Source organism: Oculina patagonica, chromosome 9 (genome assembly GCF_052425735.1).
Source record: "Oculina patagonica isolate OP01 chromosome 9, crgOcupat, whole genome shotgun sequence".
Classification (NCBI taxonomy): Eukaryota; Metazoa; Cnidaria; class Anthozoa; order Scleractinia; family Oculinidae; genus Oculina; species Oculina patagonica.
The window spans coordinates 18948722-19020810 of NC_135766.1; the positions used below are offsets into that span (position 1 = coordinate 18948722).

General features: G+C 36.6%; 4 protein-coding genes across 6 annotated transcripts; 2 read left to right on the forward strand and 2 right to left on the reverse strand.

Annotated features, from left to right (window-relative positions):
• Positions 1-1681: 1681 nt before the first annotated feature.
• Positions 1682-3166, reverse strand: LOC144666492 (melatonin receptor type 1B-B-like). Its single transcript, XM_078527920.1, has one exon. It carries the CDS (start codon positions 2752-2754, stop codon positions 1798-1800), a length of 957 nt encoding a protein of 318 aa, XP_078384046.1. The 5' UTR covers positions 2755-3166; the 3' UTR covers positions 1682-1797.
• Positions 3167-5961: 2795 nt separating this feature from the next.
• LOC144666331 (adhesion G protein-coupled receptor L1-like) lies at positions 5962-36396 on the reverse strand. Its single transcript, XM_078527733.1, has 20 exons — positions 36293-36396; positions 28188-28376; positions 23552-23974; positions 22494-22741; positions 20309-20368; positions 18917-19091; positions 18117-18233; positions 17022-17085; positions 16516-16615; positions 15984-16042; positions 15224-15344; positions 14452-14555; positions 13608-13713; positions 12804-12954; positions 12005-12089; positions 11857-11923; positions 11224-11306; positions 10252-10378; positions 9247-9288; positions 5962-8172 (listed from the first exon to the last, which is right to left on the reverse strand). Exons 2-20 carry the CDS (start codon positions 28219-28221, stop codon positions 7999-8001), a joined length of 2340 nt encoding a protein of 779 aa, XP_078383859.1. The 5' UTR covers positions 28222-28376; positions 36293-36396; the 3' UTR covers positions 5962-7998.
• A 9019-nt stretch (positions 36397-45415) lies between these two features.
• Positions 45416-57681, forward strand: LOC144666392 (uncharacterized). Of its 3 annotated transcripts, XR_013573178.1 has the most exons (7): positions 45416-45872; positions 50017-50249; positions 50865-51000; positions 51273-51376; positions 51728-51757; positions 55508-56702; positions 56742-57678. XR_013573178.1 is itself a non-coding variant. In XM_078527824.1 (6 exons), exons 1-6 carry the CDS (start codon positions 45611-45613, stop codon positions 55739-55741), a joined length of 999 nt encoding a protein of 332 aa, XP_078383950.1. In that variant the 5' UTR covers positions 45416-45610; the 3' UTR covers positions 55742-57681. The 3 variants fall into 3 exon arrangements, 2 of the variants coding, with proteins under 2 accessions (XP_078383950.1, XP_078383949.1); XM_078527824.1 differs by having other exon boundaries at positions 55508-57681; XM_078527823.1 differs by lacking the exons at positions 55508-56702; positions 56742-57678 and adding an exon at positions 54009-55476 and having other exon boundaries at positions 45417-45872.
• An 8540-nt stretch (positions 57682-66221) lies between these two features.
• LOC144666416 (uromodulin-like) lies at positions 66222-71760 on the forward strand. Its single transcript, XM_078527847.1, has 3 exons — positions 66222-66541; positions 69964-70081; positions 70870-71760. Exons 1-3 carry the CDS (start codon positions 66233-66235, stop codon positions 71232-71234), a joined length of 792 nt encoding a protein of 263 aa, XP_078383973.1. The 5' UTR covers positions 66222-66232; the 3' UTR covers positions 71235-71760.
• The last annotated feature ends 329 nt before the right edge of the window (positions 71761-72089 follow it).

Consider the following 72089-nt stretch of genomic DNA (forward strand, 5'->3'; position numbering starts at 1 on the left):
TTTGTCCAATGACAAATATCCAAATATCAGTACCGTAAACACCCGCGGATAAGCCGCACCCGCAGATAAGCCGCACCCTGAGTTTAACAACTCAGATGTTGGAAAAAAAGTTTTTTGAAAGTAAATCAAAGAAAATCCAAAGTCGAGTCTTTAGGAAGTCTTCTTCATCGAACACAAACTCAATGAACATTGAAACAGAAAATACTTCAGTCTTACCCACAATTTGAGCTCTTTAATATAATGAAAACCAACTTTGACATATTATGGGTGATCTTTTTCTGGCATTTGTATTTCTTCATTCAACGCAGTTTTCCATAGATTTTTGTGTCACAACAACAGTCAATCATCAAACAAGAACTTGAATGTTTACCATTTACAAAAAAATTCCGTTGGGAATTTCCGTTGGGAAGAGTGCGTTCCATTTAGACGGGTCTTATTTGTTCACAGGCTCCTCTCTGTTCAGTTTCTGTTGCTCCCTTTGAATCGTCCGCGAAAGATGTTTATACTCAAGTGCCGTGATGAATGAAATCATAAAGTTCGTAGTAAACAGGGAAAATCTGATAAATTCAAAAGATTATGGGGAAATAAGTATCCTTGCGGCTGCAACTTTCATGAGACGCAACCTGTACCTGTGCCACAATAGTAACGCTATTTTGAATGTTTTTTGTCAGCATATTCGATCGATGAATTTAATATACTTGCTTTGCCCAAAGAAAGCTTGGCTTCAGGCAAAACATTTTCCTACCATTTATCGTGATGCAGTATATTTGAGTAGAGCACTCGTTTAAACCCTGAAAACTAAACCATGATCTGTAAATGGAACACGAATTTCCATTGGGAAGTTTCCACCGGGAAAACGGGGCTACCTTTTCAGGTTGTCCGTTTATTTCGGAAATTTTCCAGTGGAACAAACCGAAAAAGTCGTGTTCCATTTACATGCCACCCGGAATTTTCAGAAATTTTCTGTAAATGGTAAACACCCCTTGCGTTTGGCGAACGTTCGTAGCTTAGTAACCAGGCATTTGATCGGACGCGAAATATGGGACTAGGGAGAGAACATAAAACAAAACAAGATGGCGATGGAGGTGTTCGGGTTTCGTGGCTATCATATCGACAAATTAATGAGATTTGGGAGCCATCTATTGGAGATAAACTTGTTGCATGAAGAGAGTTTCGTACTCAGTTTGACAAATTTTCGATCAAAGTGCAAAATGAGAAAGAAACAATTGACCATCTTACTCGTGAATACTCGTGGTATTTTCTCGCTTGTAAAGTATCAATATTACTGTTTAAGTTATAGGCCATTGTCGACACTGCAAACAGTATAGGAGCTGTCAAACTTGCAAAACCAATGACCAGTACTCTCTTGTAGTTTTATGTTATATTAATTTACATAATTTTCAGCCGAACAAGAACTGCGGCAGATAGGTCTACGATGGACCCAAATTGAACACCAAGCCCAAGACAGAGAACAGTGGAAGAAAACTGTGGATGAGCTATGCTTCACTTAGAAGCCAAGCCTATATATATATAATTTACATAATTTTCCATAAATTAGCATCAGTTCACGAAAATTTACGGCACCTTTTCCGAATGTTCCCGCAGATAAGCCGCACCCTCGCTTTCGAGCGAAAAATTTTGGCAAAAAGGTGCGGCTTATCTGCGGGTTTTTACGGTACATATTTTTGAAGCCAAATAGAGGTCAATGTGTCTATTAACTTTAAATATTTTTACACAAGGCCGCTCATGTTGAGACGGAACTTTTCTCAAACGTTTTAACGCAAACTCTAATTTTATTTATGTACTCTTCTTGCACTTCAATATTCGAACGTATTCATCTCTGAATGCTTTGTTCATAAGCCCGTAAATCAACGGATTCGTGGCAGTAGTTATAAACAGCAAGTAATCGTACATCAAATGTGTCCATCGCGGCAGCACAATATCACAAACATACAGAGCTCCGATAATACAGACAGGAATCCACAGAAGGCAATACACAGTGATGATCGCAAACACCATTTTGGTAGCGTTGACTTCGTCCACACGGCACGTAAGCTTGTTTTCATTTCGCTGTTGAAATGTTTCTCTCGTTAAATTTGGACGAACTAGAATGACATGTCGGCGGACGACTCGGTAAACCTTGAAATAACAAAAAATAACCACGAGTAGCGAGATTATTATAAAAGCCAGAAAAACAGGCAGGGCCACAGTTGTTTTCATTCGCTGGTTGGTAAAATTGGGAGTGCAGAAGAAATGGGGACCGAACTGAAAACGTGCTCTCATTATAAATATCATTCCCACGGCCGCAAGGGCTGACCCAGCAAAAGATGACGCTGTAATTATCATTGTAAAGCGCTTTGTGAAGATTTTTCGGTAAAGAACGGGTCGCACCACTCGATAATATCGATTTACGGCAGTCATTGCTACGATTGTCAATGAGAAACAGGCCCACACTTGTATCACGTGACCTTGGATTTGACATATGACGTCACTGTACATCCACTGACCTTTTATGGAGGCGCCCAGCGTCAAAGGCAAGCACGTGACCGCCACGAACAAATCAGAAATGGCCAAGCTCAAAATGTACCAGTTTGTGATTTTTCGAAGAGCTGGGTTTCTTGAAATGGCGACGATAACAAATGTATTTCCTACAATTGCTGTGATATTTATGATAATAAACAAAAACGATTCCACAATAACTGAAAGAGGACTTCGGTTTGCCGTGGTAGAACTTTCTGATGTTCCAACTGTCATTATGTTAATTTGGAAGAATAAACTTCCGTCTTGTGAAATGAAGAAAGATCACAAATATATCTAATACATAATATTTTTTTCTATACTTAGTTGCCTCCCTTTTTTTCTTCTCGGTACCACCTCTGCCGACTTTTTCTGCTTTATCTTCGAGTTTAGGACATCCACTGCTGCTTCTTACGAATATATTGCTATGATTAGACTCCTCCGTTTTCCTGACGAGCGAGGTCATGTTACTCTGTCATCATGGACTGGAAGCTGTAGCAAAGATTCTTGCAAGAAAGTGTCCATTAGAAGTATTTCTCAACACACTTGCGTAGAAAAGAAGAAAGCAACAACAATACTTCATCCAAAAATACTGGAGCTAAAAACTCGATGAATGTAATCTGCGCTACTTTGCAGCACATTCAGAACTTCAATTCTGTCCCAAAGTGCCATTTCTGTGTCAACACGGCATCAATTCATTTATTATTCAATAAATCCGAACCATCTAGACTGCAAAGTTTGCTCATGTCAAAACAAAGGCCTCTTTATTCTGTCAGTTTGATTTGAGCTGTTACCTTGACACGGAAAAAGTCAATTTAAGCCTTATGAATTAATAATTTTAATTAAAACTCCTGTTAAGTGAAAAATTGAACAACAGCGTAGCAGGGGCCACCTTCGTTAAATCATGGTAAGACCAGAACCCTAAGTTCGTCTGATTGTCAGTTAAGCTTTGAAAGTTAGGCTAAATGTTTTTTTTTTTTCGTTGTCCCTGCTGTTACCTTCTCGACTAAGAGCTCTCAACTTATAAATACAAATTAGACATCTTTTGGAAGTTTGCTTTTGCTTTTATCAAATTGTTATCTGATCCGGATGTCAATATGAAGTTTCCTGACAGGGAAATTACTTTGTAGTCATCAAGAACGAATAAAATTGTTATAAAATAGGAAAGACGATACTGCGTTAATGGTGTATGTATATTGTATTTTGAAGTTCTTGTTCTAAAATTTGCTTTGCACATTGAATCTTGCTGTAAGCTTAGAACCAATAACAATAGAAAAGAATCGAAAGCGTCTTATTAAAATATGTTTAATATAATATTATTTTTAATTTTAGAATTGAAGGGGTTTGATTTAATTAAAAATATACCGCCGAAATAAACCGGTTTCAAAGAAATTAACGCAACATTTATTCAGCGGGACATAATATCTTTTGACTTTGGATGATAAAGGTTGTATGCTTCCCTTTCGACATTTTGACTGAGAAAAATATAATTTATATTGTAGCTTATTGTAAGGGAAAACGTTATTATACTCGACATTAGTCAATGGTCGGTTATGCCGAACAATGGGTCGTAACAGTTGCTTTACAGTGTACAACTAACGAAAAATCAGAACTTTTTATGAAATAATGCCGATAAAGAAGAAATTGGTAGAATGTGTTTACAAGCAATGCATTTATTTCAGTGAATGATATGAGGAAAAAAAAATGATGTCTTTACTTTTGCTCACGCAAGAAGAAGCTGAGTGGAGGGTCTCATTGGGGTTATGTTGGTAAAAGGGAAATTTAGGTTGGGGTAAAATTTGGAAAATTTTTTTTAAATTTTTTTAAAAATTTTTTATTTTTAAATATTAAGATTCAATGTAAAAATTTTTTTATAAAATTTTTTTTTTTTTTAAAAAAATTTTTTTTTTTTTGAAAAAAAAAAAATTAAAAAAAAAAAAAAATTTTACAAAAAAACCCCCCCCCCGAGTCCGTCCTCGAGTGCGATTCTTGCAGCTGGTGTTACATCCCATTTCCATGGTAACGCTCCTCTCCTGGAGGGCATACTAGTCTATTGTAGGTTGTGCAAGCCTCAAAAAGTCACAAGCACTCTTTCCCTGGTGGAGAGAGGCGCTGTAAGTGTGAGGTGTCTCGCACAAGGACACAACTAACCTGGGAACTAACTAGGAAACTGACAAGATTCCAAACATCGCCCAAACTCCCAAGCTGCTCTCCTTAGCCTGGAAAGTTTATTCGGGAAAGTTCTCTTTCTTTCAGATTTAATACTAATCCTTTTACCTTTCATTAACCATAAGCATTTTATTGACCACGATATAGAGAATAGGGAATTCTATAATAAAGTGATGGAAATGTTATTCCAAAATTAAATTGTTAAAGTGGCTCGCACTCATCTAACCAACTTGAAGACGGTTTCACTAGTACTACGATATCGTGCGTAAAATCAGTGCTGAGTCTTTAATTTCCTGCGTCGTTTGGTCTCTGCATTTCATTTGTGCTCTCTACTTGTACAAAAGTACTTTAAAAACAGTCTAACTTCCACTTATGCCCTAGTCTGTCTATAACTAATCTCTCTATCACAGCCACCTCTCCATAACGTCCCGAGGATGCTTCGTCTCAACCGTGCACCGATCGTATACATTTTAAAGCGTTTCTACAACAATAAGCCAGTTTATTCCCAGGGCCGCTTCTGTGGCGAGGCTCATGCATTTGAAACTGAGTGGTGCATAACGTACACAATTTCAATGCCTAAAATATACACAGGCAGCCGGGCCACCCCCTTCAGTGCCATATATAAGAAGTCTTCCTTTCCCAGGGTTTTGAAACAGCAATACAGTGGAACCCCGATATAACGATCCTCGATATAACGATATTCCCGGTATAACGATGAATATTCTATGTCCCGGCAAAAGTTACAGTAAAATGTATGGGGCAGAACACCGATATAACGATCTTCGATATAACGATATTCCCGATATAACGATGAGAATTTAGCGGACCGAACGTAAAATCTTCCCCGATATAACGATATTATCAGTACACAGTCACAATTTAAGCGAAACACTGAATTTAATACAATAACATAACAGTAAAGGGGTTATCTCTAACGTTTTTGGCAACAGCTTTATACGATGATATACGAAAGTGATACTGTATTTAAAGTCTCTTTATAGCGTAAAAAAGTATGTGTTAGGTTCACCCCGATATAACGATATTTTCGGTTATTTTTCGGCCATATCGTTATATCGGGAGTTTCGATATAACGATTTAATTTTACTTCTCCCTTGGTATATCGTTATATCGGAGTTCCACTGTACACTCAGTTGTATTAGAGAGGCGAATTCCATTGTTAGATCTTGAAATGAAGGGAGATAATATTTGTTGTTTTTGTCTATGCAACTACATAGTGTTAATGGCCAGTGCATATACAACAGACATGATGGGCTTTTATTCAATACCAAAGACGTTTGACCTATAGACCTCTTTATTCAATATCTTTTGTCTTTACAATACAATACTTCTGAAACAAATGTCTCTCTGAAGAAAATGATTTATTATAACTATAATTTATTACGAATTAATTATACGAATTATCTATTCTTTAAGGTAATATATTTTAATTTACAAATATACATTTTAAACGTGATTTACAGAGTAAACAGTGGATAGAAAAGAAAAGAAAAGAAGAAGAAAATAATTGCAGTGTTTTGGATTCATGTCTGTCTAAAAGATTTACTCTTTCAAGAGAGCTATTTCAGTCTGTCATTGTTTATTTGATCTTGTATTTAAATCTGTCTCGATTTGCACTATAGCATACTTCGTAAGGTAAACAAATGACTTCAAAAAAGGCACGTAGGATCCAAAGCTTGCGTGCAAGTCTACATGTTTTTAAACTTGTCGTTAAAACGCGTCTTAATCTGCTCCATAATTTTCACCCTCTCTGTTGCTTTTTCAGCTACAAATTCCTATTTGGTGTTTTCCTACAATTGTCATAATGCTAAGGTTTACCGTTTGATCTGAAAGCAATTTTGCATTTTAAAATGATTGTAAATCTCCTTTGAAGTCCTCCTGCTAATTGGTTCCAATCTTCACTGTCTTATCAATCAGCTTGATGTACTTGAGTATGTATAATTTGATGCAAATCAGTGACATTCTAGCAAATCAGTGACAGTCTTATTTAAGCCTTTTTGCACGACAATTAGATTAGTTTAAAGCTTAGGTGTTTTTTTATCAGGACATTGAATACTGCGAGTTGGTAACCAGTTTGTGTTCTACCAACGATAAACTTTGGGAATGAACGAAATTAATCCAAGGTTTTCAATACAAATCTGTCCGCGTTCGTTGTTGGCAAAAACGACCACTGATTTACATTTTGAATGTTTACTAATGGTCTAGCTTTGGTGCAATATTTGAATAACGATATTTGTTGTTGGCAGATTTGTCCTGATGTGTTTTTCTCAACAAGAGCAGCCTTATCATTCACCAAGTGTGGTTTTGTTCTAGTATCTTCAACAAAATAGCAAATACTGTCTTTCGAATAGTCTTGTCTTCAACATCCGTAATCTTGTCATTAAATATATCCAATGTGATTGATCGTGACGTTCTGAACTTCTGTAAGAGCAATCTTGTATTCTGCAGATTGTCCGATTTGATAGCACGTTCGATCTTTCAACAAAAGCAGTACTCACTCTTGAACTGAATGTGGCTGTTCGTTCTCTCGATCAACAATAACAGTCTTGTTGTTAGAATATTTGTCCAATACGATTGCTCGTTCTATCTTGCAGCACTAGCAAACTTGTTCGAACATTTGTCCAATACGATTGCTCGTTCTATTTTGCATCTATGCAAGCCACCTTTTATCATTTATCCAATAGGATTGTTCGTTCTATCTTCCAGTACAAGCAAACTTGTTTGAATATTTGTCCAATACGATAGTTCGTTCTATCTTGCAGCACAAGCAACCTTGTTTGAATATTTGTCCAATACGATTGCTTGTTCTATCTTGCATCCTAGCCACCTTTTAAATTTATCCAATAGAATTGTTCGCTCGATCTCAGTACCAGCACAGGCAACCTTGTTTGAATATTTGTCCAATACGATGGCTCATTCTATCTTGCATCCAAGCAACCTTGTTTGAATATTGTCCAAGAGGATTGTTTGTTCTATCCTTCAAAAAAAGGTAATATTTTGTTGTCTGGATATATTTCAAATACGATTGTTCGTTCCAGGAGTTCGTTCTATCTTGTAGCATTAGCAACCAGCTTGTTTGTATATTTGTCCAATACGAATCTCCAATCTGTCGTCCAACAACAGTCAATGTTTTTTTGTATGAATTTGTCCCATCCGATTACTCGCACTATCCTTCATGATCCTTTAACACAAGGAGTTTTTGTTCAGATGTTTTTCCAACACGATTTTTTCTTTCCATCCAGAAACAATAGCAATTTTTATTTGAAAATTTGTCGAACAACGTAATTGGTGATGCTATCCTTCAACAGGAGCGATCTTATTGCTTTTTCTATTTAGTTCCACTTCTGATGGTCTTGGTTTGTTTGAATTATTTTCGCTTGTGCTCGTTTGAGGAGGGCTTCCAACTTTGAAGAAGTACCAAGCTTGTTTCTTTACCCTTTTTAGCTTTTTGTTCCACACCAGTCGTATCTATGAAAGGTGGAAACGATGATAAATTATAAGATGGATCAGTATGTTACACCCGCTTTCGGTGTTATGTGCATAGCGGCTTTCTATCGACATCCATCTTTCGACGTGCTAAACAAACAAGATGGATCGAAATCTGCCAATCACAGCCCACTAGCATGACCTTCTGAATTTGTGGGCTCATTTTGATTGGCTCATTTTAAATAGCACGTCGAAAGATGGATGTAGAAAGACAGCTATGCACGTAACACTGAAAGCGGGTGAAACTTAAAGATAGCGCCATGTAGGAAGGCACGTTGGCCTAATGGTGAATGCACTGGACTTTGAATCGAGTGGTCCGGGTTCAAGCCCTGACCAGGGTCACTGCGTTGTGTTATTTGGAAAACACTTAACTAACACAGTGCCTCTCTGCACCCATGTGTATAAATGGGTACCGGCAAATTTAATGCTGGGGATAACCCTGCGATGGACTAGGCTCCGATCCTGTGGGGAGCAGAAATACACCTAGTCGCTTCATGCTACGGCCTGAAGGGCCACTCATAACGAACGCAGACCCTTTCACTGTGTAATGAGGAGCAATATGACTCTTTTTGACACTACGCATGGTTGATCAAAGTTTATGCCTTATGGAAACCTTTTTTGGTTGAACTGCCTGGCTTATAGAGGTTTATAGAGGTTATACAAACGTACGAATAAGCTTAGAATGAACTTGTCATTTACTTATTAATATGACTAATACATCGAACTTTTAGTTCAGTCAAACCAACAACTGACATAATCATGTACATAAACGCGTTTCCAAGTGATTCACTGTAGTATAAGTTTAAATCATGCTAAAAACGTCTGAGAGTTAAAAGAAAGGTAAAAAGGTTTTATACCAGAAAGCAGTCACAAAAAAGTAATGCAACATATTTATCGAAACGATTTGCGTCAGAAATTAAAGATCCACAAGTTGTCGTTTCATTGAAGTAAATGTTAATGAAACTAAGATAGAAATGTTGTGTTAATTATTCCACACCATTTTATTACATTACATTTTAACTGAAAATCACAAGAAATAAACACTGAAAATCTTACCTCAGTATTTCTCACGCAGTGAAAAACAAAAATCAATAGTCCCTGAGGAGGAAGTGAATTTATTTTAATTGAGTGTGTTTTGGAAGTTCAACAAAACATTGTCTGAACTAGTTACACTGGTTATAAATGTGATATCACTTCTCTTTTACTCTTTCATGTTCAATAAAGGTGCCTACAAACGTCATTTTAAAGTTTGTTCGTTTTCCCACCATGTTGTGAAATATATTAACTAAAATTGTCTGAAATTTCGTCATTTTCATGCGCCACCATACTTCAAACATGTAATTAAAAATGTAAATGTAAATGTTGTTTATAGTGGTCATGCACTTAGCTTCATATCTCTTCGAGATAGCTAGTTTACAGGCATGCCACTGAAACAGAGGAAACAAATATTGAATAATGAACATAAAAATAATGAACATAACAAGTTTAAAAAATCCCAACTGGTAGGAGGGGGGGCAGACCAGTTGGCTATATACAAAGCGTGACCGAGGATTTGAACCCGGGACAACCGAGAAACAAATCCAGCTAGTGGCAAAGGCAGGTCTTGAACCGGGGACCTCCAGAGATTACAAAGGCCAGCGCCCTAAACCACTCGGCCACGCTTGCCTCCCAAAGGAATAAGGTGGCATATGTTTAGGCTCCCTAAACATAATTCAAATTGCGTCCTGTCTTATTTTTAAACAATCGACCACTTTCGTTTACTGAACCGTTAAATTATAAATTAATCCCGTTTTATTCAAAAAGAACAATTAAATTCATCACGTGGCCAAATATTTTCGCGCGCAGTGATTATTTAAATTGGCAAATTGCAGAATCACGGAACAGTCAAATATGATAAGCATCTTATTAACCTCCTTATCTCGGTCAGCACCATAAGCTATACATTCTCGCTCCTTTAACCGTTTTTGCGCATGCGCCATGATGAATGTAGAAAAAAAAATCGGTGCTTATCTGGCGATATCCACCTTGCACTCGGTTAATAAGAGGTATGCAAATACTCACCTGTATCGAGTTGAGTACAGTGAAAACATACTGCGGTACCACACTAGTGCTTGTGATGCTCAGCAAACCAAACAGCCATGTTATCCCCAATAATGGGAATAACACAATACAGGCCTTTACTGTTGCCCTAGAATGCGGATAAACGAACATGAGGCAAATTACTGATTCAGATGATGCAAAACGTGAAAACGACAGTAAAAAAAAGAAAGTATTCGTCTTACGGCACTCTTCTCCACTGAGGTTCCAAAATAAATAAATTTTAGAAGTGTTTTTGCACGTTCGCTTACTTCTTACGGTATTTCAAATTTCAATAGAACAGCAAACAATCTGCCCACAAGAATGAGTATTTAACTTGGGTGGGTTTGTATGGACGTTAATTAGTTAAAAGTTTCCAGCAAATTAAAAACAACTGAAAAAACGTTTTCAATTTCTTATAAAATTGTTTACATTTTTGGAATAGGCTATTGGCTAATTGTCTCAGTTGGGGGATTAAGAGCCGGTCTTGGCAAATCGTCGTTGAAGCACTCGAAGAACTTCCGAATTATTTCAGTCCAATCAAAAACTAGCACGAGCACTCACGAGTATGCCGAAAGCAATCGCGCGTACAGATACGACATGTTGCTTAGCAACTTCTGGGACGAAAACCGCGGGCTCAGTCACTTCTCGGAGAAGTGATGTCGCCATCAACTGGCACTTGTTCCCACGACTGGTCTATTTGATATTTGATAAATCACGCTCGGTTTAGGTCTTACATTTATTGTTAAATTGGTTTTTCTTGAATCTTGCCGAAAAAGCATGATTCATGCTTGAATCATGTTATCCTCATGTTGTTATCATGAGGATTGGGTTCCTCCCTGCCGACACCCTTTTGCAATCCTTTTTTTTTCAATATTGCAATAAAGTTGTTATAAATAAATTTGAAAGATGGAATTGTTAAAAACAGAAGAAAATATATTTTTATTTAGTACTCACTTGACTCTGCTAAGTTTACTTGGTTGCATGCTAGCCATGTTAACCATTTCTTTCACAACAATACAAAATATCACCATATTTACCTGCAGAGAGACATTTGTAAAATAAAATATATATATTTAGAGAGGAAGCCACGTCAGTTCTAGCTTTTTTTCTTGCGGGTCCTTTATCCAAGTTGAATTGGAGGGAGGAAAACCAGAGAACCCGAAGAAAAACCTTCATAGTAAGGTACGAACCAACAACAAACTCAACCCACATATGGCACCCGGCCGGAATCGAACCCGGACCACATTGGTGGGAGGCGAGAGCTCCCACCAGTACTATTTTATTAAATAGTATTTTGTCAAATTATTTGAATAAAGTTGAAGTTGAAAAAGGGGACCTCGAGGATTTTGTTGGATTGTTCTACTATTTCCCTTCCCCATGTGATTTTTACTTCTTGGTGAAAGGAGGCACTTTGAGACAAAAGTGTCTTGCCCAAGAAACAACGCAGTGACCCCGGCTAGGGCTCGAACCCAAAGCAGTCGATCAGGTGTCCAGTGCACAAACTGTAAGGCTACCTCGCCTCCGTGTTTACCGTGAAATTGTTATGTATATAGATGCAATTGAGCTGAACATGCAGTATGTACTTACAGCGGTTATCAATATGACTGGTCCAGCAAATGACCATATGTAATACTTTTCTGTCGAGAGCCAGCACCTAAAACAAAAATTAAAACAACATTAATAAATTAACTCATCGTATTTTTTTGGACGGTTTTTGTAAAGAGACAAATCTTACCATGAGTTGGCTGTATACTCATGTATCCCCTCGCTTTTCAAATGCGCAATTGTCAATGCTCCTCCTACAACGATACCCGGGAAACCTGCAAAACGACACATGTATAGTCACACAAAAATGTATCTTTCATGTAGGCTTCATTTCATGAATGTTATACCACAAATGGAAGAATACATACTAGTTATGCAACGCTTTCGAGTGGTATACTATGGAGCCTAAAGGCTCGTGTGTATACCGAGAAAATACAAGTGACAAGTGGGATATCCCATAGTATACCACGAGAAAGTGTTGTGTAACTATTTTATACCATGCCATAGAAAATACGCTTACTAAATTTCGTCGAGAATACAGTCGCAGCACACTATGGGAAGGTTGGGTTGAATACCGTCGAATATACAACGGCTTTCCTGTATTCTGATTGGCTGTATTTTCTATGGCATGGTATAAAGACATGCATGTCTGTTCAAGGACAAAGGACCAAGCTCTTGAGAGTTGTTCGCATGTAAATGGGAAGAAAAGCAATAACTAAGAAAAAAATTCCTTTGCAAATGGTACATTAACCATCCCACCTTAAAAGTTGTCAAACATAGTGGTTAAACGGTTTAAAAAAAACATTATCCATAATCAATTGTTGGGTGAATTTTGGAATCATTTGACCTTCAGCCACGGACAAATGTTTGTCGTGCACTGATAATCTGTGTTAATCTTGCGGTTTTCTTCAATTTGAAGGTCATTTTGGCCATCAGAAAAATGCCGACTTAAAATGTCTTGACAAAGCTTCTTTAAAAATACGACTCACCCAGGGAAAAGCAGTAACACAGAGGTAGCTTGAGCTCTGTGTTATAGACTTCAATGATGAACAGATAAAGCATGACACCTTCTATTAGCATCCAACAGAATGACGAAAGATAGAAGTAATGAATAAGAGCTGCAACAGTTATGCATAAAACCTGTTTAAGACATAAGACAATATATGTCAATGAAAAGAGAAAGAAATAACACGTATTTTAATACAGTATTTCTTGGACCTCTCATGAACAAAGCAGTATTTATTAAGACCAAGCTAAGGAAGCAATTACATGCTTTGCTGGTGGTTGTTTTAGTTAAATGATAGTAATGTGCATTAACCCGAGGGTTTGCTGTATCTTTGCTTATCGATCTTCGAGTTAGCAACATTTCCTGGCAGCGAAACTCATCCTAATTCCATCACTAGTGATGGATTTTTCGACCAACGTACCACAACCAAACTTCGGTACATTCTAGTTCGGTTTAAAACGAACGAACGAACGGTTAACTCAGCTAACTGACTGACAGACTGACTATAACAATAACTCACTAACTGGCTGACTGACAGAACTATGACTATGAATAGCTAGCTAGCTAACTAACGAACTAATTAACTTCTAGTGACTTCTAATTATCTTGTTAGCGATAAAGAGTCCAACAATTTGTCATGCTTATGTCACACCAGTATGATTTCCAGAAGATATGCATACTTCTAATAGCTATCCCTCTTATGACCTCGCGTGCTCAGTAATAACTCAGAGGCACAACCCTGACAGAAAAATAATAAGTCACAGAGGACCCTAAATGAACAGGTCACCTGATCATGTGTAGCGTCAATTCCCGCCAGGAAGATAACCTGTGCCATAGCTAATGTGGTGACTAGGTTAACATGGACGTGGCTTTGCTGGTCATTACTCGAACATCTAAAATTGGCAAGAATAACACCACAAGAAATTAAAATAGCAGTGTCACGTAATTGTTTTCATATTACAACTGAAATTTCTTTCGATAAAAAAGTGTGTGTTGCAATTGGAAAAAGCGTATAATACTATGCCTAAGCGAGTAATGTAAATTTGAACGGGAAAAGACGTTTTTTTCTTTAAAAAAATGTACAAAAGTTACAACATATTTACAGTCATCTGTATGGCTATGTTCCATTTTCGAAAGGAAATGCCTCGTTCGGTAAATCACACCATCTTTCAATGTTACGTGCATAGCTATCTTTCTACATCCATCTTCCGACATCGTCTTTCGACGTGCTGTTTGAAATGAGCCAATCAAAACCGATGCACAACGGTGTTGGTTTCGTGTAAATGAGCCTACAAATTCAGAAGGTCATACTAGTGGGCTGTGATTGGCGGATTTTGATCCTTCTTATTTGTTTAGCACGTTGAAAGATGAATGACGAGAGAAAGCCGCTATGCATTTAACACTGAAAGCGTGTGTAATTCATCGTACTTTTTTACAGCACCCTATGTGCCAGAGGGTATTTTTCTGGTCTTGTTCAAGTGTAAAAAGCCCTCCTGTATCCAGGGTACTCTCATACTTGCCAAATTTCAAAACTTCATACTTTCTGGAGGTTATATTTTTTCTTTCTTATTTTCAATTTGCTGCTGGCGAGCTAGGTTTAAATGAATCCCATACAAGTCTATAATACTTACAATAGTAACAGGTAGGCAACAATAGTAACAGTCTCTCCAAGTATCGAGATCCCCAGTCCAATGTAAGTAATGTAACATAAAGCCCGCCTGTGTTCATCTGGAAGCTGTAGAAGAGCAATATGTAGTATTACGTAAAGATATAGCGCCAGTCTTTTAAGGACAAGATCGACGTACGACCTACCTTATTATAGGAAATTAACGCTTCATGAAATTAACGCGAATTTCAAAAATTCGCGTTAATTAAGTGAATCGTTAAATTCCATTATTTTGGCCACAATTTCTCGATACATCCCAGTTTTTCTGTTCCTATCAATTAAAACCACTTTAATGCAATTATTTTCTCCTTTTTTAGGATTTTTGGCACCGTTTTATTGATTTTGAGTACTTTTCAGTAATTGTGGGCGGTTTTCTGACGTTTTGGAAAAATGTTATAATCCAAGTTGACGGATCCAAGATGGCGGCTGTTTTGACATCTCGATGTTATTGTCATATAATGTGACGTCATCATCCCACGTGACGTGTATCAAACAATAGATACTATATATTCTCGATGTTTCATTGGGATTGCTTAATATTCTGAAAGTTAAGGGGGGGGGGGGGGGGGGGGTTTAGAATCCTCGCCCCGGGGTCTGAAAAGATCCAAAAAAGCCCGGTCTGAATAGGGTTAAGGTAGCAAATGGTAGGAATGCTAGCCATAGTACTATATCAGGAACAACATTTCAATCTTCTCCACTTTGCTACCTACAGTGCAGTCTTTTCTATAGACACTTACCTTGTGTTGTTTTATGTTCATTAAAATGGCGAAGTTCGTCAAATGATTGCACGTGCAAACCACGTGACTGCTGTTTGAGTCCACCAATGAACAGCCATCACCAGACCAACTACCATTTGCTCTGAAATGCAAGATCATTGATTTACGTGTACGGTTTTCAAGATTTTAGTTTTTGTAATTAGATTAATTTAGATTAATTAGTTGTATCTTAAATTGTAATTTTTTTAAAATAGAGGGCCACAGGTTCATCAGAATTTTTCTGTTACCTGCTACCCTCTCTTAATAAAGTTGTTTCTTGTCTTGTCTTGTCTTGTATAAGAATTTCTAGTAGTTTAGTCCACTTTTATTTAATAACCAGACATATCGGTTTGGAAAAGTGAGTACAACTGTACATTTTAGAAAAATTGTTAAGCTAATTAATTGCCTGGCACCACGGGCAGATATGATAGTTGAAAGAGGGGCCTAAGGCGTAAAATTGGAACTGAGATTTGGGCAAATTTTAAAGACCTTTAAATGGGAAAAGGGGATTTGTGTCACTAGGACTGGGAATCACAAACAAATGAACAATAAAACTGGGACTTGGATTTGGAATATCGGGAAAACAATCGGCCGAGTAATGGGATGTAGGTATAATTTGGGCTGGGAATGGAATTTTATACGCCCTTCCCCCCTTCAGGTCCCTCTTTAAAATTCGTGATCGGGCAATGAAAATCTGAAAGCTCGGAAATGTAAAGATAAGTTTTAACAAAAGGTTTCTTACGGATGTGAGAAGTTCCATTTCCAGAATACACACTTTTTCCTTGTTCTGTTGTTATTCTCCTAAAGAGAAAAATTCACATGTAAAACGATCGAGTGCAAAAAGTGAACAATTATTTTTAAAATGTTAAGCAGAACGTAGTTTTTAACTAAATATCCTTTAACATTGTTGTGTAAAGGGGCTAGGTCACGGTTTTCAGGTAATTCTATTTCTTTTTATTAATTAAGAGCTGTAAACTTCAAATTGACAGAGCCACATAACAAACAAGGATGTTTTCGAACATTGTAAATGACACTTTCATACAAATTGAGATAAACTTGAAAAAGTCGCGCCGACGTTTTTTAAGTTTACACGAAAGCAAGCCGTTTTAATCTTCTCGAATTTTGCCCATCCATGCCCGTTTTTGCCTTTCTGTGTTTCTTTTGAGTTATTCTACAGTTTTAAGCTGTTATTGTGATGTTTCAGTTAATTCTATGACCATTTGGTCAGTGTCGAAATTGCCTAAAATTGCGTGACATAGCCCATTCAATTTTACCTCCAGTGTTCGAAGAACGATAGTCACATTCTCCGTAAAAGTTTCTTGTTCGGTTGGCCTAACATCGCTTCCCAGGATCATGGAATCAATTTTGCTGTTCCTATAAATAAAGGTATAATTTAAATTTAAGTAACTGAAAACATTTTCTGTTTTTAAATGTAAAATTGGTAAAAAATTACGAGTTGAGATCGAGTTGGCGTTTTATTAAAAGGAAGGTAATCTGAATAGGGACGACCTTAGGAAACTAAGTATGCAACGGCCCGATATCATTTATCTTTTATGGTTATAATTATAATCGGGTAGATTTCACTGTTATATATGGGTCTCCCTCTCATTGGTTATGAACCTGTTCTAGCTTGTATCTCTGGGTGGACCATGAAAGGATGTGGCTTGAGCAAAATACGAGGATCCAAATATTAATTAGCAATACAAAAGTCCTGAGATCTACTTTTATTGCAGATAAATGAAAGACATCAGCTGTAGTAAAAAATAAAATAAAAAGTTACCCGGATCCCGAGTTGTCAACAAATTCGTGAAGATCTCGGTACACGGCGTTCACTACGTAAGTGTCTGAAAATGTGATAAAAGTAGAAATAATGTTACAAGATAATACAAAAAAAGACAAGAAACAGTAATTACAACAAAGGGTTCACTAATAGAATCCAAGGCCTTTTAAATTGGCATTTCAATAACCCAAAGTTTTACACTAGGTTTTACATCAAGGAGAGGATTGAAGTATTGCCACAACCACCCTCCCCTGGATGGGATGCTAGTTCATGCCACGTTATTCCGACACCTAGCATTCTGTCAGGTTGTCACAGCAATTCCCGGTAATCTTTTATACACCTAGGTACAGAGAGGCACCGTGAGAGTAAAGTGTCTTGTCCAAGAACACAACACAGTGGCCCGGGCATGGCTCGAACCCAGATCAATCTATCTAGAGTCCAGCGCACTAACCATTAGGCCATCGCACCTCATAAGTACCTCCCAATATTTTCTGCTTGTTTGACATACAGCAAATATTCAGAATATTCAAGTAGCAATCAAGTCAATTTAAATTTTATCTCTTAAATCTCGCAAATCGGCGAGATACTACTATCGGGGGATGTTTTCATTCGGAATTATACGGTACCACTTTTCTCGTGCCAAGGCCCAGCCGGCTAAGAGAAACGAAAGGGATATGGGGACGAGAATGATACGGTACATGACATGTCAGCCTTGTCACCAAGCCAATCCGCACTATGAGAGTGAGCAAAGGAGGCCTGGAACCGATGGAACTCTCCCGACAAGCTTGGCGGGTGACGTCATATCCAAACTCGCCGGGGACGATTGGGAGCGAGGCTAACAGCAGGCAAAAAGCGAGAATTACCGAGATTAAGACGGAATACTAACGATAAGCTTTGAAAGATTTGCCATTTTTTTCAAGATGCGTTGTTCGTGACGTTGCCCCTTTAACAACGCGTCATTTGCCAGCTGACAGTTAACATTTTGACCAATTCTCATCAGTCGGTTAAACCCGGTTATAATAATAATAATAATAATAATAATAATAATAATAATAATAATAATAATAATAATAATAATGTACTTTACATCATTACCCTGTTTGTGGAACAAAGACGAAGGTAAAGTTATTCTCGCTACTTCCTCAGTGTCGTCCTCTTCCGTAAAAGTAAAATTTTGAGAGTAACCTTTTGGCACCAGCGAGACTTGCAATACTGTAAGGTAGCAGTAAAAAAGAGGACATATTAACTATCTATGTAGATATTGGAGTTAATTTTTAATCTCAGTTATGTTTTTATTTTACTAGTATTATTTTTCTAACTAGTTTTTTTAATACTGGGTCATAAACTAGATAAAGTAAAACACTTCCCCTCCCTTGATTCTCACACCCCTTCCACCATTCTTACTAACTCTCCTCTACTATCGGCCATTATCCGCCTCCCCTTAGTACTCTCATCAAATTTCAAAAGACGTCTGGTACGAGCATTTCTTGAACGAGAGATCCGGCAGCAGACAAAGCCAAGCAGTTTAATTTATTCTTCGTTGCGTGGTCTTCGTTGCGTGGGGAAGGAGATCTGCTCCCCTGTGTGAAAGTGGTTTTCCCCCAGAGGGTACCCATTTTCTTGCTCACAAATACAGCGCAATAACCTTAGTTATCGCTCGATCCCGATTCCAGCGTGCTCACCACCAGGCAATCGCACCTCTACTAGCCTCCTAAGCAGACGTTCTTTTGGCTCGTCACGCAAACGTTGGGGGGAAAAGATTGCGTGACGAGCAAAAAGAACCTCTGCGAAGGAGGCTACGCCTCTACATGCCTGTTCCAAAGAAACACCTGAAGTGACAAAAGTTTGGGAGGTTAAATTTTATATAAAATTGTTCAGATTGTTAAGTAAATTACCGATATGTTTGTTTTCTTTTCTCTCCTCAGTATTTGATGCATTCAAATTGAAGGAGGCGTATTTAAATGCAAACTCTTCTATCAATTGGGTAGAATCTATTAAATTGATGTCAGTCCCAGTTTCCTCCTTGGCTTGAACGGAGGTCGCAAAAACCTCATATGCGTCTGTGGCGACCTACAAATTAAGAAAGAAAGATACCATTAGCAAGTTTACGTTTTGCTAACCAAGTGATAAAGGAGACTGGGAGAAGCTGGTTCTTTATGAATTTTACTTCTTTTTCGTTTGGAAGAGATTGTGGGGGGGGGGGGGGGGGGGGTGGGAAAAGAGTGACGTCGTTGGTCTAAAAAGAAAAGTCACATTTTTAACGCCTAAACCGATCAAGACCCACTTTTGACAATTAACGTGACCAGACATCCTTACTTATTATATAAACTGCAGTTGTATAGCGAGTGGTAGCAAATCGATAAAAATGGTATCACACATGTGTGGATAAAAATGATATCCACACATGTGTGATATCATTTTTGACCAATCAACTCGCAGACTTTGTCATGTTTCAATGCTCAATGGGCCAAAGTAAATCGGTATTAAGTCGAAACATCTTTGGATCTTCCTCGGCAATCTTCGGTAATCTTCGGATATTTTCGGAAAAGTTCGGAAAATGTTCGGAAACATTCGTACGAACTTCGGACAACATTTTCACATGTATTATCCTCTATTTATTGGCTGCTGATATTATTTGCTCCACTTGACGCTTTCACGTTTCTTTGACTGTATAAAAAGGAAAAATCCAAATTTGTTGATAGTTGGTTCAAATGAACGTCATCGACATGTGGTATTCTTGCATCTACTTACTATTTTTTAGACACAAATTCCCTTCCAATAATAACCCAGCCTATTTTAAATAAAAACCTTCTTTAGATAATAATCCTCTCCCACTTAAAGCTGATTTCCAGTCCGTACTACGCAGACTCGGGGTTTGTTTTCGATTTTGTTTTGAATTCGTTGAAACGTTACACTTCGGTAACAGCATACATGAAGTTTTTTTAGTCCGCCATTACAGTTCGTTTCGTTCAAGAATTTCCGATGAGCTGAAACGTCGGTTTGAAATAGCGTCAAGGTTCCTCTTCTCGTTATTATTTGTTCTGCAAGGATATCTGGCGTTAATAATGAAGAAAAATTAAAGGTAAGTTTGTCGCGGAATTTTTAGTTTTGCTTGTAAACATTCCTTCGTGTGAGGCTCCCATAAACATTGCAGCCGAGATTGCGCAGTACGGACTGGAATTCATCATTAGAATACGTTTTTAGACACGAACCCGGGGATGGCATGAACAAACGGGTAGAGAAGTGTCTGATGCCATGACAACGAGTTAGCATAACACGACTCTTACCTTTAGTGACTGAGGGTCTTGCGGATTTAGAGAATTCATCAAGGTAGAAAGCTCTAACAACTATAAGACAAAATGATAACCTTTAAATTGTATCTTTGCACTATGCCGGCAAGTACATATTAAAGGTTAACCTAGTAATTATTAAGTATTCAGTTAAAGTTAAAAAGTTGGCAAATTTGAAGAGCTGACTTTATTGGAAGAAAAAGAGCAACAGAAAACGCATAGATAAAAAATAGGTCACCAAGGGTGACATGAGTCTAATGCCGTATGGCATAGTGATACAGATTGCGCGGTTTTCGTAAGCCGGTTAAAATTGGTTAGAGGTTTGTGTTCGGGAGTTTAATTTAAAATGCTTATAGCAAGCTAGGGGCATCGTGGATGATTATGGATGAAAACGAAACAGTCATAAATGTTATATGCTTCACAAAATTTAAAGTATGAACAGGAGTTGATGTTACTTCTTCCGTATTGTCCGTAAAAGCAGAAACGATTAAACATTTGGACAAGATTGCGTGACGATTTACAAAAAGCATGTTCATTACAACAAGGGTTGAAGAACTTCACATCGTTTTCTTTCAGATTTTTCACCATTTTGATGATGACTCTTGAAACAGATTTTGCAATAAAAGCACTTGAAATAGTGACTGTTATTCCATTGTACTGTAAGCACTTAGTGACAGATTTTCCTAAAAACGGGTGTAAATGCTCACGTCAATATAATGATGACCTTTTGAACGCTGGAAACTAGGCAATTATTATCGAGCTACCATACACAGGAGCGAAGACTGTTTATCATGATGTACAAATTTCGCGAATCATCACTTCCATATCAATGTAACCATTTTATGATTTTTCTAGCTGTAAGAAGAACTTAAGATCTCTGAGAGTCGTAAAAGCATGAAATTCGATTTCAGTGTATGGCAAAGGCCGGGACAGTGTAATACTGCAAAGCGGCCAAACAAACGCATTTTGATTTAGTCGCGTAACTTGATTTACATTTATCCATGTACATCTTTTATTTTTGAAGGTTTTTGTTTGCACTGTAAAGAAAAAATTGGTCAAAATTCGAATGACTTAAATACAAAAACCGAGGTAAAGTTTTCTATTTTTTAAAACAAAATAAATATTTGGTCGCATTGTGTAAATAAACGCGAGTCGCCGTCGAAATATTTTTTCTCAAAGACGTCTTGCTTTTTAAGCAAGACGAAAACACAAGTGCTTAACTGAACTGAAAACGAAGATTTATTTTCACAAAAAGCTTACAAATGTCTTAACTGGAAAATTATTTCGTCCTGTTCAAGTGTTGAATAATCGTGACTTGAGAAAGAACTTTTAATTATGCGTGGGAACACGTGTCGCTGATTGGCTGTTTTTAATTGAAACTAATCGTGCGTGTCCGTACGGAGTCCGTTCTTGCAGCTGATCATTGTTTTCTACATTACAGCGAACGATTATCGATCCCGAACCATTCCCTTGGGATTGCTAACAGCTTTTTTCATATAACAAAGAGTCTAATGCGCATGCGCAAAGCGCACGCAAGCATTAGACTCAAAAAATCAAACAAGCCAATAAATAAATGAAACTAAATGTAGAAATAAATAAACAAACAAACAAACAAACAGACCAACCAACGAACAAATGAATGAATGAATGAATGCATGCATGAATACATGAATGAATGAATATATGAATAAAAAAATCATATTTATTATATATAACTGTCTTTATAAACAGAGAAAAATGTAAGTGGTTTCACACAACGAAGGAGTGCTCGATGCAAATACATGCAGAGCGTAACTGTCCGTACAGTCTGTATCTTAAGATAAGTAACTGTCTTTAATATGAAGCGGCGGAAGTCCTTTACTTTCCTTACTTAGGCTAAAATTTGATATACAACATTTTTAGACTGCAAAACAGTTGCTTTTTGCAAACGTGCGCAGTGCTCGAACAAAAAGTCTGGAGTGAGTGTCAAAAGGGAGAGTGACACTGCAGGGATCCAAACTTCCGGCGCTTCGCGCCTTAATTGCCAGGAGCGATTTTAGAGGGAAAAGGTTACCGTTTGCAGCTTAGCTCTTTTTAATTTGCCACAGAGGATAATAAATCTTATAAATTAAAGTTAATTTATTATGTTGATAACTGATTAAGTTTTAAATGATACAAAACGTGCAATTCCGTGTTTACTTACTGGATTCTCAGAATTCAGTTCATTGTAAGTGTCTGGTTTATCTTCGAGGACTCTTGATGCTTCACTTGTTGAATGTGAGCTAGCGGAAGAAATGTCAGTTTCCGTGGATTTGGAAGAGACCATATTTGGTCCATCCTCGGAGACTGTCGGGGCTGCGTTGCTTGGAGTCGTAATAGGGGCGTTGATCTTATAAGTAAGAGTGTTTAGATGTGTTGCCAGCGTGGAAGGAGTTGGTGTCTGGGTTTCAGCTAGGAAAAAAGTGAGATTAATAAGTATATAGGCTCTAATGTCGTTTTGTGTCATTACTTTTTGCATTGCTTCAATTCATTGGAAAAACCAAGGCAAAGTTAAGGTTAGAAGTCCACAATACGTAGTCCAAAAACCCGATGTCAGTTAACCCTCACGAAACAACAACTTACTAAATGACTGGCTGACTGACTAACAAACTAACTAAATAAATAAATTAATAAATGAAAAAACAAACAAACAAATAAATTAATTAAGAAGTCCGTCCCTCCGCCTGCCCGCCCGTCCGCCCGTCCGCCCGTCCGCCCGTCCGCCCGTCCGCCCGTTATTCAGTCAGTCAGTCAGTCCGTTATTCAGTCAGTCAGTCAGTCAGTCAGTCAGTCAGTCAGTCAGTCAGTCAGTCAGTCAGTCAGTCAGTCAGCAAATAAATAAGTAAAGGAGAAGGGTTCTTCGATTCCATAGAGAGCCAAATGCAAGGTGCCAAATCTTACCTACAATTTTCAATTGGCCTTTCAGTGGCCTTTCCTTACTCGAATCAATACGAAAATTACACCAGCTATAGGTTTAAGATTTAAGTTTGATTTCGCATAATTTTTACGGCAATCGATATTTCCATGGCAGCGATAAAGAGAAGACCACCAAATCAGTAAAACCTGATTTTTGCGCGAATCAGATTTCCCGTTAAAAAACTAATACTAGCGTCTTAAACTATGATGTACTGCAAATGAAATATCCAAAAATAAAAAAAAAAACAAATCTGTATGTTTGATCTCGAATAAATCGCAAAATGTTTCATTACTTATTGTAATTACCAATGTGAGTAGCCGTCTGACAGATGTATCCATAAACATGATTGTCGCAAGCCCGTTTCTCAAAACATAGTGAACTTGTGTTGGTGTGCTTAAGTTTAAGCAGATAACACCAGTTGTTTCCGTGAGTGGAGTGTTCATCCGGGTTTATTCCACAAGTCGAGTTCATGAAGTTTTCGCTAACAGTAACTCCTGAACTCCATTCAAACTGTCGAATGGATGAGTTGAACGCAAGGCCAATCCAGAACTTGTCTCCATTTCCGTAGCCTAGCGACAAAAGTTTCCTTGCTAACTCGTTAAGCTTGTCCTGAGTATCAAGCACTGCTAAAACTGATCCATTTTGTTGGCAATTTTCAACAGCTTCTGTCCATAAAGTGTTTGTGTCGTGTATGTAGTACTGATATGCCTCTATGTAGCCGGCTAGATCTGGAATGAATGAACACGGAAAATGTCAAAGCTACAGTCCTTGTCAAAAGTCTTCGGAGACACTGTTTCCGACGGCAAATCAATGGCCCTTGTTTTCACCTTCCTCACCCCTCATACAATGTTTGTTTTTATCTATCCAATCCAACCACAATGTCTCAAGATTGTGTTGGGGAGGGGAGGGGGAGGGGGTTGGTTCAGGAGATTCAAAACAACTGATTACATTTTGTTTAGTGTCGTGAAATATGATTCTTTTATTTACCACACCCCACACCTTTGATTTTCAAATTCAGTCTCACAGCTTCCAATATGGGGTCAACTTTCACAGAAACATAAAACAGAGAACACACATGAAAAAGGCAAAAAAGTATCTAACTTATTTGGATACTTGTTTAACAAAGTCTTAATAAATAGGCCTTGTGCATTGACTGGCCACTGACTACCAATTCATGTTTTATACCAAAATTTGGGATGAAACTGTAAAAACCAACTTGATGGGCGGTTGTTTTGCATTTTAACTTGGAAATAAAACTTCCCTTATTACATATTTCATTCTTAGATACCATTTCAAGAATTTGATTGTACTTTTATTATGGGCGAAAAGTTGATTGATCCATTGATTGATTGTTTTCGCCGCTTGGCTATAGAGCGTTTTCACATGATGTCACGGCGGCCATATTGGTGTTCCAAAATAATGAAACGGCGGCCATGTTGGTGTACCAAGTCAATCCCGCGGGATTTGATGCCTTTTGTCATGTAAACACTTCTTTCTAATCCAATTAATTTGAATGGATGCTGGCCACGCGAGTGAAAACGCTCTATAAGTTAAACTAGGTTATACAAAATGATTATATTACCGAGAAATGCTTCATGGTTTTAATTTGAGCGCTAGGAACCATATACAGTAAACATACATTTACATTTTTCAAATATTATGATATTTTATAGAGGTTATTTCCCCTCAGGCTTAAGGTCGCGCAGGACCCTTGCAGTCATTATGTATGTATTTATTTAAAGAGTATGCACGAACAGCGACGACTGAAGCCGAAAACAAACGAAATATTCATGATTATTGTTTTCTTACAGTTCTTTGTACAAGTAATAACGCGCTATCGTTCGTATTATTGTGTCCCGTGCGCTGGAACAAAACGAATTATCATAATTATATTCACAGCTTTAAATATAGTACATGTTGTTGTAAACATTGACTCGGATGGTCTTCGGAAGCCACAAAACCTGCAATTTTGTGTCCAAGTTTTCTCCGCCGACATAGACTATCAGGAGTTGATTTTCGAGGAACATGGTGTATTCTTTTGTGTTCTGACAAGAGCGAATTTTGAAATTTCCTTCTCAAAATGAAGGTAGCACGTTTCAAAGTTTAGATTTCACATTTATACTCTCTTTAAAGCCATAAACTTTAAGCAGTTTTTGAAATCGAAAATTTCGTTCTTGTCAGAACACAAAAGAGGTTATGCTTTATCACTAGGTTATATAATCATTTAATTCGGTGTGCTGTTCTAACTGAAAACTTGGACACAAAATCGTATTATCTGTAGTTAAACTTTTAAGAGCTTGTAACATTACAGTAAACGGTCATCTCTCAGTAAAAGGACAATCATGATGTAATTCCATCATCCCCTAATATCCTTGATAAATTTAAGAGGAATCGATGTTCAAAATTTAGCGAATTAAAGCTTTTTAAGATAGCACCCCGTCAGGAAATTTGGCTTATGAATTTATTAATGAGCAAGGGTCCTGCGCGACCTTAATGTTATTCAAAAGACAAATAGCACTGTTAGTGTTCAGGAAACTATTTATTGAATTTTTAATGTGAAAAATTAATACAGTAACCTAATTATTCTTTTTTTATTATAGCTGTTATAAAACACAGGAAGTTTGGACGAACATGTCTTTAGTTTGTTCATTCGTTTGGTGGTCTACACCCGGACCAAACTGACCCAAACATGGGAGAGAAAACTTTTAACTATACAGGAACAATATATTTACTCATCATTCGCCCATGTTAAAAGTGTCCGACCTTAATTGATCTTAAAAGTATTATAATAAGACGCTTTTATTTGTAAATTTTATTTTTTAGAGTTTAGTTTTCTTTAGCTTTAGTTTATAATTTTTTCTTTAATTTTTAATTTTCAACCTTTTTTATATTGTACCCATTTTTTTGTCTCAGGGCCCCTATGGACACCAGCCTTGTTGCTGAGTGGGCTATCTTGGGCTAACATTGGATTACTGCTACTCTGCCTCACTGCCAGCCTACTCCACCCTAGTCGCGTCCCCCCCCCCCCCCCCACGCCTCAACAAGAATTTTCTCATATTGCCATACAAATTCTCCTGTCCTTATTTATACTCTTGGATTAAGAGAGGCACTATGAGAGTAAACGTATTTTACCCGAAGAAACTTCACAGTGATCCCAGGCTGCCTTTGCATTGCCTTAGACGAGAAACAACTATGGATGCAAATGTTGAAAAAAATATATTTACACACATTCTGCCCCCACCCCTACGCAATGTTGACAAAAAACATCCATCTGACAATGGCTGCGGTCACATCTACGACGTAACTAAAGTTTAACTATAGTTAGTCTCAAGTTACGTGACGTCAAACCTAACTATAGTTAGTGCTTTCGGTGGTCTTTGCGGTCACACCAATGCAGTTAACTATAGTTACTTCTGATTAGGTTGTGAATAATTTCGAATCTAAATTAGTTCATGACAGCTCTTGTAGTTGATCTGTGTCTAGTTATTCCTCATTTTTTTTTCTATTTTTGCACGGCATCTCGGCGTTGAAGAAAATAAAATGAAGTAAGGATGCTAGAAACCGAAGAATTCAAGCTTTAGTTTTGCTAACATTGGTGATATGTAATTTCTTGGCATGTTGTTTTTCTTTTTTCCTTCACTTCACGCTTTGTTTTGCATATTTATGTTCATCTTGCACGTGCGAAAAGAATTTTCGCATTCTGATTGTTTTTTTTTGTTTGAAAACTAAAGACTAACCTATGATCCCTGCTTGGGTATAACTATAGTTAGTGTGTATTGTTTTGGATCAGCGAGGCGTCAATTTTCTAACTATAGTTAGGGTGAACAAAGAGGCGGTCACATTACCGAAATAGCTAACTATAGTTAACGCCGTCTTAACTATAGTTAGCAGTGTAGATGTGACCGCAGCCAATGATTTGAGTGTGTTTTACCATTTTCCAATTTTTCAACATCGAGGGGGGTGAACTGATACGTATTTAACAGTTATTACGATCAGAATTTCTTGTTTCTACGAGCTTCCAACAAAATATGCCTATGTTTGTAGTTGTTGAGCGTTGAGTCACTGCTTCTCCCATAATCTTAAAAATAAATAGCTACACGCAAAGAAATATTAACAATAAAATTGAAAGATTTTAAATAGTCGAATCAATACTTTTTTGATAATTATTTTCACATCATGGTTTCTTATTTCATAAAGTCAATCAGTAAATAAATAACGGAAGCTTGACGCAGCGAAATGCTATAACAAAGCTACATACGTATAATGAACATTTGAATTGTGTATTTTCCATTGTTTTACAGGCTATTGTGTTTTCTTTTTTTTTGTTGCTAGAGTTTGTTTGCAAAGCTAAGGGTGTTCTGTTTGTTTACATATTGTTGGGTGATGCTGCTACCTGACATTTATTATTTATAAGGCAAAGTTTACCTTTTTATGAATATGTTGCATTTTTTTTTTCAACCCCAATTTTCTTTCAGGACATATATTATTCATTAAGCAAAGTTGATCTGTTTCTGTGAAAATGTTGCAATTGATGTTTTTTTGTATAAAAAAAAATTATCTTCTTTTACTTCGGTGTGTGGGAACTGAGTTTACTGAAACATGCTGGCCAGGTATATTACCATACTGAAGTACATTTACCACAACATTCAAATTTACTTGAAATTAGAAATGCGTTCAGAAACTGCTTTTTTATGCGCTGAAGAAAATGTTCAGTCCAGTTGGCTTTATTTGATCAAATGCCAGTATGGATATTCTTTTACATTATTTATTTATTTATAGTTTGCGTTTTTTAAACTTCTACAAGATAAAAATATCTCTTGATACCTTGAGGGAAAGGATGGTTAAAAGGCGATAACAGTTGGGCAGAAAATAAGTTTTAAACTAGCAGATGAAATAAAATAATTGTAATATACGTATCTATATCTAGTTTGGTGTACTTACGCGAGACGAGAGCAAGCCCGTATAGTGCCCACATTGCAGATCACTGTTTCCAGTGCGAATATCACCATGTGTTAATGAACTTATTCCACTTGAACTATCCAATCAGCAACGACCTCCTCGTTTGGAATGATGATTTCCTTTCTACGTATATCTTTCATATTATTTTTCCTTGTCATTTGTGAAAGTGGCCTGCTCAACAAACAACAATAGAGATGCATAATTAGATGGCAAATTTGTAGAGAAAATTAACAAAAAAACGTTACGCAAACTCTATCAACTTAGACATTGTTAAAAAGTGTGCCAAATGGTCTACAGTTTGAAAATCGTATATTCCGCCTCTTACACTAGTTCACTAAGTATTATGCATGGAGCATTAATTGGATTTACTTTAACATATAAATTGAATTTGTGGCGAGGTATTTTGACGCCAACATGCTGCTACGAATACGCTATTGAAATATCAAACATAAGAGAACAACAAAAGGCTGCGATTTCCTGTCGACTTCTCACAATACTCTACAAAAATAATGTAAGCTAAAAAAACTCAATATAAATCTGCAGTCTATTTCCTCCGTGTGGGTTGTTCCTGAAAGCTTTTCATTTCTTCTTAAGAGCCATGGAGTGACCAGTGTTGTACGTGAGCTGAATAAGTGATTACTTCTGTCATAAAATTAAATATGTCGTTCTTGGTGGGAAGCATTATTACCCGAAAGTGAATTAATCCTACGTATATTTTCTCCGAATCACCAGCATGTGTTTTTTAAAAATAACACTACGTTTATTTAGAAAGAAGATGCTTTCTATATTTGTTCCCATCGATTTTTCTTGAATAAACGCTCGTTCTCATATTTATAATAATCACATTTAAAGACCGGCAGAAGTAAATTCTGAAAAAAATAAAAGTTTTGATCAACGAATTTACCTGAGAGAGCGACGTAAATATGTTGTGAGAGGCGGTGGACAATTATCGCGACCAATGACATTGAAAAAAATAAAATAAAACGGCATTTGGTATGGGTTTTTTTGAAGTTTAGGAATGATTAATACTTTTGAAGTTTTTTCTTCTTGCCTGTGAGAAACTGCGAAAAAATCGAACGTATGCCTTCTGCAGGCATTATGTAAATAATCACAAAATGTTTGTTGTTTTGGCTTAAATAATTAGTTAAAATTAAAGAGGAAAAAGAAAACACTATTTACTTAAAGTACTTTAAACGCTATAAAACTGAGTAGAATTATAATTCCGTCCACGTTAAAATAATCAAAATGATTACTACCATTCATTTTGGCTAAATATTGTAAATTTTTGGTGGATATTGTTATTTGAATAAATCTTTTTTTTTAAATCTTCAGTCAATTTTAGAGTATTGCACCTTTAATTTTACGACAAAATAAAACTATTTTTTTCTAGAAATGTACACTCAGTCTTTTCAAGAAAAAAATATCTGAACACGTCAAAATATGATGACATATAGACGGTGTTGTAAATTAGTATTTAATATTACCATAACAGTTCTATCTAACACTCAAATACCGTTTAGCTGTTTCCACATTGAAGTACTGCCCACTCAATTAATTACATTTAGTCGATTTTAAATTTGATTTTAAAAATGTTTGTTTCTTTTAGGAAAAAATATATTTTTGCTACACATAAACACCATTAACAGTAATTACAAACCCGTGTCCAAGTACAGAAAAGCTTTCAAAACTTTCTGATATGTGTTTTACGAGTTTGACCGCAATCGCAAAACAAGGGTCCAAAGATCAGGTGGGGTGCGTGTTGGTTGCTGCCTACCTTTGGCTAATAATTTTAAGACTGTCTGACTTCAGCCTCTCTCTCCCACTTTTTCAATATAAAACTATCAGAATATATTAAGGTTCTCTAGTACCATTAGAAATAACAAGTAAAAGAAAAAAAATAAAAAAAAAAAAATAAAAAAAAAAAAAAAAAAAAATTCTATTCAGTGCCTCAAGTTGTAGTTTGACAGTTCCAAGTTTCTAACACAAGAAACGCAAACTGCAATTTTTGAATTTGTGAAATTGCGTTGTGAAAATATACATTTAATGTTGTTTTTTGATGGACCTCAATCGACTTTATCACGGAGAAATCTGGACTTTGGAAATGGTAAAAAGTGTGCCAATGTCACTTCAAGTTAAAGAGACTGTGTCACGGATTTAGGCATGGGAAATGAGCATCAAATTCGGCGAAATATAAAAATAACCTCTTTAAACAGAGGAGGAACATTTCAGTGACACAGCAAATACAAAAGAAGGTACTGATGGCCAAAAGGGTGACAACGATTAAAACAGATTGCGATATGCATGGGTTTTGGAAATGTTGTTAGGCTGAACAGTTTTCAAAGTTAATCTCGTTTGCTGTAACTTTAAATTATAATGCCTAGGAGAGAAATGTGGTTGCAATGAAGCTATAGTTTTTTCATTAAGATCCAGAGAAGTATTTTTTTTTTTCAAAAAGTAAGTTTCATAACGCGTTTTTGGCAAAACTTAATAAAATAAACTTCACTCAGCCGTGACACAGTCCCTTAAATAGACAAAACATAGACTGGAGACAATAGATTTAATTAAAAGTGCGGAAACCGTGTTTGAAAATTTGGGTTAACCTAATGTAAAAAAAAAAAGGTTTAAAGTATGACTATACGCACGTTTCCCAGATAAGTACAATCTTTTGCCGTTTTTTGTTTTATCCGGGTGAATTTCTAAATACATGAGTTGAAACAATGACAAAGCAAAGTCGCCGCCCACTTTTTTCTTTCTTAATGGAATAAGGCGGATGTGCATGTACACGGGCAGACTAAACATTGATAGAATTTAATTTTTGAATAATAAAATTATAACCATTTTCTCTTACTATGTGGCTTTATTCCTGTCGATATTAACTTATGAATAGTTCTGTTTTAGTGATTGGTTAGTCGAACGATTGCTTTATTGATTTCATTGTCGTTCAATACTCTAGACCAAATAACGTTTTAAAATCCAATTTTTGTCCCCTCCGGTGTTTGATAAGACAAATTTGTCATGCACTTTGGCGATAATTTGATTTGAGTTATATGTAAATTTCGCCGGTCCGCGTTAAGTTCTTAAAATGTTTTGATCTTTTGGAATAACTTATAATATTGCAGTGCTGTTGTGCTATTATAAGTTGAAAAATGAATTTTAATTCCCTGCCAGCCTATAGGCCATATAGTGTTAACAACAATGGAGAAACAGACCCGAAGTAATTTCAGGGATGCGTGGTAAGCACTTGCCCCCTCATTAATCTGCTTTGTCTACAAGTTTCCCAATCTGAAACAATTTCTCAGTATAAATTTAGGCTCATAAGGACAATGTCCAGAAAGAAACTAAAAACGAAAGAAATTGTCCTCATTAATTCCGTTGGAAATGTGCCTTAACCTATGACTGCCATTCGCAGATTTTTTCCAGCGTCAAACTTTAGCGATTTTTTCGCCTCACGTATGCAACAAGTGGAAAAACAACAGCCGAGTTGATAAAGATATTCAGTTCGGAGAGCTTCAGTAAGCACTCCCGCTGATTTCCCAGCAATTTGTGAGTGTAACATTGTTGGCAACACTGGAGCGATGTAAGAACGGACAATGAACTCAATACTCCCGCAAGCCGTGACGTCATCCAGCGCATGTCCCTGACAGACCACAGCCAAAAAAGGAACGACCAGCAAATGTTTTAAAGCTAAGAAATGATCAATAGTGGTTTTTTCGGAAATACTGCAGTCTATAGACTGACTTAAAAACATGCATTTTTAGTATTTTCATAGTTAGTCCTTGGTTAACTTGGAATATTTCAAAGGCGCTTTAACTGAAACGATAATGCTATTATTTGCGCGATGCAGTAGAAAATTTATGCATTACCCTTGCTTGTATTTTGCAGTTTACTCGTAAAATGGTACATTTACTAGCTAGTGAAAGCGATTAGAATAAACAACACAAAAAAATAATAATTTTTTTCAAAAAAGCTTTTGACCAGAAGCAGGAGAAACTATTTAACCGTACGTAACGAATTCATTTAACGATCGTTTTGCTGGGGGCATTAGCGATGCCTTAGTATAGTTTTGATTATTTTGTGATTATTTTTGCCTATTTTGCTGTCTATTTTTTAAAATAATTTTCTATGCTCTAATTCGACACGAAAATTGTTTACCGAAAAAGGCTTATACATGTATCATGCTCAAAATTATGCCGGCTGAATTTGTCCAAGCCTTTCTGAAATTGGATTTCAAAATTGGGGGAAACGACTAGCAATTAGTTTTTTAAAAAAATCTAATGATCAACGGAAGAAACGAGGGACATGTGATTAATTTTGTAAATACTTTTACAAGAAATCAACTAACTGGGCGGTAATAAAGGAAACTGAAAAATTTAGTTAATCATAATTATTTTGTATTCAAGCTTTACATACGTCATTTAAGTTTAAATATATTTGAGTTAAATCTGTTTTAAATGATTCAATGAAAGCCACATTTATCGTTTTAACGACTCATTCAGTCCAGTCGTTTTCTCGTTTTTAAATAAATAATGTTTTTTTTTCTTTTCTGCTTTATTCGACATGTTCAAATTGTCTCTTATCAAAAAGCATAAAATATATAAATCAAATATCACTGTTCAAACAATTAAGTAAGACTTTCTTCTGCAGGAAAGTCGTGGAAGAACCTCATTTGTTTATTCATTGGTGCAACTGACATTTTAAAAATAGTGTGTAATAATAAAATTATATAATAGCTAATAATGACACTCTATATTTCTCTAACAAGCAAATCTAATTCGCAGTGTTCTATAATTTGCAGATATTCCCTTCTTAGCTGAATTTTCCAGAAAATAAAGGCCCTTTTCACAAAGTGAAGAAATTGTTGTATGATTGCTATAGTCTACTTTGATATTCTGAAATATTGAAATCCTTGTATGAACATGACTGTATTGTAACTGCAATAACTGAAAGCTATAGAAATCTAACTGCTAAACATTGCAGTTTGTTCGTTACCTTTTCACTGGCTCGCACGTAATCAGACCTTTGCCAGACGAGGCAAGATCTTGCTGGGGGGTTTCGGAAGCATGCCTTCCAAAAGGTTTTGAAATTTAGAAGCTATGACATTTCCTTGAGAAAAATCAATTTTGTTTAATTTGGGATTATTTTCCGAACAAAACAAATTTTGTTTTTAATTTTGGGTTGAAATCTAGACGAGGTAAGTGCCTCGTCTTGTTTCTAGTTACGGCCCTCTCTATTCGTCTCATCACTTTAAACGCATATTGCACTGTGAAAGAAAGCAAAAAGGCCGCAATTCCACTGAATCGTGGTAGCTGCAATTAAGATTTGTATGCGGCGCATTCAGAGAATGTAAACATCACCACAGGTCTGAGGTCGTTGAAGAATAGCCCAAGAATTAGTTAATTAAAAAATTCTTTAGAAGTTTGCTAAGTAATTTCAAGAAGTTTATAGTGTCTGTTATCTCTCGCCGTCATGTTTTGTTAACATAACAAAAGCTTAATAAAAATGTCGCATTATTTGATTTTGCCTTTATTGAAAATAACTATAAAGAATTTTTAGATTTCCCAAGTTTTCCGGTTCTAAAACTGCAGTTGGAGGAAAAGGATTGAATCTGTTGAATTGATTAAAGAATCGAAGCGAAATTAATAGAGTTGGGATGTCAGCTTTGTCTTTATTTGCCGCCATTTTGTAGCGGGTTACCTAAAGGCACTTTTGGTAGCCGATAAATCAACAACTTTCGCTCTTTAAGGCCATAAATACATCTTTTCTGTAAATCTTTTTCAAAGACATGTGAATGGAAACAGATCTGATCTGTATACGAAAATTTACAATTCAATAACATCACACGACGGCTTCAAATCGAACTAATCCCAGTCTGTATCCAATAATCACTGAGATTACAGTATAGATTTTTAACATGGTGAATCGAAGTACAGAATTAATGGACGTGGACAAACCTCTGTATATGGACGTATATATATATGTCTCCCTTCGTTTGAAAGAAACCCAAATTATACAATACCTGCCACAACTCTTCAGTTAGTCCGTCGCAAGTCTCTCTCAGTGGCAAATAAAAATGATTATCAGTAAAATTGAAAAAAACACCTGGCTTGTTTGTGTTTGTATGTGGTTCTGTTGACTAGTTAAAATAGCGATAAATTTATTAAATGAATTTTACTGAATGGGCTAGTTAAACTATTATTACAAGCCATTTTTGCATTGTAGTTTTGTTTGACTAAGAAACTAAATATTAAAATATGAGCGGAAAAATGTTGTCGCGCGTTCAAGATTGCCTCAGTATAATAAATGACCCCAGCATGTTTCTCAATAGCGTTTGTTGCAGCGTTTTGTTTGTCTGTTCGTTGTATGGTCTTGTAATGATCGTAATCTTGGATGAAAAGCAGATTTTCTACATCTTATTACGCAAAATTCGTTTTATCTTATTTTTGTCATTTATGTTTTGTTTTTAAAAGATTAACTAATTTGCCCCGTGACGTTTAGCATTTGAATTTATCTTTGTTTTGGAAGAATATGTCTACGATTGTTATATGCAGCAACAATATGTCAAAAGGCGTACACTTTTAAAACGCGATTACACATCTCTGAATATAAGTTTTATATCAAACTGGTATAAATGTTAGAACGTTTTGCGGCGTATATGTCGAGATTATTTATATTCGTGATTTTGCCACTGAATAATCATTAAAAGAGGCGTGCTTAATCTCTTTTACATTATCAAAAAGCTTTACGGTTCAGGCTTCTTTTGTGTGTGCGTCACGTTATATGGTTATTCAAGTTACCCTTTTCGGAATTGATGGGAAACTGAGCCCAAGATAGTAAATATAACAAATTACCATTTAATCCCAATACAAGATTGTTTCAAAAGAAAAAAGTTTAGCAAGTTGGTTCCTTTTCTCGAACTTTCGTTAACTCGTTAACTATATCCTTAGTTGTTTCAAGCTACGGCGCAACTTTTTTCATGTAGACTCAATTATCGATCTAACAAAGAATCAAAGAAGTGCATATAAACTAAGTTTTAGAAAATGATTTTTGCAATAGAGATCATTGTCATAAATTAAATGCGGTCGGGTTTTTGGCAAAGTGAAATGCAAGAAACCGTTAAATCATATCAGTAAATCTTTGAAAATGCCGAATGTCTTTCCCGTATAGTTCTTAAGGCCAAAGCGATCTGTCGTAGAAATCTGATAAACACACAAAAGAAACCTCATGTTAACTTCGTTAAGCTAGTATTGTGGTACACATATTGATAACATATGGCCCTTTTGTGTAGTTGTGGGAATTGTTCTTTCTTTAATTTGCATGAACAGGTCTTCATCTAGGTAACAATATCTTGAACATTTTGGTTTCATTAGTCATTTCATATAAAAATGCAAAAGCCCCAAGCAATTTCAATGGGCAATCTCTTTCGTTTAAATCTTTCTTAACGAAGCTTGGACCACTAACTGAGTAAACGTAGCAATTCATTAATTGTTAGACCTATTTTTTAGGCCTCAGCAGGAAAGAAACATGGTTGCTGCTCAAGCTTACAGAGTAAAATCACGAGCCTTCATCGATCGCAAATCATGTGGAACTGAGGCCAAAGCCAACGCCGGAAAACGTAAACCGAAGCAACACTGTAAGGAATAAACAATACTTTTACCAAAAATCAGGTAGACTGTTTAACAAGCAGTGTGCATATGGCCTTCCGGTTCGAAAACGACGAGGATGTGTTCTAGTTTTGTAACATGGTCGAACTGAAAGCCCCTGCCAAAACAATCATACATATACATTTTTATCCAACATCATGTTAAGGGAACATGTTTCATCCCTAAGCCAAATCCTTTCACTTGACTTTTAGATAGTTTTCAAATCTTTGATCTTTTTGCCGGTTAATCCGCCACAATGTTGGATAAACATGTCCCTTCTTAATCCAGGATACAGCACTCGGTATTTTAACACTACTTAGGTGATTAACGAATTAAGCAAAATAATATTCATAAGTTAAGATATCGCTAAGATAGCTAATAAATGATCACGGCCAGTCATTGGATCTTAAAGGCCCTGCCTAAAATGAGACATCAAACTGAACCTACCCTTATTTTCCGTTGTTATCCGTAAGCTTTGATTCAACTCGGAGAAGCGTACGGCTTTTGACAATGCCTTTCCTTTTCAAAAGCTCTGTGGTTTTAATGTATTCTCCTGACGAGACATGTGGGTAATTCATTCACAATTGTTCTATCAAGTGTAAAATCAATCTCAGCAAGCCCTTTGTTTGACAATGTTTTGGTTCAATTACGTAATGATCATCCAACGAAAGACACGCCGACATGGCAATATCGTGACCTCAAATTCACGGGAAGCTTCCAGTATGACTGTCATCTGTTTTAAAACAGTTTTATGTTTTTTCGCTGTAAGCCTTTACTCTCCTTCTCGCGATCACAGCATTACGAACACAAAAACAACAGCGCAGCACCGGCACAAGATGTTACGAGAATGGAAATCTATTGTTATATCTCTTACCCCTCGCAGCGAGCTAATTATAACGTCATAGTGGTTAATTATATATCATTAATTACATGCAAACCATTTATTTTTTGACTTACTTAGCATGACGGAGCTTTATTTACCGAAAACACGAGGAGTAGTTGAAACAGCGGTATTTGATAATTTGGTAAAAGATTAACACACTCCTCTGAGAACCTGTGTAAGGCTTGCTCTTTTTCATAACACATTAACAAAAACCATTTCATTACAGACAAATATACTCTGATATTTGTATGCTTCAGGAAAATAATAACACCCGAGGTCGAATATCACAGAATTTATTCAAACATTAACGCCTACATTTTAAGGCATTTTAACACATTTTTCAGGTTATACGGTCCGTTACAAGCTAAACTACATGCAAACTACTCAAAATGGCATTTACAACGTGAACGCCTGCCTTGTTTTTAAACAGCATCGCGTTTTATGACATTTTTCCTCGGGCATGCATACACATCAAATTCTAAGATAGCCTACTTCTTTTGACATTTCGTTTTATTGATTCTTTTGGTTTTATTTTTCCTCTTTTTTCATCATTCTTTTTGCTGAAGTTGTTGGCCAGGCTTGCTTCAGTTAAGCGTCATCAAGCGTCATCGAGAGGCAAAATCCGTACTATGAAAAAGCCAGGAAAGAGAGAAAGGAAAGTTTCTCTCCGAGTTTTTCAAGAAAATGTCGGGCTCAATTAATCCGATTTCTATGCTTTGGGTATCATTGGAAAGATCTCCTTCTGTAGAGCTTAAGTATACGTGACGACTTGTTTGGGAAAAGGTGATGACATAACAAGTGGGACGTGTTTTCAAGCTGAAAGTTTTATGTTTTAGAAACATGCGGTGTGTTCAGTGGTTGACTCACTTTACATAGTAACACGACCAAGTGGAGTCCTACGGGAGTTCGAAGGGGGGGGGGGGATGGGGGAGGGGGGAGGGTGGCGGAAGTAGGGCGTTCTTCATTTATATCTTAGATAGTTATTACTTTTGATCCGTTTTGACAATTCTGTTCAATCTTACTTGTAAGTACATGTAATCGTATTGCAATTGTATTTGTAACCGTAAAATGTAACTTTCTTGTAAAGAAGTTGCACTGTTCTGCACGCGATGTAAAAAAAAAAGTGGCCCCATATTTTAAATTTACTGCGAAAAGCCTTGTCATGTCCACTAATGTGTTACTAAGTATTCAATACTTAGCAACAATGTTGTGGTCTTTGTAGCATGAGGCGTAACGTACTGTAATTTATAACAATTTATGAAAACAGTTTCTAACATAGTATTGTATTGTTTTGCATCGTAAAGTTAATATCACTTGTAAGTTTACGAAAATGTAATGTAGATATTGGATGTGGTCACATCTACGACGTAACTAAAGTTTAACTATAGTTAGCCTCAAGTTACGTGGCGTCATATCTAACGATAGTTAGTGCTTTCGGTCGTCTTTGCGGTCACACCAATGTAGTTAACTATAGTTAGTTCTGATTAGCTTTTGAATAGTTTCGAATTTAAATTAGTTCATGACAGCCCTTGTTGTTGATCTTTGTCTAATTGTTCCTCTATTTTTTTCTATTTTTGCACGGCATCTCGGCGTTGAAGAAAATAAAATAAAGTAAGGATGCTAGAAGACGAATAATTCAAGCTTTAGTTTTGCTAACATTGGTAATATGCCATTTCTTGGCATGTTGTTTTTCTTTTTTCCCCTCGCTTCACGCTTTGTTTTGCATATTTATGTTCATCTCGCACGTGCGGAAAGAATTGTCGCATTCTGATTGGTTTTTCGTTTGTAAACTTAAGACTAACCCATGAACCCTGCTTGGGTATAACTATAGTTAGTCTGTATTTTTTGTATCAGCGAGGCGTAAATTTTCTAACTATAGTTAGGGTGAACAGAGAAGCGGTCACATTACCGAAATAGCTAATTATAGTCAACGCCGTCTTAACTATAGTTAGCGGTCTAGATGTGACCGCAGCCAATGTAATTTAAGCGTCGCCTTGTAAGTCATGGTAGTTTTGTAAGTGTTAAACCAAATAAATGTTGTCAAAAAGTTTTTTTGGAATAAACTAAATGTTGACAGCGGTTGAGTTTGCTTGAGATCCACGTAAAAAGGAACCCATTCAAGTGCACCTGTCCAATAAGAGCGAGAGTAAATGACACGTACTGTCTAACTCGGGGAGACGCGCGTCCAGTCACCCAGCAATGTGCAACTCTAACGGCTGCATGTTGGAAGATTTTGTTTATGAGTAAGAAGAGAATTTATGTTCCAGTTCACGGATATTTTTTGTTTTTCCATTATTTGAAGTCACCACAAGTTATCAGAGGAAAGATATTGGGACACATGATACATTTCGGCCAATCTGACGCCAGTGAAAAATACTTAATGGATTACAAATTTCTGTATAGAATGCATTGATCACTTTTTAAATTACAAAACTTACGTTGCAATAGACCATTAGATCAGAACTGTTTAAATTTTAGGTACAACTAGTCCAAAATCTAGTTTGTCAAGAGTAGTACTTTGAGCAACATCTACAAAGGACTTCTGTATGAAAATCTGGCATTATCTTTAATGGTTTTAAAACAAGCTTTCTGTCTTTCTTTACAACAGTCAGTAAGATAAGCCAGACTCCATTCTTTGCGGAGCTTCGGTCAAATTTCCGTGGTTCTTGCGTCCGTTTATATGATATAAGTCTAGAATTGCTCAAAGGAGAAAAAGAAGCATTGTTTGTGAATTCTGGGAAAATTTATGATTGAAATGCTTGCCTCGATTCGTGGGCCTCCCTTATAGGTTTCTCTCTCTACTAAGACGGAACACACATGAATTTAAAACTCGCTGAGCCTCTGTAAATAGACAGAGGGCTCTATAGCTGACGCACTCATGATAACATTCACTTTGTTGATGACAAGGCAAGGATTGAAGAGAAATACAGGTTTGTACAGGAAAAACCAGAATCCGATGTCAATAAATAATTTTTGTCAGTTAAAATTGTGTCTTGAAATATATCTTGGGTAAATTTTAAGAAAGTAGCCAGTCTTAATTTCCGTAAATTCCTCTGTAAAAAAGAAAAGAAAAGACACTGTCCAATGTTCGCAGTAACGAAATGTCGGGCAAACGAATGGAAAAACTCAATATCAGATTTACTGTTTTCTGGCATATTTGGCAGCCTTTCAATTTATCTGGTAAAAATAGAAAAGACTCGCATTAGGTTATGTTTAACAAATGTGAATATTTCAAAAATTAATTGACATGGAATTTTGCTATTTCTTTTCACAACTAAATCGCTCTTATTGCGCGCTATGTTTGTATGAAATTCACTGTCTTGACAGTTCTTGGATAGCATAATCTGAGTCAAAATGTGCCTTTGAAAATTCAAGCTTACCAATTAAACGGTCGCTTTCCTTGATACAAATTATTGTTAAAATTCAGACAAAGTATTCTATTAGTTATAAATCTTTACCTTAATCCCTGCTATTCAAAGCTTCTACGAAAAATCAAGATCCAGGGGAACTTTCTTAAAGGTTCATGTTGTAACCAAGAGATATCAGTACTTTGTACTTCGAAATATATATTAAATTGTGAAGATTGAAAAGAAATATTGCGGCATTAGCAAGGCTTTGTTATCTTACCGAGACATTAATTTTTCTTTTCCCATAATTACCGCTGTGACGTGAGATAAATATAAATATTGTCTGAGTTACCGACAAGTTCTTTGGGAATATTTCATAAGCGCCTTTTCCAATGCGGATGCTATTGAGGGAAAGCAAATTAAAAATGTAATAACCCAAAATTAAACCTGCAATTAAGATAGTTTTTATCTGAAAATGAAATTTTAATTATTTTATTCCGACTTACCAATTATTAATTAATTATGTCGGTGAATTCACAAATTGCTATTTTATCGCATCTAGTCTGTGAAATCTCTTTGATTTAACAATTGGCAGACGTTATTGAATTATGCAATCGATTAACTTTCAACTTTTGCTGAGGTTTCCTTTAAAAATTAAACTAAACTGAAATCCATTACAAATGAATTTCAACCAGTGCTTCTCAAATAGGAAGAGATTGTGACATTGAAAAATAAGCCGCCCCACCATAATAGCTGTTTTTATTTGCCTCAACCTCTAATACGTCTACTGTTAGCCCGTTTTGGCTCCCCATGCGTGGATTCGTTTAATTTTTGATAAATTATGATAGGCCGTTGAACGTAAATTTTACCGCCATAAAATATTGCAAGTTGTGGAAAAGCAAGAAACACTGCAAAAAACATAGAGTTATATGAACAATCGTGTTAAAGCGACGGTCAAATGTGATTGAGCTTGATTGAAATGTACAAGTTACAATTCAATTTTAAGACAGCAGAACTTTAATTTCGTTAATGACTTTATTGTGAGAAACTGCCCATTTTTCAATTAAATGCCAGGTTCCCAAAACAGTGCACCACAAATATAAAATGAAAAAAGACATTGATTTTAAAGCGGTGTGTAATAAGATCAAAACACCTTATTCCCCTTCCTCTGCTTGGGGATAGGGAATGAAGCGAGTGTATTGTTTCTATTGACGGCGCAAGCCGAACAAAGACACCAGTCTAAAGGCACAATATTATTTTCTAATAAGATCACGAGCAAGTTGGGGAACGCCCCCACATGCAGTGGGTAACGTCTTTTAGACCTTTCTCGTTAACACCAGAGTAATGAGGTGTATATAATAAAATGTGCACAGAATTGCACAAGATCATTTAAAATTATCAGTCGAATTTACGCGAAAAGTTAGAATTTTAAATTGTAGGTAGCGATAGTACATTTTTTTCTATCTTATTTTGCGATTTATCTGATACAAAATGGCAAGAGGGTCCTTTTAGTGGGTCGCCTTTGGATGATAGGGGTGGAGAGCGTTGTACCTATGTAATATAAATCCGGCCTAAGAGCGTTGTCCATGTGCAGAAGTCTTTGTTTTATAAAAGTGCTAGGAGCATTACTATACTCCCCTCTGGCTGGGTCTATCAGCTAATCCATCGTATAGATTACCATTTTGTTAGTTCCTCATGCTGGTTCCCACTGCAAGAGTAAATTGTCGACGATCCCGCTAGGGCTTTGTAGCGCCTTTCAGTAACGTGCGACCCCGAAGTTCAATTTATGATTACGTTTTTCGTGGTGACAACCAACGAGCCTTGAAAAACAAGAGCAAAGAAAATGAATCTAAATAAGTCAGTATCTACCAATCATAATCGACAGACGTGACCTCTAGAACCATTTGAAGTGAACTTCTGTTCCTGATAAATGCGCTTAGATGATTGACGGCATACCCATATACATGGCTAGCCAAAAGGGCCAGACTAAGTTTAATTTTACCCCGAAAAAATACTGTAAGTTGTGGAAAAGTAAGAAATTTAATGAACAATACATAGTGTTACAGCGATGGTCAAATGTGTTTGACCTTGATTTGAAATTTACAAGTTATTATTCATTTTCAAGACAGCACAACTTTTATTTCGTTAATGACTTTATTGTGAGAAACTGCCCATTTTTTAATTAAAAATCCTAGGTTTCCAAAACAGTGCATCACAAATGAAAAATGAAGAAAAGACATTAATTTTAAAGCGGTCTGTAATAAGATCAAAAAACCCTATTCCCCCTCCTCTGCTTGGGGATAGGGAATGAAGCGAGTGTATTGTTACTACTGGTGGCGGAAATTGTTAGAGGCCGAACAAAAACACCAATCTCAAAGCACAATATTTCTTCTAATAAGATCACGAGCCACTGGGAGAATGTCCCCACATGCAGCTGCAGTGAGTAACGTCTTAATTCTAGACCGCAGTTTCTCCTTTACGCCAACGTGATCGGGTTTAATTTAATAAAATGTGCAAAGGGTTGTACACGAACATTTGAAATCATCAGTCTAACTTACGCGAAAAGTCAGAAACTGAATATAAAATTTGTAGTAGCGATGGTATATTTTTTCTATTTATTTTGTGATTTTTATCAGATACAAAATGATGACTTGTACGGGGGTCCATTTACTGGGCCCACTATGGAGGAGGATAGGGGTGGGGAGTGCTTTACCTATGTAAATCCGGCCTGAGAGTGTTGTCCATGTACAGAAAACCATGTGTTATAAAATGTCCAGGAGCATTACTATTCCCCTCTTGCTAATCACAATTCGTCTTACTTTTTAAGACAATTAGACTTCTCCGTTTCTAGCTACAAAACCATTGCATACGGAAAGCATTCATCACGCTATCTTGGGCCAAGGCTGTGGGGAAAGCCACCCCAAGACGTTGGATCCGAAAAGAGGGTCTAAATATTTTAAAACATAAAATACGTAAATATGATATCAGTTGAGTATTTTTTCAGTATTCAGTTTTTTTACATCAACCTTTTAGCGATTATAATTCGATTTTTACTTTTTTAGACCAACTATTTTTAAATTGTTATATATTAGTATGATTAGTTTTAGATTTTTATATTACTATTGATGTTTTCCACAGTTTTTAATATTATTAATTGTCACTTGTTGTATCTTTAAATCATGTGTCCCCAAAAAAGTAAGGGAATATTTTCTAGCCTTGCGGTTTTAACACTGTAATAAAGTTTGTGATTCATTCATTCTAATCCATCGTAGATTACCATTTTATTAGGTCTTCATGCTGGTACCCACTGCAATAGGAAATTGACGACGATCCCTGCTAGAGCTTTGTAGCACTTTTCACTGATAACATGGAGAACTCTGAAGATCAAAATTCAACTAATTAACGATCATGTTTTTCGCTGCTGTTTGTCATAATTATGGCGACAACCACAACTGCAACCAACCTTAAAAAAAAAACAGTAACAAGCCAAACGGATCAAAATCAATATCTACCAATCATAACCGACAGACGTGACCACTTAAACCAGTTGAAGTGAACTTCTGTGTTCTTGATACATCCGCTTAGATGATTGACGGCAGCGAAAAACGTAAACGGTCGATTGAGCAGAGTAAGCGTGTTAATGAAAAGCGCAGTAATCTGGATTTTTCGATCTTCACCTCCTACACTTACGGTCTGTGTAATTCCCGGGGGGGGGGGGGTACTCGCATAATTTTTGGATAGGGGTGTGCCGCCAAGGTTCTTAAACCCTGACCTATTTAAGGATAAAGAAAGCGAAAATTGATACCCTTTTTATGGCCCAAAACCGAAAAATGACACCCTATTTAAGGGGAGGAGAAGCGTTCCGCGACGACCCAAATAACGGCTAACCGCGCACGGCAAGACACAAATCTTTATAAAATCGCTTTTCTAATACCTGAACAGAAAATTTTTCGTTTAGCTGGGCGTTTATTTTAGCTAATAGAATTTAGGTACCCTATCTAAGGATCACACCGGGAACACATTGCCAAAAGGAGCAAAAATGATACCCTATTTAAGGACCGAGAACCTCAAAAACCATACCCTATCGGGCGGCACATACCTATATAGGCCACATATGGGATTACCCCCCCCCCCCCCCCGGTATAATTTCACAGGATTTAATACAAAACATCGCAATAACGATTTATTTCTTCAGGATTCTGCCCTGCTTGGTCATTTTAAGCTTACTTTAATTTAACTTTTATGTAAAATCCCAATTGCGAACAAAAGACCACAGAAGGCAATATACCACATTGAAAGTACTTCATTTTATCAACTTTTGGTATGAATTCAATTTACAACCTTGATATTAACACTCTCATTATTTTGCGGCACGATATGTTTTTCCTGTCTACGATTTAAAAAGAAACGACCATACGTCGCCAAAGAAGATCAAAAGAAAACTGTTTATTTTAACAAAAGTGGACTGAATTAAAGTATCGGCTCCAATTTCAGTGGTTATTTATTATTAATTTGTTTTCTTTTTCCATGTTTTCTAATACAATTAAGCCATTTTAAACGGTTCGTGTCAATTCAACCTCTGAATGTTTTAAGCATATAACAGTTCCATGAAACAAACGTTTATTTAAGCGAAATTGAACTCCCTTGCACAAAATATTTTTTTTTAACTAATGTTTGAGTCATGAGATGTAGAACTTGTGAAAAATTATTGCTTAAAATTACGAATACAAAATATCCAGAAAAGATGAAACAGATAAAACCTACTCTAGAGTACAGTTTCCTGTGTATCTTATATAGTTCGCGCGAACACTTTGTGTCTTGCTAGCCTAAGCTAAATGCTATTTTATTTTGTAACAGGTCACCTGTCAAACATTTTATCTTTTGATATTTGATATTTTCTTTCGAGTCTCGTGCTGTTCGTTGGTTCCGCTATCTTTTAACTACATTTTAACAGTGTGATATATATCACATAACATATACCATTTTGGTATATATATTAACAGCAGGGTTATAAATTCCCACGGCTACACTTAAAAGGACTTGTTTTTCAAAACTAGCGAAGCGAGAAGACTACACCACTGGTTTTGTCAAAAAGCTTTGTTAGGGTCTTTAAGTTGTGAAGACTTGTAAAACTATTAAAACAAAGGTATCAAGAGCTACGAGTTAAATTTTGATACTATAAAGCAGTTTTTAAAGGCCAATCTTTCGAACGGAAATTTTCTTTTCAGATGAAGTTTTAATGGAAGATATTGTTCATCTCAGATAGCAAATCTGCAGACAGTTATATTCTAAGGGGTCAATATTTTGGATTGATATTGGTTTGTGTGTCACTTAAAAAAAATCATTTTTCGTGACTAAAGCTCCAACGAAATAAGGGTTAAAACATTGGCCAATAGGAAGTGACAGCACTTCCATTTAGTCCCACAATTCCAGTGACAACTTCAATCTTCCAAGACCTAAAAAGCTGATTTAATGAATGTGTGCGATTGAAGGAGGTGTATGTTCCACTGTTTGGATAAGTGACGCCTCAAAACGATGGCTTCATTTGCGACGATTTTGCTGTTGATCGCAGTGTCAGGGCGCTGCCTTGCCGAACATATTAGCATTGACCGAGGTGTTGCCTTCCCAAGCGACGATCTTTTGCTACCTCCTTCCCTATGCCCAAGTTTTAGCCCAATGTGCAGCAAGTTTGGTGCCCATCCGCTAGGAGGCTGCTGGTGTAGTTGCCCTAGGTCGTATACGTTCTACGAACATGCATTTAAATGTGCACATAGCACGGCAGCTCGGCAGAGTGCAGGTATATTCCTTGTCCTGATGAAAAAAGAGCTTAAGCAACGATGGCGGCAATGTCGACGACAACGTCTGGTGAAAATTGATTTTGTATTTTACTTAAGAATCTCGGAATTTTCCGGACGTATTCCGCTTATTTATCGCTTTAATTAAGAATCTCGGAATTTTCCGGACGTATTCCGCTTATTTATCGCTTTAATTACTAGCTCCAGCTTAATATTCAAAGAGAGTGTTCAACCCCAAATAGCAAAAACCAAAAATTAGCTGTCGTGGCTGACGTTGTTTAAAATACGCAGAATTTGGTCATTTCACGTTGTTGTTCTGCAGAGAACGGCTATGAAATGTACCAAGATTCAAAAAGCACTTGAAGAGTTATTATTCTGCTCATAAAACATTTTGTTTGGTAACGTTCTCGTTGCCGTTGCCGTCGTAGTTTGCTTTAGCTAGCTAATAACTTGTTTGTGTAGCAATAATATTTTACGATCATTAACTTTAATACCAAGATTTAATTCAATATACAAAGGCTCTAGTTGGTTTGAATTACACCCATTTGTTTACAACTCGCATTCTTTTCTAGTATATTGACAGCCCAGGGGGAGGGGGGGGGGAGGTACTTGGGATTTAAAGTAACGGGATGATAGAATGATTTTTTTGGGTTTAAAGTTTTTGATTCCGGGAATTTTTTGGGTAGGAAAACTTGGCACGTACTTTTTTTTTATTAAAGTAGGGATTTTGGGGGGTATTTAAAATGATCTTAAGATATGTGGCAGTGCTTTGGCTGCATAGTTTTGCAAATAATCAGAATAAAGTACAAACAAACGCGTTTTGCTGTCGATTTCTTGGGGGTTATTTTTTGGTAAGGGGATTTTTTGGGGTTTTGGTGTAAGCCCTAGGGATTTTTTTGGATCTTGATTTTTGCCCCCATTCGATCATCCCCGTCACTTAACATCCCGTGTACCCCCCTGGGATTGACAGTCGTGTTAAAAACTTGAGGGGCTTCACACAACTTCGAAAAGTGATGCAATATTTGGATTGATTCATATCTCAAGTGAAAAGGATTAAGTGGCAGAAATACATTCCAAACACTTTATGAATAGTAGCCTTGTAAAATTTAATCAAGATAACGTAATATAAAGAAATGGTTTCATACCTTTCGTTAGCTTTAGCTTTGAGGGTACAATACGAATGTTATGTATGGTATTTGGTCAGTAGTTTTAATTTAAAATTGTTCTTTTCTTTACAAGCTAAAAGTCTGTGTCCGAGCCAAGTGGCCCATACAGCCAGAGCTTATCCCGGTTTTCGTAGCATTAAGCGACTGAGCGTATTGTTACTCCCCCCTGGATGGGATGCCAGTCCATCGCAGGGTTCTTTACAACTACTGTATTTGTGAGCTCGGTACTGAACTCACTATTTTTGGCTATAACGCGATTGCACATGTATTATTTCAATGAAATATCAACGGTTTTAATGCAAATGTAGGTCCACGGCATAAAATACGTGACACGTGACATCAGAAAATAAGGGGGGAGGGGTGGGTGAATGATTAAAAAAAGGCCAGAGAAACAGGGCTTATTTGGATTTGTGGTCGCTCTAACCGTATCTTTGTATAAAGAGGACAGTGTTTTGTGACAAAATCGATTAATTCATCACTTTTTGAACAGATTCGAGTCAATAGGGATAAATATATCGCCTTCATCAGACATGAGGACTATGTCGGAAAGCCCCCAAAACGATATCTTTATCGCAACAAAACAAACTTGACAGGGTTTCTACAGCGATTTTTCTTCTCAAACAGGCAAATCTCTTTTTGGTCATTGAAAAGAAACCATTCTTTTGGCTGTTAATAATTGAACATGTCTGTTCAGCTGAAATTTGACACGAAGATAAGTGCCACTGTTCTGTTGTACTGAGATAATGAGATACGCTAACATTTCTCACAACAGTACTCGCCACTGTTTTCCGCTTTTTTATGCCCTAGCTCAGAAATATATGCGTGAAACGCAGCTAAACCGATTGAATATTCAAATAGGAACCCTTTATGAAGTATTCATAAACGATGCTAAACGTTTTGCTCAATTTCTCACAGTACTCGGTGAACAAGCGTTGAGATAAATAATATATGCTAATTATTCTACTCTTGGTTTACGAGTGAGTACTGTTAAAAAAGTGATTAAACGAAGAACCAGTTACAACTATCGAACGTCATGGCATTGAATACACTATTCTTGATATGCTGAGATGAAAACCCAATGAAAATGAGCACGTTCTAAATATTTTAGCTCAAAGAATCATGCGAGTACTGTTGCGTTTCCGGTCGAGCACTGTTCAGGGTACTTACAGTTCTGAGAGGAAATATGATGGTTTTGAACACTTAGGCGCTGTTTCTTGGCAAAGAATAATAAAGATGGAAAGCAATAACGATCCCTGACATTAGTGTACCATGTTATACTGAAAAGAGTTCGCAAAGCTTGTATTTGGGCGCTCAAAGACTCACAAAAGAAAGCAACAGAAAAAACAGTCAATTTCTCCCAAGGAACGGATTCCATCAGCTACACTTTGTGGCTCGAAAAGAACTCCAAATAGAGCTTTCTTGTTACATGCTGTAACTGTTCACAAACATTTGTGCAAATAAATGCTAGAACAAACATATTTTAAACCTATGCAACCTTCTTTCAGACGCAAAGACAATCCCGATTTTTTCGCACACAAATACAATCCTAGACAAAAATCCATGGGACACTTAAAGAAATAGTGCTCAGTGACCATTCCCTTTGCATTAAGAACGCATTGTTTAATTTTCCGAGCCCCCCTTTCCCCCCAAAACAATGTTGAGATATTGTCCCACGGTATGATGGATAGAAACCAACATTGAATTGGGGGTGGGGAGGGGGAGGTCAATACAATGTCAATTTTTCGTCGAAGTGGTTAAGTGTCCCAGGACTTTTGTCTAGGATTGTAGCTTGTTCTATACAAGCTAGGTGTAAGCTAATTTATCAAACTAAAAGAAATTTGTTACAATTTCTCCAATTCAGTCAGTTTTATTCAGTGTGGATCCAATGGCACATTCTAAATTCGAGATATTAGTCCTGTGCTTTGGAGAATAGTTATATGCGCAGTAAATAATTCTTTAAACTCGGATGACTAATTTAAGGTTACAATTTTAATAGATTTTTTTCAGTGATTTTGTATTCTTGTAACTCTTTAAGCAATTTTCTCTTTCTTGTCTTCGTTTTCTTTTACTTTAATCTGAAACTGCATTTCTGTTTTCTTTATCTTTTTATCTACATTTCTGTGATGGCGAATTGTTTTCACGATATTTGCTTTTAAGCTATTTAAAAATAGCACAAGCACTTCAGTCTCTAACAGATCTGCTGAAATATTTTCGCTCTAAATTTTGAAGGGCATGGCACGATAAACCTTTCCTAGAACTTTCAGCCCTGGCTTAAAAACTAAAAAAAATACAGATAATATAATGTATGGCCCTTCTGGCTTTTTTGCCAACCAGAAATTTTGCAGTTTTTGTTAGCCAATATCCTTTTTATATTACACAAAAAATAGCTTAATATTTCCCCGTCCACTAAGCTGATTATTTTGCTTGTGAGTGTCTGAATAATAATAAGCGTTATCATCAATATACGCTGCCAAAAAGAAAACGTACCTCTTGGAAATTTGGGCTTGGCGGGCTGCAAACTGGATAAATAGTAGAATCGCAAATTCCAAGCAATTACCAATTTTAACATTAATTATGTAATTATGAACTCCACTGATTGTTATTTTAACAAGCAATTAGTGCAGTAAGTTTCGTCCTGTATTGATATGCGAGAGAAATTATTGTAAAACGCTTGCTTATTGATCGTTATTTGTTTTTCTTTTTCTTTTCTTCTTTTTTTGTTGTTTGCGTTTGTCGAACAATTTTTCATTGCCTTATGCTTTTGCAATGCTGTAACGTTCTATAGCCATGCAAATAAAGCTCAAGTGTTGTTGTTAATTACCAGATATTTCGGTAGAGTGACGAACCCATTAATTGTCTTTTCTATGGTTTACTATGGCCGACCTTATACCTTGGCGCTCATGGAAATAAACATGCGCACTTATTTTTTTCAGAAGTAACAAAATATAGGTTTTCTATGATTTTTTTTTTACATTTGCAGGCTGCGATTTAGGTTTTACAGATGAAGCAGAAGACAAATCTCTGCCATTCTTCCAGTCTGTCGCAAATCTTGGAAAAATCATAAATGTGCCTGACAATCAGAACTGTAGTTTTTACTTTGGAAATGAACTTCACGTAAACTACCTGAGGTGTGACGGTTCTTGGAAATCGCAGAGTCTGACAGGCGTAGTAGACGTGACTCCTGGCTGGTCAACAAGTCAACTGACGATAAAGGTAAATGCTATAAGTGCATGTCGTCATGTGTGACCTGTTGTCATAGCCAAAATGTTCACTGGATTGCCCCAAGTTCATATTGTAAAAGCTTTGAAAGGTCTTAACATCTTACCTTTGGATTTAATGGTTTTTAGCATCCTTTTTATCAATATTTTAGAAGGGTCGCTACCTCTCGAGTAGGTAAAACCGGTACTAAATGTGGGTTGATGTCACTCTAAGACTTTAAAGTAATAAGATCGTGGCAAATATGAAAACAGATTACTGTTGAAGGTAAAACAGCCATTGGATATAGAGCAGTTTTAAACTGAGTGTCGTAAAACCAAAACCAAAGTGATTGCACACAGACAATTCAGTAAACCAATCAAAACTCGAAGCAAATACATGTAGCTGGCACGAAGCGCAGGAAAACATGCGCGAGCGAGTCACGATTGGTTTTGGTTTTAGTTCTGATTGGCTGAGAAAGTGGCGCGAGATTTTTAAGCCAATCACTAAGCGTAGTAATGCAAATCCAAAGCAAACGCAATGTACTTTCGACACTCAAGTGAAAACCGCTCTATATTTAAATTAGTAAAGCTTGAATTAAACTTAGCTTTAAATATTATTTTTCCCTTTCAGCTAAAACCCGGCTCATCACTACCTCAGTCTATGGCTGGTCGAACAGTCAGGATTGCAATTCAATGTGGCGCTCTTAACTCTGAGTTGCCGTTCAGAACCACGTGCGTTATGTTCAAGATTAAAGGAGAGATTTCATGTAAGGGCCTAACATTAAAAGTTCCTTTTTAACCTTTGTGTATTAAGGTCGTTTGCTTTTGTTATTATCCGCCAAAAGTGTTTCTTTAAGGGAAAGGTAGAGAGAGAGAGAGAGAGAGAGAGAGCGTTGGACGTGAGAAGTTTTAAGAGATCATACGATACGATATACGCTTGGCCAGTGAGTATATCCTGAGCTTTGAGTTGTTAATCGCGACGTTTCGACTGAAATACTGCTAGGTTGATTCATGTTTTTCATTTTTTAACCATTTTCAGGTACCTACCCTCAGCCCACTCCAGCTCCATCCCAGCCAATTGCAACTTTACCGACACCAGTTACACGACCGAAAAAGCCAACAACAACGGCGAGGCCGACTACGGTATGCCATTTGAGCTCCTTAGTTTTGTCTGCCCTCAAAGCCGCTCATATATATATACCATTCAAGCGTGCTTGTGCTATTTTTCTTTAGTTTTTCTTAATTCTTTTGTGTGTTGGACGTTTTAACTTGAGGATAAGTTAGGTAGTAAAGCCTCGTAAGGGACTACGTCCTGTTGCCGTTCTACCCGAGAATTTGTTTAAACAGAGAGAAAGAGAGAAAGAAATTACGTACGCATTGTAAAATATAACCTAAAGAGACAAGCAAAATTGTATTCCTTTTTTTACCAAGGTATTTCATCATTGGAAATTGACAGGGAAACAAAAACTAATTAAATTATTATCTTCTATACAGGTGCCTGTGACCCAGTCTCCTGGCGGCAAGGTACGTATGCAATGTTATAATTGAAGGTATTTCTACGCTAAACCATCCGTTTGAGCGATGTTGGTAAAGGTTAGGGCTGCCGATCACATGGTCGCAGGCTGGCAACCAGATGAATTTATAACACTATATGGGCAAGTTCGCTGGTGTAAAGGAGCCAACTGGCCATCGGGTGGCATTTGCAATATCGCTTTCTTCAAACGATTTGCAGTGTCCTTAACTTACATAGCCCCGCTGAATACATCAACGCTCAAAAGTGTTTTTTTACAGTAAAAGTGGGATTACAAATTGGAAACTCCCAATGAGACGTGCCTGCGTGGAATCATGGAAGTTGTATATTGGAAAACATGTTTAAGACTGAGTAACGATGAATACAACTACCACAATTTCCTGCAGGCGTGTGTCATAGAGGAAATTGGGCATAAGCTGCATGTAGTCATGCAGTTAAAATTTGCACACGATCTGCCACATAACACTGATTTCGTATACGTAATAAAATTATAAATCATTGTTTGTTTCTTATTTAATTATTCAAACGTTTGATGTGCCTAAGTTTGGCAATTAGTTAAATGTCACTGAACTGAACTGTGGCATGGCTAGCTACAATAGGCGACAAGAATTTCAAGACAATGGTTTACAAGAGTATTCAGGTTATCTTTAAGCTTTGTTAACGTTTTCGCTAGCAACGTGAAGATGTACCTAAAAAAGCGAAGCATAAAGGCTGGTTCTCATATGATCGTCCCGATCGTCTCTGTCGCTTCTGTCGTTTGCAAAGTCTGAGGTGATTGGAGCAAGCAAACTTTTTGAAGCGACAGAAGCGACAGAGACGATCGAGACGATCATATGAGAACCAAGCTTAAGAATAGTGGTGAGCATTCCAGTGATATCAAAAAGAGTTTACCGGTTGACTGATCGAGTCAAGGCCGAGATCGAGTGATATATTAAAGTCACGTTAAATAAAACATATCGCCTTTTCCTTACAATTATTTAATCTCGCCTATTCTCGAGTATCTGCTCGGTATTTAGGCTAACTGGAGTGCCGGCTATTGAAGCTAACCGCTGTGCTATTTCGTGTAAACTGTTTGCTAGTTAGCTTGAAGAAATTTCTGTGTAAAGTGACGTGCTCGTTTCCTCGACACCGCCCATCATTGTTCGAAGCCATGTGGAGTTAGGATATACAGCCGCCCAATAAGCGATGACTCGGGCGCGGACTGGACTCCGAAAATGATTTACTCTGGACGAGCACACTCATTCTGTTTTTCTTGTCGTCACCGTCCTCAAAAGAAGGGGCTAAATATAGACTTATGCTCATACACCTGCACATGTCGCTAGTGAAAAGAAAGCATGAATCCACTTCACCGCAACCAGTGTTGTGAATATTTTGTCAAAGACATTTGACAGAGATTGACTAGCTGTGTTTGGTCTTCTTTTTCTTGCCTAACACTTACACTACTTTCAATGTTGGCTTCACTATTCTTTTGCTTATGCGCGTGCTTGTGTCACCACTGAAAAAAGCTTTTCATCTTGGGCAAATATTGATCGCCCTCCCTCAAAGCCGTGGGTACATAACATTTAAAATTTAAGCCAGGAATGTCAGAGAATAACCCCTTTATGCATTTGAAGAAGTAAGACATAAATATTGCAGTGTAATTTTCTACAAAGACTGTTTAATATTTTTGCCGCCTATTTGAATGCCTCGCAGACGAAATATGAGATGACAAAATACTTCAGTGCGTTTTTCTTGTGTGAACAAAACAAGGAATACCGAAGACATGAAGTTTTTTCAGGGTATTTTTCATGGACGCTGAAATAACTCGTAAAAGGATCGGACATCGATCGATCATATCTGATTCCAGCCTGACAGCCAAATGACCACTAACTCTACTTAGCACTTGGTACAGTCAGTCACCCTGGCGTTAAACGGTAAATATTTCTTTGCTGTTACAAAAACAGAGTTCTAGATGCATATTTTAACTTCAAATTTCAATTATCGTGTGCAAATTTTAATACTCTTTATATTCTTGCCTAATTTCCTTCCATAAGAAAGCTCCACATTAGAGAACTTCTAATCAGAAACAGTTGTATTTTTTAACTACTAAATCTCAATTTAAGCCTCTTTTCGGCGACGGAGTGGGGAAAAGGGTTTATCGGAAGGAAGTTTGCTTTAGACGTTTGAAACCCTTTAATTTCAATTTTGGTACCATTTTACCAATTTATTAAAAGTATCTAATATCGCTTCTGTTTTCCCCAACAGCAAAACACCAGCCTCCACCTTTTTGAAGATGCACCAATTAAGTGCGTGTTGGGCTCAACAGTCGTGTTCAAAAACAGTCCCAACGACAAATGTGGGTTTCTATCTCCTATAATGTTTAATTGTTGCCGCGTTTGTAATATGGAGCATTCCACGTGCATCCAAACGGTCGAAAACGACTACAATGGAAGCATACCACACTGCTATAGAGGATCCTACAAGTGCATGTGTAAATGTCTCGAAGAGAACAATGTTCCAGAGAATTATTACCAATGAGTTAGACACTAGAGCTGTACCAGTGGTTTCAAGCACACTGTAATTATTTTTTTTTTTCAGTATTTAGAAGCCACGTAGTATGCTGATGTAACTAAGAGCAGTGATTTTTTTTCAAGTACCATAACACTGAATTTAATTTTAACCAGCTTGTATTTTTTTTAAGGTGATTTGTTGTCTAAAGTTTTCACTAGTGTTGTATCCTGAAGCTGTCTATTGTGCTCGTTATAACATTTACTTTAATAATTAAGTTCAGGTATGAAATAAAGGAAGGATTTACGTTGATATTGACCGTTATGCATATGGTTGGTAGTTTATGATAAAGTAATAAAAAACATCTTTAAATTTATTCTTGAAACTCGCGTCAACTCTTTACATTGTGCTTCAAGAACTACTGGGACCAACCTTTGAATATTCAACTACCATTTCCTCTTAATATTCAATTTTTCTATTTCGGTTAATTCTCTAATGTAAACTGCAGTATTGAAGTATTCCTAAACAAAAAATTTAAGCACAAGAGTAAGCAAGAAAAAATAATAACAAATTTGTAATTATTTTGTAATAACAAATTTCGGCTTACTTAACCGCCGGAAATACAGAAAGCAGTCGAAAAGTATATACCTGGTTGGCAAGATGATTGGTATAACGATATTTGCACCTTATAGATCTCTATGTACATTAATATTGAATAAAATTACAAAATATTTAATATTTAATGAACGCTGAAAGCCAGTTGCATCTATCGCAATCTCATCTACGGCCTCATGGGAAAGAAATCACATGAAACACTATTAGAGAGCGTTGATGTATTTATTTAAGTAACAGCTTTTCTAGTTCAATAACCTTAAAGTTTGTAAAATAATTTTTTTATTCTCTTTAATACCTCAAAGTTGCAAATGTATTGTAAGAGGCCCTGCCAGGGTAAATTCCGACAAGCGACATGGCCCAAAAAGTAGTGACAGCACATAAAAAACGACGACCCTTTTAGTAAAACTTAAATTCCAAAAACGACAAGCAACTTTCCTTCAATTTTACTACCGACAGCGACGCGAAGTTCGATAAAAAAGCGACATGGGACATTTTTAAATTTAGACAAGCGACACGGGACCCCCCCCCCCCCCCCCACCTGACACGGCCTCTTGTAAATGTTGTGTTAATCAAGCAGCTAAGCAAGCGTACAAAAATCACTAACTGTTGTTTTGTCAAATTTTTAAATCTTACCTTCACAGACACCAGACAAGATTGAAAATAGCCCTATTGTCTGCCAAGAGTCCGGGGAAATTGAAATCGAGAGCCAAGTGTACTTAGCAAAATGCTTCTTTTTCTGCTGCCGTGAATGTAACAAAGAGTTCTACAGATGTGTTCAAACAGCTCAAAATGGATTTTGTTTGAAGTCAGCTTTTGACTGCGGTGGAAAATGCGCAGAGGACAGTTTATTAAACATTACCGTGAAAGGGGTGTAATCTTTCCCCTTACGCGTCGTGCATTACTGAGCTGGTTGGACCAGGCTCTATTTTTGTATTGTGCAGGATATAGTACTGCAAGTTGCCAAGGTAACGACACAACCAAAGAAATTGGTCTGAAATCGTGTTAACCCTATCCAGACCGGGGGGGGGGGGGGGCGGAAAGTGCCCGCGCCGACTTTGAACGCTTATAACTTTTTTAATATTCAACCAAACGCTGCCAAACTTTGAGACTTTATCTAAAATTTATCTTGGAATAATTTGGTAGGGTAGGTTGTTGTGTCAGGAACTTGACGTCACCATGGTAACGGCATTTTGACAGGCATGTTTTCCCAAATTTGTAATTTTCCTGTTTCTATTAATGAAAAATAACTTTAAAGCAATTATGTTCATCTGTTTACGGGTTTTAAGCACATTTTTATTGGTTTTGAGTATTTTCCAGTAATTTTGGGCGGTTTTCTGACGTTTTGAAAAAATTCGAAATCCAAGATGGCGGATCCAAGATGGCGGCTGTTTTGACATTATGATGTCATTGTCACGTGATGTGACGTGTTCATCCCACGTGACATATAGCAAAAGATAGATTTTGGGACATACTATATATCCTGTAAGTTTCATTGTGATTGCTTAAATATTCTGGAAGTTACAGAGGGGGGGGGCGGAATCCGCCCCCCCCCCGGTCTGAAAAGACCAAAAAAAGCCCGGTCTGACAGCCCACGCTCTCATTCGTCGGGCATTTGACGCTGAGTTCCCGCGAAAAACTGGAAACTCATTAGCAGGCTTGGTTCTTAGCCTGAAAAGCTATGTTACCTTGTGAACTTGTGACTTTAAAAAAATGTGTTCAGCAAAGGAATTGAAAAAAAAAATAGTCATTTTGTTGGACTTTTCGTAGTTAAATGAATCATTTTAAGTGTAAAATTAAAATTGTTGTGTACATCGGCGACAGTTTTGCTTATAGTCTGTAATGACTATTTTAAATTAACTGTACTGAAAAACGTAGAACGCACGAGTTACCAGAACTACTACATTATTTACGAGATTTAAAAAAAATACGTTAGGTTAAATAGTAGCAATTCCAGGAAGTGTAAATTCAGCAGCCTTAATAAAGTGACACCCAAGTTTAAAGGCCCATTTATACGACAGAAAATGTTTAGCACGAGGCTCTGATAAAAATGGTACGCGTCCCTCCCCCCCGCCCCCCCTCACACCACCCTTATAAGAATGACACTGATAGCTTTTTTAGACGTGCTGTTTATTCAGGGCTCAATAGTATACATGCAAAAATTTCAGCATTTCCGTTGGCCGAGATCACGTCAACTAGTCCCAAACAGTGCAAAAAGTTGAAATTAAACTGATTGAAAAACTGCAGGAAAGTTGCGAAAGCGCGCCAAAACAAAATGGCGGCCGCTGTCGGAGAGAGCGAAACCTGTCGACATTCATAGGGTCGAAGTTACCCAAAGTAAGGAGATTGCAAGAACTTTTCGATTTCATGTTTATGATAGAAGACCTCAAATTAAAGCTGTCCAGGTCAGAAAATGAGTTTTACAGTATTTATTCGATTAAACGCCTCCCTTGAATAAACGCCGCATTTTAGAGAAAAAATATTAATAAACGCCGCCCTCGAATAAACACCGCATCATGATGCGACGTTTATTCGAATAATAGGCTAAATAAGCAAATCCAGTAATTATCAAGTTTGAGCAAGCCTGAAATAATTACTTTCCTTGATTGTACCATGTTTTAAGATATTAAAAATGACTTTTGATACAAGCACTACAACATGTTCCTGTTTTTTAAAGTTCAAATGTTCAGTTACCATGCTTTCATTTGCAAGAAATGAATTGATTTTAAATAAACGCCGCCCTCGAATAAACGCTGCAATCGAATCAAAAAAATTAAGTCATCTTTGCTTATACTGTAGGACTGATAAGAACGTACATTATCAACTTAAAGCTGTAAATCATTCCAATATATTATGCCCTTATCAAAGGATATTTTATAAAATAAACCTGGTTTATTATTTATTCTTATGTCCTTATTATTTCAAATTACATATTGCGAATAATTTACATTAGAAAAGGAACTTCTAAATTCCGCCCACCACCTAAGGAGCTCTTAGTAAAAATTGCTTAACTTAGTGCAAGTGATCTTGACCTTAAATCAAGATTATTCATATTATAATTGCATCTAAAATGAAAACATCTTCCACATTTTTTTATTAAAGTTATATATTTGAGAAAATACAGTCAACCCCACGATAACGGACACCTCTGTGAACACAGTTTGGTGTCCGTAATTGAGAAAGTACCATGTTGAAGAATTTTAAAAGCGCTTTTGAAATTTTCTACCCAGAAGCTGTGCACACGAGGCGTCTGCAGTATTCATTTGCGAAAATCCAATTTATTTCGGGTTTTCGGATTTGATTGACGTTGCGACAGAAGAAAAAATTAAAAAAAAAAACTTTAGGCAAGATATGACCTGCTTTGAGGCAGGACATCGGCTTCTTTGATCTAAAGCCCGGGGCCAAACGAGGATGAGAGTTGATGAGAGTTGACTCTCATGAAAGATTTCATCAACTCTCATCGCCTATCATCAACACGGGCCAAACGAGAGCGAGAGTCCGTCAACCTCTCATCGACTTTCACGAAAAATTTGAGCACGTTCAAAGTCGATGAGAGCTCATGAGAGTCGACGACAGTGCATAGAAACTCCATGCCAAACGAGAGCGAGGGTTTGAACTTTCATCAACTATTATCCTCCTTTGACCCGGGCTTGAAGGTGTCGCGGCCATAGTTATGTCTGGTAACGTCATAAGGGTCGAACATGTCGCGAGCATACGATGACAGAATTTATGTCACATGTTATCATTGAACCTGCATAAACCTTTTTCAAATTTTAATTGCTGTATATTCCTCAAAATAAAACATATATCTTGCAGTTCCTTCTGATGGATCAACACTTTTGCTTAATACATTGTTTTGCGTTTGTCAAAATTTAAACAAAAATTATTCTGTTACAACGTTCAATCAAATTTAAAGTTCTATGTCAGGAGAAGTGCAAAGAAATGAGCAGGCTTTCAAAAATATGCGCCAAATTTCGTTTGAAAATGAAACTTAATTAAAGTCCATCTTGCAATTTTCCAAGCGGGCAGAAAGCTTTGAATAATATGACCTGCTGATAACCGTTCAATTAGAAATCGCTTAATGAGTGAAGTCTCAAATAAAATATAAATTTTTAATGTTAAGTTGCAGACATAACTTCAGATTTACCTTACACAACGGATCTTGAAGTACTTTCAAAGAGTGAGCAAGCTGAAGTAGAATGACTTTAGCAGGGAAATTCCTTGTAGTTGGATCCTTCATACTGTACCTGATTACTACTCAGAGCCTTCACGTACAACATCGATTTGAATCTCGTGCATTTTATCATTTAAATCAAATTACTTTAGAAACTACTCTTGTTAACGCTTACCTAGACTGTAGCTTCGCCTGCCTTCAAAATGTCTTATGTGTTGCATTCAACGTGGCCGTATTCTCTGATGAAAAAGGGAAGCGCTGGTGCGAACTTCTTCCATCAACTTGCTACAACAATACGGCAAAATTGACTGTAGACCATCAATCACAGCATTACAGTATACAGGTTAGTGATACAGTAGAACCCCGATAAATTGAACTCGGATAGCACGAACGTTCCCCGCGAACTCGAACCAAGTCCTGTTTCCCTTGGATTTGCCCCTAATTTTCAGTCATTTTTACTCGGCTAACTCAAACTCGGATAACTCGAATTTTCCGCTAACTCGAACTAAATTTCATTTCCCTTTATCAAAATGATTAAAAATGAACTCCGATAACTCGAATTGGACACGCAAATATGCCTTTTGAAGTATTCCATTAGTTCTTCTTGCCGTGTAATCTGATTTAAACACTAAATCTAACACTACAGCAATTGATTTTAATAAGTAAAACGAACAGTTCACGCATTTAAAAGTCACTTCCCGATCTTATCATAAGAATTCATAATCGTGTTACAGCTTCTGACGAAATAAGTTTAATCTGCATTGTATATGTACTTCAGTGTTTCTTGATCCCTTCAAAAAAAGAGGATAAAAGGACTCTCGCCTCTTTGTCAAGTCATATTTCCGAGAAAATATAAAAAAAAAATGCCAAATAAAATATTCAAAGCGGACTCTAAGAGCATTAAAAATTTCTTATTTTTGGATGATCTCCAATCTTAGCTTTAAAGAATAATTGTGTACCACACGTGCTGTTTTATTCAGGGATTAAAAATATACATGCAAATTTTCAGCATGTTCATTGGCCGAGATCACGTCAATTCATCCCAAACAGTGCAGAAAGTTTAAATTGAATGCAAAAAGTTGAAAATAAACTGATTGGAAAACTGCATGGAATGTCGCGAAAGGGCGCAAAAACAAAATGGCGACCGCTGTCGGAGAGAGCAAAACAGCTCAAAACATATCGAAATTCATTGGGGCGAAGTTACCCTAGTGTAAGGAGATTTCAAGACCGTTTTGATTTCCTCTTTACGATGGAAACCTAGTGTCAGAAAATTAGTGTTAAATCCTCTTTGCTTAAAGGACTCATAAAAACATACATTATCAACTTTAAACTGTAAATCATTCAAATAAATTATCTCCTTATCAAAGGGCATTTTATAAAAAAAAATACTGGTTTATTATTTGTTCTTATGTCGAATAATTTACATAAGAAAAGGAACTTCTAAATTCCGCCCACCACCTTACGGGCTCTAAGAAAAAATTACTTACTTAATGCAAATGATTTTGACCTTAAATCAAGATTATTCACATTATAATTGCATCTAAAATGAAAACATCTTCCACATTTAGTGAAGTGTTATTTGAGATAATATATCCAAGAACCTATCCTTTTATTTGGGTGTCGCAGAATTAAGGACAATCTAATTTTAGAATTCTTCCTGTATTATCTGTGCTCGGACTAATTTCTCATTATTTGTGCTCAATTATCTGTGCTTGATTTCTGCATTATCTGTGCTCGGACTATCTCTTGAAATTATCTTTTATGTTAATGGGCCTTTGATTTCCTCGACACTTAGTTTTCACAGACCCAAAACTGGAAAACCTGCCATACGCATCAGTAGCGAAGAAGGAAAATTGCCTAAGATAGGACAACCTAGCCCTTTTAATACTAAGTGTCTTCTATTTATATTTCGTGAAAGACAACAGGTTACATAGGCCATTGCTTGAAGACTCACTATCTTGATCTCTAGATCACTTCCTTATAAAACTTTTCACATGTTAAGTGGGATTCAGTTTAAAGATAATAATAAAGATATTTTAACAGGGAGTCGATCCACGTCACAAAAAGTGGTTTTTCAGTGGGGCCCTGTAAGAAATAAATTAAAAATATGCTAAAAATGATTAAAAAGAGTTTCCAAACGTCTTTTAAAGTTGTTTTTATAACTGCAAATGCCCCATGCTCGTTTATGTTAATGTCTGTTTTGTATGGTTGCACATTTTTAAAGTTAAAATGAACCTTTTTACTGTATGAAAAGCTAAACTTTACATGCAGTAGAAAGGTTTATTGTAACTTTAAAAAATTGCAACCATACAAAACAATAGTTGTATGTATTCCTCAAAGAGATATATCCAGCTGTTTTTCGTTAGATCAATACTCTTTGCTTTAATTTATTTGGAATGCGTTTGTCAAAATTAAAACAATATATTCAGTTTATTCCTCAAAAAGATATATCCAGCTGTCTTTCGTTGGATCAACACTTTTTGCTTAATTTATTTACGTTTGTAAAAATTAAAACAAAAATTAGTATATTACAACATTTTTCATCTGTGCCAGTAGAAGTGCAAATAATCCGAGCACGCTTTCAAGAATGCGGCAAATACGTTCGAAAATGAAGCTAAATTTCATCTTGTAAGTTTCCAAGCGGATGAGAAGAAAGCCTTGAATAATACGACCTGCTGATGTCTGTTCAATTTCAAATCGCTTAAATGCATGACGTCACGAAAAAACTATAAATTTTTAATGTTAAGTTGCAGACAAAACTTTAATTTATTTATCTCACAAAACAGTTCATGAAGCACTTTGAAAAAGTGAGTAAGCGGAAGTAGAATGACGTTGATAGGGAAATTCCTGGTACTTGGGTCCTTCATACTGTACCTGATTACTACTCAGAGCCTTCACGTACAACATCAATTTGAGTCTCGTCCATTTCATTATTTAAATGTTTCCCGTTTAGAAACTACCCTTGTTAACGATTACCTAGACTGTAGCTTCGCTTGCCTTCAAAATGTCTTATGTGTTGCATTCAACGTGGCCGTATTCTCTGATGAAAAAGGGAAGCGCTGGTGCGAACTTCTTCCATCAACCAGCTACAACAACACGGCGAAACTGACTGGTCAAGTGAATTAAGGAAAGAGTCCCACTAATTTTTGGAGGGGATGGTCTAGTTTAAAATATATTGGAGCTAACGCTTAAAAACTTGCATAGGATGAAGTATTGTTATAAAATATTGCATTTTTTGGATTAATGAACTATGCATCTTGGTCACGTGACCTACCACGCCCAATTGTTGATATAAATTTGAATCCAAATTTACGAGAACTTGCAGATGTAATGTTTGACTAATTTTGATTTCTACGAATGACTGTAACCACCAAGTTTAGGGATCTAAACGGGGATTTACAAATTTATTTCTTTTGTCTCAATTACAACGTCTTTCCTTTGGAGAGGGACTGGGACTAGGTAAAATAGGAAATAACGAAGAAACAGTGAACATTTTTCAGAATCCCCGTTTAGAACGACGTATGGCAAGGTGAAGTAAAGGTTTTGAGAGAAAAACCGATAGATTTCTATTACGTTTACATCTCGTAAATTAACTGGTCACAATACTTAGACTTTAGGGCGTGGTCGGTCACGTGACCAATTATAGCTGAGCCAATCATCTAAAAGTTTGATTTTCTATCTAAACACACTATTAGAAGCCAAGTTTTTGAGAAAAAGACCACATATAGTAGAAATGACCAAAACATCGCATAAATACTAGAGTCATTCCTTAATTCATGTGAGTGCAGACCATCAGTCACGTCATTACAGTTTACAGGTTAGTGATACAGTAGAACCCCGGTAAATTGAACTCGGATAGCAGGAACTTTCCCCGCGAACTCGAACCAAGTCCGGTTTCCCTGGGATTTGCCCCTAATTTTCAGTCATTTTTACTCGGATAACTCGAACTCGGATAACTCAAATTTCCTGCTAACTCCAACTAAATTTCATTTCCCTTTATCAAAATCAACTCCGATAACTCGAATTCTGGTTTTGCAACTCGTTACGCACGGATGCCTTTTGAAATATCCCCATAGCTCTTCTTGTCGTGTAATCTGATTTAAACACTACAACTAACACTACAGCAATTGATTTTAATAAGTGCAACGAACATTTCACGTATTTCAGTAATTTCCCGATCTTATCATAAGAATGCATAATCGTGTTACAGCTTCTGCCGAGATAAGTTTAATTTGCACTGTAATGTGTACTGAAGTGTGGAAAAATCATGAAGTGTCAGTTCTTGCTCGCTTTAAAAAAAGAGAAAATCCGAAATAAAACTCTTGATTCTTCGTCAAGGAATATTTCCGAGAAAATATATCGGCCTAAAATTGCCGAATTAAATATTCAAAAATGACTCCAAGGGCATTAAAAATTTCTTATTTTTCGGTGACCTCCAACCCTCAAGTTTAAAGGAATTAGTATATGCCACACGAGTGAATAGTGCTTTTCGCGCGCGCTGATTGGTTAACTCGGAGGTGATTAGCAAAGTACTATTCACCTCCGAGTACTATTCGAGGCAGGAGGTGAAGAAGAAAATGAAGAAGAAAATAAATAAATAAATAAATAAATAAATAAATAAATAAATAAATAAATAAATAATTTTCAAAATGGTAATAGCTCATATACATTAAAGAAAAGAAAAGAAAAGAATAATAGTAGTAAGAAAGATGCATGATAGTATACAGCTATTTCGAGAAACGTTGTCGGAAAAAAGCACAAAACTGCACAAGCCAATCCCTAAAGGTAGTATGGGTAGACGTATTGAGCTACTGCACGTGTCGAATACTAATGAGATATAACAACAAAATAAGCGCAATTTTCAGGTTTTCTTTCTTTTCAGACATGTAGAAACAAGGTACGTTTAGACCCTCTGAAGTTCAGAAGAATTTTTCCTCACTCAAAGACATGCGACAGTAAAAGTAAAGCTACAGATATAGGCCTCCTGAGAAGAAAAACAAATTCTCCACGTGCAAAAATACAATACAATACAATACAATACAATGTTTAATGTGGTCATTACACTTAGCTATGGTTTCGATGCGTCCCGCAGATATGGTTAGCAACATCTGCGGGAACGCACCAGCTAGTTTACAGGTAAGCCACAATGAAAATAAAACAAAAATAAAATAAAGTGAATAAAATTCTTCAAAGCTTTAAAGCTTTAAATATGTGCGACGCATTTCCTGATTAAAAATTTCTAGCTTAAACATTTGTTAAAAAAAAGTGAGCAAAAAGTTATAAAATATATACAATTATTTAATTAAAAATTAAAAATGACGACTGATATCTACAGCATTTAACGCCTTTCTAAAGGTTTTATAGCATATTGAAGTTCTGGCAGTGTCTGAGAGGCTATTCCATAATTTGGGGGCGAAATATCGCCAAGATTTGAGTCCGTGCTTGGTAGTTTGCACTTTAGGTAGATTGAGAATATTTTGTCCTCTTAATTTGTAGGAAGAGTTTCTAGGTTGTATCAGCTCACGCAAGCAGGGAGGGCTAGGACCGTTTATTGTTTTGAAAATCGAGCTAGCAATTTTGTATACTCGTTGCTCGGCCAAGGTTGGCAGGCCAAGGGCTTGTAGAAGGTCCCTGTAAGGGGTGTTCTTGTCCTTGAAAACAAAACGAATGGCCCTTTCGTTAACCTTCTTTAGCTTAGTTGAAGAGGTTTTGCTGCAGAAGTGCCATGTCTCTGCGCAGTAATTAAAATGCGGAGCAATAAAAGACGTATAGATTGTCTTTCTTATTTCGTACGGTAGCATTTTCTTCATACGCTTTAATACTGCAACTTGTTGAGACACTTTCCTACAGACTTTAGTGACATGCCTGTCAAACTTGAGTTTGTCGTCCACAGTTACACCAAGTAGATCAAAATCCTCGGCAATTGGAATAACTGCATTTTCACAGCGAAATAATGGTTTGTTCTGCGTTTTACCCATCACAATCGCTTGGTACTTGGAATGGTTTCTTTTCATACCATTGTCGGTATACCACTTGTCAACGTGGTATAGATCAGTGTTGATTGTGTCTTGAACTTTGGCGGGATCTTTATCAGCGTAGAAAATTTGTGTGACATCTGCATAAGCAGATAGTTTACTTTGCTTTACAAACTTGTAAATTTCCTCTAGGCCAATATGCAAAATTCCAGTGAATACCCATACCACCTTTCGGTCTTGTCGCGTGCACTTTGATGTTTTTTTTTTTCCGACAACCTTTCTCGTAATAGCTGTATAACAATAGTAATAAATAGCAATAACAATGAGTATAAAACTAAATCCCTAAGCAACATCAACTTGTTGTAAGAGTGAAGGTTTCCTTTAAACTACTCTGTAATGTTTTGTTTTGGCAAAAAAGAAGTAACTGTGTTTCAACTGAGTGTGTCTAATAACAAATGTCAAGTGAATAAACAATTTGCATTCACGTGACAACTTGAGCTCGCTTTAATTGCCGACGAAGACTGTGCGATACAGTCAAAAGCTTCGCTTACAAATTTTTCAGACCTTGTGACGAGAGTTATTTTTCGTTTAAAAATCAGTTAATTACAACGTTCGAAGCATAGAATGAAATTGAGAGTTCTATCTCAGCAGAAGCGCAGAGAAATTAACAGGTTTCTAAGAATGTGGCAAATTAGTTCGAAAATGATATGAAACCAAATTTCCATATTGCAAGTTTCCGAAGTGCACTTTAAACCTACTTTGAGTGTGAAGGGGTAAAACGTACTTACTTGAACTTTACTTGGTGACCTTGGAAACTTTCGTAGTTCAAAGAAGCCGAAGTACGCCGCCAAGTATGGTCTATACCACACTTGAGAACGCACTTGACCAATAGGAAATGGAGGCCAAATGAAAGCTCTGTGCAGCGTTGTTACTATTCTGAAGATGATTGACAGCTTGTACCTCAAGTAATATACTTAGTCACTAAGTGTGAAGCCAGATTTTGAAAAATGCGACACTTGAGTCAAGTGCTTACTTGAAACTTAATTAGCTTCTAGTGTGAAGCCAAGTATTATGACCTGCTAAAAGTGTCCAATTTTAAATCGCTATAAAGCGCGACGTCACAAATATGCCATAAATTTTTAATGTTAAGTTGCAGGCATAAATGTATATATCTTAAATAACAGTTAACGAAGCACTTTAAAAGAGCAAACTGAAGTAGAATGGCATTGACAGTAGTAGTTGGCTTCGCTATAATATTCCTGAGTACTATTCAGAGCCTTCACGTACAACATCGATTCGAATCTCGTCCATTTCATTATTTAAATGTTTCCCCTTTGGAAACCTTAGTTGCTAACGATTACATAGACTGTAGCTTCGCCTGTCTTCAAAATGTCTTATGTGTTTCATTCAACGTGGCCGTTTTCTCCGACGAAAACGGGAAGCGCTGGTGCGAACTTCTTCCATCAACCAGCTACAACAACACGGCAAAACTGACTGCAGACCATCAGTCTCAACATTACAGCATACAGGTTGGTAACAATTATGCTCACAATCATCTACAAAGTTTAAATTTTAAAATATGGGGTAATGAATGGTCCATCAAAATTTTGCAGTGCTCGCAAAATTATGCTTCTGCTCGGAATGCTCGCAAAGTTTAAGTGGGTGCTCGTGCTTGCATGCTCGGTTTTTAGTGGAGGTAGCTTTTTGAATAGTGCTCGTTGCTCGCAAGGCTAACTTTTGTCAATGCTCGTGCTCGCAAAGAAAACACTTTGCTCGCATGCAAGCAAATGCTCGCAAAGGCCATTTGATACCCCTAAAATTCAGTTGAGAATTAAATTATGTTGAACGTGTTTTTGCTCGCTTCTAAAAAGGAGAAAATTCGAAACTAAAGTCTCGCATATCTGGGAGAAAAAATATTCGACCTAAAATGCCGAATTAACTATTAAAATTTGACTCGCAGGACATTAAACAGGTGGTAAATGTTTTATTTTTCCCTCATGTATCGAAGAATTATGGCGACCAGTAAAATGTGAAAATGTGTCAATGTCCAGGTTAAACCGAGAATATAGATAGCCTCGATTTGCCAAAATTTGTTCTAACATCCATATGATTACTTTGCTGTCGAAACAAGTAAATAAATAAAATAAATAATTAAAATCATGTGGTTTAAGACAGTTTCTCAGAGGTTCATTTTTGGCGTCTATCTACAGTACGTCTTTGAGGAGGGAATTGTTTAAATCACTGAGCACGAAAATTCTCAATAGGAACAAAAAAAGACGTTTTAACTTTTTCATTGCCAACGTAAATAACTTTATCTTCTTTTGTATTTCTGTCTGTTTTCTTTGTATTTCATAAATGCTTTGACTTTAAGTGTGGGAGAAGTCTTGGTTCAAAGAAATAATCATATTTTCTCCTCATTGTACATTGCCTTTGCTTATCTCCCCGTCGAGGCTTTTTTGAGAATAGAAAAATAGATGATGATGTTAATCATTCAAACAAATGAGAATGTTTTGAAATATGCTAAATGCAAATTAGATTGGCTTTAGTTACTTTTAGTGGTGCCGCGCTATAGGGAAAACAACTGTCTAAATGCAAGCGCAAAATGGCGTAAACAAAAGTAGTACTACGCGAGTGATACAGTTATTAGTTTTTAAAAATGCTGCCCTTACTTACCAATAAAAGCTAACCGCAAGCAAACCGGAGTGGAACTATCCGTAAGCGAACTGGAGTGGAAATAACCGCAAGCACACAAAATTGAAACATTTTTATCGTTTTTAGACAGTTTTTGGTCGCGCAATAAAATTCGTCATTTAGCGCGTGCATTTAGACAGTTGTTCCCTATAGAGCGCGGTACCTCTAAAAGCAACTAAAGCCATTAGATTTTTGCTGGAAAAGACATGTTTTAAAGACTTTTTTTAAAGACTAGCTTGTTGCTCTTGATTAGCTAGATCCCAATAAAGCCATTTAATATGGATTTGAAATTTTAAATCGTATCAACAGTTTAAAATAAAGTATTAACCATTGCCATAATAATTTTTCCATTTCTATGTGTCACAATACGTTTATGGGCTATACAACTGCCTCCTTCAACTAATAAAGAAAGAAGAACACGGTTGCAGCAACGGATTTGCCAGGCTGTTCTAGGCCGGAATATTTTATAAAGAAATCAATCCTCGGAAACTTCAAAAAGTGCGCAAAACTTGTGTCCAACAATAGGCTTTAATCCACAAAATGTAACCGAACGTAACCAAGGACGTGATACATATGTGTAAGCAGCCGGCTCCACCATATGCAAAGTAGTTGTGTTTAAGCTAGTTCACATACAAACAATCTAAGTTTTCATTTCTTGATCCTAAACTGCTACTGGGTAAAGGAGAGCTTATGTTACTTCTGGTCTGTATTATCAGTAGGAAGTCAGTTATTCTCAAAAATATTAACTCCTTACAACTTCACGCAACTGCTCCGGCCATATGGTTGTCATGGTAACGTGACAATAAGCTGGACAGGTGGATAACACGGTTAGCTAATCTCACGAAGTGCTTGCTGACAATTAACTATTCTATTTTATTGTGAAGGAGAATCTATAAGTTATGTTTTCACATATGTCCAGGCATCTTTGTTAACGTGCTGTTTTGTTTCGTTTGAGTTCTTTGAGAAACAATCGGGTTTTTTTCTAAATGTTAAATTGTGCTTTAAATTAATCCCTTCGAAAGATCGTAAAAAGTTTGTCATCCATTCTATAAATGTGAGTTGATTTTTAAAATACAATTCCTTGCAAAACACAAAAACACCATAACGTCCTTTAAAAGCTTTATACTAAAAAAACACTAGCGTTCACCGTAAGGAAAATAAAACGAAAGTTGGATTGACGAAAAACCCATTAATTTATAAGCGCTTACCAGTGTCTTGCATTCTGAAAAATCCGAGGTTTTCAGAGATTTCTAGTGTGCCTTCTTGTCGGTTAATTCCAGTATTCGCTTTATTGTCTGTAGTTTTCTTTTGCGGTAAATACTAGTAAACTAATTATTTTCCCGGCGCTAAAGGGACAATATCACGAGAATCACTTCGAAAAGTCAGAGTCAAAAGAAATATTTATATTAATGGAACTTTAAAATGATGGTCTTGCTTTGTTTAAAATGACTATAACAGTCCACTAAAGTATCAAAAGATGTATTATCATGAGGTATACAGGCATGAGGTTTCAAACAAACATTGAAAACGTCTGGCAGACGTTTTCAAACTCTACCCATGTGTCATGGACAAATCGTTAAAAACAAAATACATTTTGCTCTCCTTTGAAATATCTTCACCTTTGTGTTCTCTGTACATCTTTTGAATGAGTGAAGCTATTAAGGCATAACTTTAGCTCTGTTATGGAGAAAATGCTTCAAAATCACCATGATACTGCCCCTTGAACCGTTAGGTTAACGCACGGCAAACAGCAAGTTTTCTTATTGTTTTAATTGGTATTTTTCGACTCTAAAACAACGTATTTACCGGAGTTAGCGTTTGAAAATACGCATTTTCCGGGAAGGTGGATTCGTGTAAATACAGGAATTAAAGCGTCATGTTTTCTTGCGTTCACCGTTCGAATAACGCATAAAAAATGGAGTGTTTTCTTCTCGGTTAGCAACCATTTTACGCACGATAAACGAACTGTTCACAAGAGTTTTCCAGTCGAAAGCATTGCATTTTCCAGCATTTTCCCGCTATGGTGATATCGTGTAAATTCGTAGAAAAAAATAGAACAAGTAGACACAGACTTTTTTGCATTTAACGGATCAACAACAAAGGCTGCAAGAGCTTCTTTCAATTTTGAAATTATCCAAGGGCTAAATCAGAACTAACTTGAGATTGACCATAGTTGAACTGTAGTTACGGCGTAGTTGTGAAGATGTGACCACAGCCAATAATTAGCAAACTGAAACAGATGTCTGTTTTTTCATTCCAGAATCCATGTTCCAGCACGCCCTGTATGTATAATGGCACGTGCATTCCCACCTCCTTCAGAGACGGAACCTATCGATGTGCCTGTCTTCCGGGATATCTTGGTAGTCAATGTGAAATTGGTAATTAAATCCAGTCATTTTAGTTCAAATTTTAAATATAGTTTATTAGTTTAGGAAAATGACTACGCCCAGTGCAGTGCTACTTCGGCTACTGGGGTTTGGGGGGGGGGGGGGGGGGGCAGGTTTATATCACTTATACATCTTTTTCCTTCGAACACCTAACTTAAGTATAGTTTCAGAGATTTTGGTTCAAAAAGTACCCTTGAGTTAATTGTTGATAGGTGATTCTCAGGATCATTTTGGTTAAGGAATTTTAGCATCTCTCTGAAGTTTTTCCTCGTCCTAAAGTCTACACTTGATTATTGTTTTGACTCGCTAATTAGTGACTTACCACTTTAAAGGAACAGTATTACCAATAGTTAGTACAATTTAAAAATCCCATGCAGGTATCGTTGGTATGAATTGTTAATCCACTCATAGTGGCCTGGCCTTGCTAAAACGTACTTTACAAGTCCTGACAATTGTTAAAACGTGATACAGACTGGTAGGAAAGAAGTAGCCTAAAAATTTAAACCCTCGGGCAAACGTTTTAATAAATTTGACAGCCGAGAGTTTAATTTGAAAGAAAATGTCAAAAAAAATCTTTATTGCGGGTTATTTACATCTTGGAGAGTAATTTCATGCCTTTTCTTTGTTGTAAAAAGGTTACTTTGCTTTACAGTGAGTTCATCCTCGTTAATTCTGGAATATTTTACACGAAAACTAAGAAGATTTCTCATCAAACTACTCATTTAAAAAATATTGTTAATGTTGTTTTGTTTTACTCTTTTTTATTTTACTTCATGCAGTTGCCCCGGAATGTCATCAATACGCTGTTCTGAGTGAGCCTGGCCGTCACCGGTCTTATGGCAGAGGAGGAAACTCAGATGTTTCCCTTGTCCCAGGCTGGTACCGATTTCAGTCCAGTGCTTACACAAAAATGCTGGACACGTGCATTTCCCATCACAGATGTCTGACTGACATCACTGGCTGGCTGAACGGTGCACACCCGTCACTAAGAGATGGCATCGTTAACAGGGAAGCTTGTTTCAATGGATATTATAACTGTTGCTACAGAAGAGTTCAAATTCGTGTAAGAGAATGCGACGGGTTTTATGTGTACGAGCTTAAACCAGCACCTGGGGGAGGTATTCGTTACTGCACAACGGCATAAAAATGTAAAATGTACCAAGGGAGAGTCATGAACAGGTAGCGTGACCGAGTGTTAGGGCCTTTGACTTTGGATCCGGAGGTTGCAGGAGTAGATGCAAGTTTGACCCCTCGGCTACGTTTGTAAATAGCCAACTTGAAAGTGTGACCATCGTGATGTTTGATATAAAGTGTTCGTATGTGATGTATGAATGTTTGGTCGCCTTAGCAATTGTGCGTGGTCATTTGCCGAGAGTGAAAAATGTAAAACGAAATGACTACATGTAAGTGTCATTAAGTGACTATTTAGTTCTTAACAAAATTTTTACATTGTCCCATATTGTATCGGAGCATGCGCGGTGTTTAGTACGGTCGAAGCGTTTGTTCTATAGATACTCATTTCATTATTTATCATTAAGTATCGAGACAGGCTTTCACTTCTATACGAATATAACAAAAGTAATTTATGGCAATTAACTAAAAGAATTGAAGCCACTTAATGGCTTCATTAATAACATAGTAGAGATCATACGTTTGATGAATTTTTTTGCAATGTTTGTACAATAAAAAATGCACGCATACTTTAAATTCAGTGTCAAAAATATAACATTGATCCGATTAAAGTCTCATAGACTTATAACATGCATGTAACTTAAAACTCGTTTGAAAGTCTGCATATCGTTAGAGAACTAAGGAAACGAGAACATTTTTTGCAGTCTGTTGCTGTTTATCTTTATTTGTTGTTTGAATGTCGATTTTAAGAAAAGTTTCAGCGGTACTTTACACAAAAATGCGGATACACGCATATTGTGATTCATAAACCATTTTGATCTACATGTATTACCATATACATTTGCCTGTGTTGCAGGTGCCGTAGTTT

Excerpts from the sequence above, each read along its gene's own strand:
- LOC144666492 (XM_078527920.1), bottom strand. The coding sequence starts at position 2,754 with ATGACAGTTGGAACATCAGAAAGTTCTACCACGGCAAACCGAAGTCCT.
- LOC144666331 (XM_078527733.1), bottom strand. The coding sequence starts at position 28,221 with ATGTGGGCACTATACGGGCTTGCTCTCGTCTCGC. Across the intron at positions 16,043-16,515 it reads TCGTTCTTCGAACACTGGAG|GAGAATAACAACAGAACAAG; the intron begins GTAAAATTGAAT and ends TTTTCTCTTTAG. Across the intron at positions 11,924-12,004 it reads GAGTATACAGCCAACTCATG|GTGCTGGCTCTCGACAGAAA; the intron begins GTAAGATTTGTC and ends TTTTTGTTTTAG.
- LOC144666392 (XM_078527823.1), top strand. The coding sequence starts at position 45,611 with ATGGCTTCATTTGCGACGATTTTGCTGTTGATCGCAGTGTCAGGGCGC. Across the intron at positions 45,873-50,016 it reads GGCAGCTCGGCAGAGTGCAG|GCTGCGATTTAGGTTTTACA; the intron begins GTATATTCCTTG and ends TTACATTTGCAG. Across the intron at positions 50,250-50,864 it reads CAAGTCAACTGACGATAAAG|CTAAAACCCGGCTCATCACT; the intron begins GTAAATGCTATA and ends TTTCCCTTTCAG.
- LOC144666416 (XM_078527847.1), top strand. The coding sequence starts at position 66,233 with ATGGCATTGACAGTAGTAGTTGGCTTCGCTATAATATTCCTGAGTACT. Across the intron at positions 66,542-69,963 it reads CTCAACATTACAGCATACAG|AATCCATGTTCCAGCACGCC; the intron begins GTTGGTAACAAT and ends TTTTCATTCCAG. Across the intron at positions 70,082-70,869 it reads TGGTAGTCAATGTGAAATTG|TTGCCCCGGAATGTCATCAA; the intron begins GTAATTAAATCC and ends TACTTCATGCAG.